Source organism: Macaca fascicularis, chromosome 18 (assembly GCF_037993035.2).
Source record: "Macaca fascicularis isolate 582-1 chromosome 18, T2T-MFA8v1.1".
Taxonomy (NCBI): Eukaryota; Metazoa; Chordata; class Mammalia; order Primates; family Cercopithecidae; genus Macaca; species Macaca fascicularis.
In genome coordinates this window covers 20,391,379-20,463,467 of record NC_088392.1, presented here as the reverse complement: position 1 = coordinate 20,463,467, position 72,089 = coordinate 20,391,379, and the positions used below count along the sequence as shown (strand labels likewise).

General features: G+C 36.2%; 1 protein-coding gene across 1 annotated transcript; it reads right to left on the bottom strand.

Moving 5' to 3' along the window:
- Positions 1-36,373: 36,373 nt before the first annotated feature.
- LOC135968307 (dynein light chain roadblock-type 1-like) lies at positions 36,374-36,874 on the bottom strand. Its single transcript, XM_065534265.1, is given in 4 exon segments — positions 36,374-36,487; positions 36,529-36,611; positions 36,789-36,852; positions 36,854-36,874. Coding segments are annotated over 4 exon segments (282 nt in total).
- Between the last annotated feature and the right edge of the window lie 35,215 nt (positions 36,875-72,089).

Sequence of the window (72,089 nt, the reverse complement as noted above, 5' to 3'; positions counted from 1 at the left end):
GGTGACAGGATGTACTTGATTTTGTGTATGTGATAATGTTAAGACTGCAACCTGTCTTGCTAGGAAACTCTTATCCATTGCTGGCTTCCAAAAATAAACTATCCTGTTGTGAGCAGCCATATAGATAAATACATATATCAAATAGCTGAGGAAGACTTCAGTCTGAAAATCCATTAGGAACACTGCCAAAAACCACATGATGTTGAAAGTCAGTCCTTCCTCAGTTAAGTCTCTGAGAAAACTGCACTCCTGGTCAGTGTTTTAATCGCAGGCTTATGAGACCCTGGAGAACAGGATCTAGCTAAGCTGTGCTCTGATTTATTTCCCACAGGAGCTGTGTGCTAATGTATAATTCTTTAAGATGCTAATTTTATGGAAATTTACACAGCCATAGAAAACTAAAACACATGTGAAAAATAGGAATCCCAGAGAGGGAAAAAAAAGCAAAGAGGAGGAATAGTGAAAATAACATTGTTACTAGAAAAATATTTTCCTGAACTGCAATGTTGAATTAGCAGATGAAAAGGACTCATTGAGTTTTAGCACATTCTATGACAAATGTTGTGGTGAAATCTTAAAATCCAAAGAAAACAGGGACATGAAAAACCTCCATGAAAAAGGAATAAGTTACTTACAAAACAACAATCGATCCAAAAAATGAAATGAACACAACATGAAGGAAAATGCAAAGAAGCGGAAAGGAAATATTTATTAGTAAAGGAAATATGTACTGGAATATATTTTACATATTTAGTTAATTTAACTCCAATGGATAATGGGAGATTAACTAGGAATGCCGAAGTGTTTTTACAGGCCTCTTGAAATAGAACACCCTAGAAGAGGCTAATCCACTGCCTCCATCCCAACTCACCAGAGGAGTTTTTAGAACAGTTTAAAATGTGAAGAAAAAAGTTCAAAAATATATGAATTCAAGCTGAGCACAGTGGCTCATGTCTCTAATTCTAGCGATTTGGGAGGCTGAAGCAGACTGTGTAACATGGTGAAACCCCATGTCTACAAAAAAAATACCAAAAAATCAGCGGGCATGGTGACATGTGCCTGTAGTCCCAGCTACTCAGGAGGCTGAGGTGGAAGGATCACTTGAGCTCAGGAGGTCAAGGCTGCCATAAGCAGTGATGGGGCTAGATTCTATATTTTTAAAAAAGGAGATAAAGTCAGTCATAAAATATTTATGTATAAATCACAGTTTTATTTGATTTACTCAAAATGTGACAATTGAAATTATGGAGAACTATGAAAATAGAGTCACATGCTGCAAACTTCTACCTACCACAGATAGTATCTTACTACACGAACACATACATTTATGCCTGTGTGGATTTGCACATACGAAGTCTCACATATGAATTATAGTAATTTATGCCTCTAAAGCTACTACATATCACAAACATAAAGGATTTTATACACACAAATGCACACATACAGACATATAATTATCTTATATCCTTAAAGTATGTTCTATGTGAAAACAAGGCAACCTGATCTGAAATATCTATTTAATTGTTTCTTAAATATTATTTCATCTTCAGCAATAAATGATAAAATCACTCTGGCCAAATTGGTAGCTATTAGCAGCTACTAAGGGCTGCTTGGTGTTCCTCAGATCACCTGCCTTAGATGCCTCTGCATAATCTAGCAGATCCCTGGTTGTATATTTGCCTTTAAGGATCAATGTGACAAGACTACAATTAAATGTTATGTATTTTTCCATTAGCATTTAATAGTAGAATCTTCGTGTTTACTGTCTGTGTTTTATTAGATTTTTGCTACCATAAGTTCTAGATTCAACCATAATAAAAATTAACTTATTAGAGTTAGTTGTAGGTTAATATTAGGGTTAAAAAGGATTTAGAAGCCATGTAGCCAAACATTCTCATTTTACAGATGAGAAAACTGAGTCAGAGACAGTAATTACATACAAAAGTCCACATTGGAACTAGAGGCCAAAAAAAAAAAAAAAAGAGGCTAAACCATGAGCTTCTAACTCTCAGTTCAATTTTATTTTCCATTATTCAAATTAGTATGTAATAATCAATGAAGAATTAGTGAACAAAATTATAAAAATGAAATTTATGAGATGTCAAATGAACTCAAAGTCAAAACTTCCTTTAAATAACTGTAGAGTGCCAAATCAATTCGTGTCTTAGGCATTCAGACGAAGTGTTTCTAAACTGCCTTCAAAAGATTCATTTGGAATGCTTATTAAATTCACAGATTTGGGGGGCCTAAATAAACACATTAAATCACAGTTTCCATGAAAATATTGATATTTCATGACTGATAATCTGCATATTTAGTCAATGCCCCAGCTTGTTCCTGTCATCAGATAAATTTGAAAACCCTGTGATAGACTGCAGCTATAGCCAAATAATAGTGTATTTCGGTAGCAATGAAGCCAAGGAGGATCTATGTTCATAGCTTTGCCATTGAGAGCAGGTAGAATTGATGTGATTGAGTGATCAATCACATTGCCCACATTAGGAGAGGCAGAATCACTGTATTTTTGTCATTATAAATTACTTTTCCATGATTTGTGTTGTGATTTCTTGACAATCCTATAACCACAATGAACTCTAAGGAAGGTATTACTTAAAAATTTTTGTAGGCTTATGGTTGCTTAATAGAAGTAAACAAGATCGATGAACTCAAGAATCAACTCATTGGAAGTGCTATATCCTTAAGAATAATCTGTTAAATATTCTTGAAAACAAAACATATTGAGGAGAAAAATCATTTTTAATAAGGTAAAAATAAGCATGCCTTAGAACTCCCATACAAGCAAATAAATTTCAAGAAAAAAAGGTCAAAACAATTTTTGTTTTTAAAAAAAAGCTTTAGGTTGGATGTTGCCCCAGAGTTCATATGTATATATACTTCTGTCATTTGTATGCCCTCTGAAATTTATACATAATTTCTTTGTAACATGCATAGGGGCATTTTTTCCTCCATGTAGGAAAAACTCAACCTCAAAGGAGGTCATACCCCCAAATAGCTAAGAAATATTACAATAAAGGGGAAAAATTAACATAGTGCAGAAAAAAGTTCTAAGTAAAGGATAATGTTTTAGAAATGCAGTTAAATCCATTCAAACTATTGTTTGTGAAACATGTTCCAATATATTGACATTTCTTTCCTTAATGATGCGTGTCAGAAACCTGCAGTTCTAAGTGTTCTCATTACCTGAGAGTAATTGCTGTTGTCATACAGAATACATTGATGGTTAAGGAAAAAGAGAGCAATTTCTATCCATGTGAAGTATAAATTTATATGAATAAACATTACTATAAATTGTATACATGGTTATAAATAAAAGTTGGAAATCTCAGAGTAAATAACTAATTTTCTGTTCTGTACATTCCTCATTGTATCACAAAAAATAGTTTTTTGATGTTAAAACTGCTTGGTCTATTTTGTCCAAGCTGATTACTTCTATAAACAACATTTACTAGACAACAAGAAGTAAATAGTTTCATAAAAAAGAAAAATAAAATATTTTAAAAAGCAGGGACATAGTTAAACTTCTACAATTTTCACACAACAAGGATAAAAATAAGTAAAATTGGATTTTCTTTCTGTTTTCATATGAATATAATATTGAGTAAATTATTGGTGTCTTAGTTCTTTACCACTCCCCCCGTTAGGAATAACTATCACAACTTGTGTGAACTTGTATACAAAAGTATAAAAGGAAATACAGATGTATTGTCATATTATTATAACACTCACCTTGAAAATACAAATGCATATTATGACATATGACTATGAATCAGTGATTCTACCGGAAAAAAATTATTTCTTAGCATCACTTTAGATTCCACTTTTTTTACTTCTCTGAAATTTAAGTAATATATCTTTTTCCATCCCTAAAAATAAATATTTTTTCAATAAATATTTATTGATGTTAATTATTATAAAGAAAAAAAGAATAAACACAAACTTTTTCTTGGCTCACAAAGACTCAGGGGAGAAAAAATATTGCTACTTCCTTCCCATATACCTACCACATTTTCTTCTCATGAAACATTTCTAATGCTACATGTAAGGCATATAGTCACTGCTAATACTATATGAAAAGTATGCAATCTGTTGAATTCAAAACTCAAACTGAGTTAAATAAACTTTGCCACCAAACACACAGATACAAATCCATTTGGGAACCTGACTGAGAGAAAAATAGGACAGTATCTTATTTAAAGAAAATATCCTTTTTAGTAAAGAATTTCTTTTGATGGTCCAACAACAGATAATCTTTTATTCATTTATGTTTTATGAATGTATACTTTGCTTCCAGCTCATTTTTAAAAACATGGAATTCTTTGTTATGCTATGGTAAATGTAGATTGTGAAAGAGTGATATTTACATGGAATTTAATGAGAAGTGGAATCCTACTGATACTCTAAATTGTAAAAATAAAACAAAGCTTAAGATATAAAATATTATCATTATTGAGGCCGGGCCTGGTGGCTCACACCTGTAATCCCAGCAGTTTGGGAGGCCGAGGCGGGTGGATCACGAGGTCAGGAGTTTGAGACCAGCCTGGCCAAGATGGTGAAACCCCATCTCTATTAAAAATACAAAACTTAGCCAGGCTTGGTGGCACATGCCTGTAATCCTAGCTACTCAGGAGGTTGAGGCAAGAGAATTGCTTGAGCCTGGGAGGTCGAGGTTGCAGTGAGCTGAGACTGCGCCACTGTACTGCAGCCTGGGTGACAGAGAGAGACTCTATCTCAGAAAAAAAAAAAATATATATATATATATATCATTATTGGTATCACTAAAGTTTATTTTCATGTAAGTTAATCTTATTCTTTCTCCAGCAGTCTTCCCCCTATTTTGTCATTGTTAAACATTGTCCAGAAAATTTAGAGTGTCTTATTAGTTCTAATAGGTTGCCCACTGTTTTTCTTGAATTTTCTGTACAATCATATTTTTGTGAATGAAAACAATATAGTATTTTCCAATCTTTATATAATTGTCTTGAACGTCTAGTTTATTGTTGAATATTAAGAAATTCAGAGAGTACTTGTGTTTTCTTCCCAACCTTAAAGACAATGTTCAATGTTTTACCATTAGTATGCTTACTCATATTTTGTGATAGATTATTGTCTTCTACAGTGGTGATGCTAAGGAAGTTCTCTATTTGTAGTCTTCTCAGCATTGCTTTTTTCTTTTTATAAAATGAGAAATTTGGGATTAAAATTTTTGCTTTTTCCAGCCTCTGCCTTGAATCTACTGCAAGGCTGTCTGCTTTCTCCCTCAATGCATTGACATGGTGTATTACATTAATTTATTTTTAAAGTATGATGATTTCACTTAATCATGATTATCATTTTCTGTTTGTAATACACTATGTAAAATATTTGTCTGTTATCATAAATAAGTTGAATGACAATAACTTTTGTAATATTTTTGACTATGGATTTGTTATAAAGGTTCTGGTATCTTCTCTACAGAATCAATTTTTCCCCCCTTTTCAATTATATAGATTAGATTTTGTTAGATAAAGGTTATCTTATTAAGGTTTTGTAAACAGTGTCCTACAAAATTATCTGAGTCTTGGGGCTTTTATCTAAGTAAATTTTTGACTAGTTAATTGATTTAATAATTTAAATATATTTTTATATTTATTCTTGTGATATTTTTGGAAATTTATATTTTAAAAATATTCATTTAGCAAATTTTTATCATTCCTGGACATAAATGTGTTGATTGCATTCTCATTTTTTTGAATATTTCATTTTATATTCCATCTTCCATCTTCCATCATTTTTTATATTCCATTTTATATTCCATCTTCCATTTTATATTCATAGTTGCATTCCATTTTCTTCATATTGCTACATATTTCTTTCTAATTTTCTGGAGCAAGTTCACTAGTGATTTATTGTCTTTATTAATTTTTACAAAACAACTTGTACTTTGTTGATAATCTATTAGCATTTTTCTTTTATTTTTATATTTAATTATTATCTATTCTTATCTATATAATTTCCTTTATTTTCTTTTTTTTTTAATTTACATTTTTGTTTTTCTAACATCCTGAGCTGATTGCTTAGATTGGGGTGGCAGACAATGGCCTGTCGGCCAAATCCAGCGCTCTGCCTGTTTTGTATGACTTGCATGTTAAGAATGAATTTTGCATTTTTAAGGAGTTGAAAAAAACACTAAAAGAATAACAGTTGTGACATATGAAAACTGTATGAAATTAAAATTTCAGCACTCATAAATAAAATTACATTGTAACACAGCTGTGTCATCCATTAATCAACTTTGGCTGTTTTCTTATTACAACAGCAGAGTTGAGTCATTACAACAGAGACTCCGTTTAGCATTCTCATTGCTTTGCATTGCTCTTCAGTGCACTATACACAGTGATGTAGCTGAAACATGACAGCATTTTGAGAAAATGTACACTGTTGTAACATTTTGTTTTATCTTTGCATACCCATCAAATCAAAATAAGTGAAGAAAATGTGGACTTTGAATTTTGTGCATTTAAGGCACATTGGATTCTGCATTATCTTAGTATTAAATTAGATGGAAATATATTGTGTTTTACTATTTATTGGCACTACAGCTGTGCTTAAAAATGCAGTATACAGTAACATTACCAGAGTAAGCACTCATCATATTACTAACTCACAGGAAAGTAGCCTTCCTGTGAGAACTGAAAAATTAAAACTTACAAAAGAAACATCTCATCATAGCAGAATTTATTCACAAAGGTAAAAAATAAAAATGTAGCTGAAAACAAGATTATTGGCTCATTTGTTAGCTGAGAAGAAAAACTGTTGTTGGTGGCGAGTTAATTAAATTACTTTTGATTGCATCAGCTGAATAAATATGTTCAGAGAAATTGAACTAGCTAATGACAATCTTTTGTCAAGAATAATTTTTCACAGAGCTTAAAACATTGGGAGCAAAAAGAATAATTAAAAAGCACAGTAGATAATTTGGAGTGATTTTTCTCAGTTCTTAATGATTTAACAGATATACTGATACTGTTCTGCTGTTAATTTGAACTCAGTGTTAATTTTAAAGTGACTGAAGAATTAGCTTCTATGAATAGTCTGCATGAAATAATTATAAAGGAACATATTTTCAGAGAAGCTTAAAAAATGGATTTCAATACAACCTGAAGTGGAATCCACTAAGAAGTGTTCAAACAGATGGTAGTAAAAATAGCTATGGAGCAGGAAAATGCTTAGTTGGACAAATTAAACAGTGTGTAATATTGTAAGCTGCTGAAACACTATGTCTATTAATTGTATTATTTATCAACAGATTTCTTGGCATAAATTTTTGAACTACAATGTATTATTAAACCAGTATTGTCAATGGTGAATTTCCTTTTCTCTCATGGACTTGATGGTCATCGGTTTCACAAATTTTTATCAGAAATAGAAGCAGAATACCCTAACACATCCTGTCATGCCATGGTCGAATAGGTTAGCAGTAGGAAAGATTTTTGTTTTGTTTTGTTTTGTTTTGTTTTTTGAGACCAAGTCTCGCTCAGTCACCCAGGCTGGAGTGCAGTGGTGCACGGTCTCTGCTCACTGCAAGCTCCGCCTCCTGGGCTCATGCCATTCTCCTGCCTCAGCCTCCCAAGTAGCTGGGACTGCAGGTGCCCGCCACCAAGCCCGGCTAATTTTTTGTATATTTTTTTAGTAGAGATGGAGTTTCACTATGTTAGCCAGGATGGTCTCGAACTCCTGACCTCGTGATCCGCCCGCCTCAGCCTCCCAAAGTGCTGAAATTACAAGCGTGAGCCACCATGCCTGGCCAAGAGGAGTTGTATTGTGATATTATTTTGCTTTTAGCTTGGGCTTGAGATTGAATTTTTTTCTTCCTGCAAAATATTTCCCTCAGTCTTTATCACCAAATACTGACTGACTTTAGAAATTAGATTTTGCAACAGACTTAATTATCATAGTTATCTTAGAAATTAGATTTTGCTACAGACTTAATTATCGTAATTAGGTATCTTAGTTATCTTAAGTACATAATTAAGATCTCACATTCTCATACGAATTGGTAGTAGATATATTTTTTGAGCCCAAACTACAGTTTTAGCAGCATTTTTCAGATTTTGATTTAGATAAAAAAGAAATGTTCAGACTTTGAAATCATTTTGTGCAATGGAGAAGTTTCCACCAAATTGTTGATTGATTTGCTATATAATCAAATGCTAAAAGGGAAATATCAAGGGAAGAATCTAATGAAATTTTGTAAATTCCTTTTAAGTGATGAGTGTGCCCAATTAAAATCACATGCTAGTGGAGTGATATCAGTATACTTTTCACACATAAGTATGTGTGAGAAGACATTTTCAAAGATGAAATACACAAAATCTCCTTATATATTATTATCTGATGAATATTTACAATTGATCGTGGAGATAGGAAACATTAAGGAGCTCAATTGATCAAACTGTTATGCCTCCCCAAAAGAATTTCATTCTTCACAGTGGTAGACCTTATTACAAAACTTTATACTCAATTATGATTATTATATTATAAATTTTGTCAACTAAAGTTTGTAGAAATTTGTTTCCTCTTTTGTTATATAAGTACTTATATAATATCCTTGGTTTTTACCTCTTAGTCTATAATGATACAAAATACTTCCTCTTTGGCTCTTTACAAAAATGTTAGATGATCCCATTATGTATATCTAATATACATAATAGATAATTTTAGGAACTTTCCTTTTAAAATTATCTTCCCTTTTAATTTCTGGCTGTGGTTCTACAGATTTTTTTTCTGTTTATGGACAAATTTTCTGGCTTCTTTGTATGCCTAGTAACTTTTCTTTATATGCTAGATCTTCTGATTTTTGCATTTTGAAGTGCTGGTTTTTCTTATAGTCTTTTAAAGATCGTTTAATTTCATTATGTAATGCAGTTCAGTTTGATTCATTAATGGCTTTTTTTTTTTAAAGCTGTGTAAAAAGTTTAGGTTAATGATAGCTTTCGTTGTGGGGCTAATCTATTTTCCCTTCAGTAAACCATACACAGATTTCTTTGTACTCTGCCTGTGAACAGATTATTTCCATCCCTGTGTGAGTTGCACACATTGTTAGTATTTTTTTTTTTTTCCTGGTGGTTCTTTCTCCAGACCTCAAGGAGTTGCACTCCATGATCTTCATAGATGCAGACTAGCACTGAACCAAACACTTGAGAACACTCTTTTGATGTTCTTTTGAATTCTCTGTTCAGCATTCTTTGCAGTTTCTCTGCTTCACAGACTTAAGTTGCCTTGGTTTCCTTGAACTCTAATTTCTATTTGCTGAACTCACAAAGGCCACAGGGTCCTGTTTCAGTTTTCTCACTCTGCTGCAGCTTGGAAACTGCCTCAAGGTGTTTTGCTTTTATTTCTGGTGTCACAATCTTGTCTGTCTGTTGTCCAATGTCCAAAAAAAGTGTTTTATAGATTTTGACTAATATTCCAGTTGTGTATAGGAAAGGCAACTTCTGCAGCAGTCGACTCCTCATTTGCTGAAGCAGATATTTTTCATAGTTTTATTCTGACCGTAAAAAAATAAAAAGAAAATCTCAGAATTCTTGGGCACTTAAAGTGTCCAGAAGAATGTGAGATTATTTTTCTTCTGCTGAACCCGTAGGGGATTCTATAATTGAGATCTAGTTTTTATATTAATCTCTCAATTTGGAAGCTTTACCACCACTCAAACAGTGCAAACTTGCAATTTCTTTCATGAATGATGTGGTTCCAAATTGCTTTTTGTAATTTTTTTCTTCTTCTTCATCAAAGAAAAGGAACAGCTTGCTTTCTTGTTTCTTCTCTGGGAAGATGGATGGCGTTTTTCTAATCCCTTTATCACATAGAAAGCAGCTTTTTGTGGCTCCAGGCTTTATTCTATAGATTCAATTCAATCGTTTTGCACTTGAGTGGGAAAAGGCAATGCCTCTTTTCCTTAGGAGACTACTAAAACCCTTTCCCCCAAACTCTGATTGAGTCAGAACCCTTTAGATTTGTCCCTGGCTGCCGTGTGCTGATGTGGTTTCATTTTTTAGCTTAATTTTCTCTAGTCTTTTCTAACTCATGAGAATTTTGCTTTTTAAATTCCCTGCTCACTTTTATCTAATCTGAATTTTGTCTCATATTTTAAGTGTATTTGTTACTGTTGTTTATTTTATCCAGCATTCCTGTATGATTTACATGTGTGAATATATGTAGCTAGAGGAATCTTCCAACAACTAGCTATGGACTGTGAATAGATTACATAATACCTCTTTTTCTTTTTTGTAAAATGATGAACTTGTAATAGATGACACCTGAAGCCCTTCTGGTTTTTAGATTGTGTCTATGAAGTTTTTTGTTTTTTTTTTTTTTTGAGTTTGCCTGTTCAAAATGGCAGCAGTAACAGTTTATTAATGAATACGTGTGTGTATATATATATGTATTTAAATACAGGGATGGATCAATTGTAAGTTGTTTAATAATAGGCAGTTCACTATTTGTTTGCATATGAATCTGAAGGTATTTTCAAGCATGCTTTGTAAAGCAAAAGTAAAACAAGATTTCAGCTTGCATACTGGAAAAAAAAGTGGAGTTGAGTCAACCATTGATGATAAGGGATGAATGACACAGTTAAATGAAGGTACAAAATGCAATAGAATATTCCTTCCTTTGCAGTGTAATTGTACATTGTTTACCATAAAGGAACCAGTTGCTTGCTTTGAAGAAATTCATGATCTCAGGAGGTCAGTGAGAACAATGAGCATGTCTCTGTGATCTCCTTATGTGAAGTCATTACCAAAGTTACATGAACGTAGTGCATCATGACGGATGGGAGCAAAGTCTTCCTTAAAAACCTCTCTTTACTTACTTGGTAGAAGAATATGAGTATTTTGCCTTGTCTCTGAGTTAGCACTTCCCAGACATGCCTGACTTGAGACACAATATACTAGAGCTGTGTATTTTGGCAAAGTGTTGACAATGACCTAATGTCTGTATTCAGACAAGGAAACTCTCATTGAACTATTTTGTGGGTTAAACAATTAAACATTTGAGTGTTTTGCGAAAGTACCAATGAAATGCACAGTATTACCTGTGTTTTCATTGAATACATATATAATAATATCATGAATTTTAATTATTGCCTTCTCCCTAAACACAAAATAGTAGTGAGAGCTGTCCATATTCTAATCACAGTAGCACTGGTTTATGGCACTTTTACAAATGTTTAGTATGGCAGAATCGCATAGTGGACTACATTTCAGAAGTATTATAATCCAACATTTCACAAACTACAATATCCTTATTGGGTGGTAATGAATCATTAACTACTATTGGATTATTGTTTCAGGAAATGAATTGCTATACCAGTTTCCTGATTAATTGTTGAGATATTTCTAAGTAGCTAAGTCGAGTTTCTTACCTAGAAATGAAATAAGCCTCCTAAATTATTTTTCTCAGTTCCATCCTCTGGAGCCAGAATATACCTAAGCCCTTGTTTTCCATGAGAACCCTTTAAGTACTATAATTGAAAATTGCAGTTATGTCCCTCTTATCTGCAGGATAAAGACACACACACACACACAGCACACCCATACATTCTAGACAACAATACCGGTCTTTAGAAAAATACTGCATTTAATTTGTTCTGGACCTACTAATGTCACTGTTTCTGATCCATGTGGAGTATAATGAAATACTAAATCAGTTACTCTGGACACTCAGTATCTATCTACTCAATGAAAAAATGTGTGTAAGACCATTGGTTTCTAGAGTCAGGAATCATATCTTTTTCATATAGATCTCAAATGTGCTCTATAATAAATAAATATTGTATAAATTAAAAATGATTTCCTGTGAAATGCTGACTTTTTAGGAGCTCATATGAATTTTATGCCCACATAAATTTTATGTTCACATAAATTTGTAATTAGTATTGACAAGTTACTTTTTATGTTAGGGCACTGTTTGTTTCCATTGGTGACTATAATCCACTCAAGACTATGATAGGGCAAACAAATTCCTGTCTTCTGTCATTGTAAACAGCCTTAGATAAAGTCTGCATCATCTGTAGATACAGCTGTTCCAGGAGTTCCAGTGATGTAAGTGGGCTCACAATTTCTCTCTCTATCTTTCTCTTAGGACTATTCAGCATAAAGTTAGTGGTCATCACTTTGTCTAATTGTCATTCCTTAGCTATGTCCTATCTCTCACTGATTTTTCATCCCTCTGACAAAGTCTTTGCCTTCCCTGCAGCCTGTGCAAAGAAAAATATGATGAAAAGAGGCATTAAAACACATTTTAAAGAAAGATTTAGTTCCATAAGGAAGTCAGTTTTAGTTGTCATGGTCTTAAGTCAAGTTGACTGGGCTATAGCATCCAGTTATTTAATCAAACACTAAATTAGTTGTTGCTGTGAATGTCTTTTGCAGATATAGTTAACATCTACAATCAGTTGACTGTTAAGTTAAGGGCCTCATCCCTTTGTGGGTGGCCCTCATCTGCTCAGCGGAAGCTTTTATGAGCAAAAACTGAGGTTCCCCAAAGAAGAAACTCTGCCTCAGGACTGCAACATTAATTTCTGCCTGAGTTTGTCCGGAGAACCCTGACTGATACAGAGGGGCTCAGTAGAGTTGTGGAAGAGAACTAGCTCAGGTAGTTCTTGATCATGTGACTTTTGATCAGTTCTAGAAAGCTATTTAAATAGACTTTGACAATTTAAAAACAGCCTCATCATCGCTGGCCATTAGAAAAATGCAAATCAAAACCACAATGAGTTGCCATCTCACACCAGTCAGAATGCGATTAGTAAAAAGTCAGAAAACGATGCTGGCGAGGATGTGGAGAAATAGGAACTCTTTTACACTTTTGGTGGGAGTGTAAATCAGTTCAACCATTGTGGAAGACAGTGTGGCAATTCCTCAAGGATCTAGAACTAGAATTACTGTTTGACCCAACAATCTCATTACTGGGTATATACCAAAGATTATAAATCATTTTACTATAAAGACACATGTATACAAATGTTTACTGCAACACTATTTACAATAGTAAAGACTTGGAACCAACCCAAATGCCCATCAGTTATAGACTGGATAAAGAAAATGTGGCACATACACACTGTGGAATACTATGCAGCCACAGAAAAGAATGAGATCATGTCCTTTGCAGGGACATGGATGAAGCTGGAAGCCATCATTCTCAGCACACTAACACAGGAACAGAAAACCAAATACCACGTGTTCTCACTGATAAGTGGGGGCTGAATGATGAGTACACATGGACACAGGGAGGGGAACATCACACACCAGGGCTTGTTGGGGATGAGGGGCAAGAGGAGGGAGGGCATTAGGACAAATACCTAATGCACGTGGGGCTTAAAACCTAGATGACGGGTTGATAGGTGTAGCCAACCACCATGGCACATGTATAACTATGTAACAAACCTGCACATTCTGCACATGTATCCCAGAACTTAAAGTAAAATTAAAATTAAAACAAATCAGCCTATGATATTTATAAATGTATGTTAACAAAAAACTCCAGCACGTGAAAGCTCATAGCAGCTTTATTCGTAACAGCTCCAAGCCGTAAACAACCTAGATGTCTTTCAAGGGAGGGATGGTTAAACAAACTATGGTGCATTCCTACAGTGGGAATACAACTCAGCAATGAACAGCGATGGGCTATTCATATACACAGCAACTGGATGAATCTCCAGGTAACTATGCTGAGTGAAAGAAGTTAGTTCCAAAAGGTATATATGATACCATCTATAAAGCATCCTTGAAATAATGTTATTAAATAAATGTAAAGTACATTAATGGTTGCCAGGTGTTGGGGCAAAAATGATAGAGTCGGGGAAGGGGAGTAAGTATGGCTATGTAATGGCAATAGGAAGAAACCTTGTGGTATGAAAATGCTCTGTAGCTGGACTGTATTAATATCAATATCCTGGTTGGTATATTGTGCTAGCGTTATGCAAGATGTTACCATTGTGGGAAAAGTAAGTGAAAAAAATATGGGGCCTTTCTGTAGTATTTTTAACAAGTGTATATAAATTTATAATTATCTTAAAAATATTTTTAAAAAACAGCAGCTTGTGTACAGGTAACATAAGAGAGATTAAGGTATTTTATATCATAAAAAGGATCCTAAGTATGGAGCCAGGAAACCCTAGGGCTAGTTCAGATTTTTCCAAAATCCAGTTATCAGCATAATGCATAGTGCACTGTGCTAGAGGCAGAAGATCTGGATTCTAAGCCTTGGTCCTCAATTTATTAGCTGCAAACCTTGGGTCAAGGCACACCACGACTCTGAATCTCACAGTTCTCATGGAATCAGAGAACTTTCCCATCTTCTTTCCTGAGGTAAGGATCAAGGAAATAAAAATATAAAGATGTAAAACATGAATATTACATATGAAAGGGATTCTTAGGTGACTGAATAATTACTCAGTTTGGATTTTAATACTGAGGCCATATCGAATAAGTTCTGCTACACTGGGATATTTACACTTTTATGATGACAATGAGATGTTGAAGACAATTCTACTAGTCTAAAGTAAAGACTGAAATGTGTTAAGATTGGGAAATCAGGACACACAGGAGAGAGTCAAGAAGATGACTCTGTAAGACATCCCCTCTTTTAATTATTGGATTCTCTCATTAAGATCTGTCTGAGCTTGGACATGCTGTAGTTCACAAATTCAGTAAATCCCAGGCTACATCAAGAAAGAATTTAATTCAGAATTTAAAACAAATAAAGTCAAGAAATAATTATAATAGGAATAGTAGTGATAATATAAAATGAAAAAAGTTAAAAATAATTATGATAAAACACAATGCTACATATTTAAATATTAAGTCAAAAAAGAAAATGACATTTAAAATTTATTGATATGTAATATTTGTACATATATATGGGGTATATGTGATATTTTGCTATGTGCTTACAATGTGTAATGATCAAATCACTTTGAGTATTTATCATTTCTATGTGTTTGAAACATTCCAATCTTCTTTTATAGCTACTTTGAAACATACAATACATTGTTGTTAACTACAGTCACCCTACTTTACTATTGATCATTAACACTTATTCCTTCTATATAATTCTATGTTTGTACTCATTAACCAGCTTCTCTTCCCTCCCTTCCTACCCACCCACACATTCTTCCCAGCCTGTGACATGTATCATTCTACTCTCTCCCTGCATGAGATCATCTTTTCTAGCTCCAACATAAGGGTGAGAACATACGATATTTGTCTTCCTGGGCCTGAGTTATTTCACTTAACCTAATGACCTCCAGTTCCATTAATGTTGCTGCAAATGACATAATTTCATTTTTCATGGCCTAATAATATTCCATTGTTTATATAATATTCCATTGTGTATATATTCATTTTCTTTATTCATTTCTTTATTCATTTTCTTTATTCACATTTTCCTTATCCATCCATTGATGAACACTTAGGTTGAGCCCATGTCTTTGCTATTGTGAATAGTGCTGCAATAAACATGGAAGTGCAGGTATCCCTTGAATATACCAACTTCCTTTTCTTTGGATATATATACCCAGTAGTGAGATTGCTGGATCTTATGGTAATTCTATTTTTAGCTTTTTGAGAATTCTCCATACTGTTTTCCATAACAGCAGTACTAATTTGCATTCCCACCAACAGTGTATAAAAGTTTTCTTTTCCCTGTAACCTTGCCAGCATCTGTAATTTTTTTTGTCTTTTTAGTAATAGCCATTCTAACTGGGCTAAGTTGATATCTCAGTGTGGTTTTGATTTGCATTTACCTGATGATTAATGATATTGAGTGCTTTAAATATATCTGTTTGTATGTCCTCTTTTGAAAAATATCTATTCATGTCTTTTACCCATTTTTTAATGAGATTATTTGCTGGTGAGTTGTTTGAGTTCCTTGTAGATTCCAGACATTATTCCCTTGTTTGATTAATAGTTTGCACATATTTTTCCCATTCAGCAGGTTATTGCTTCACTCTGTGGATTATTTCCTTTGCTGTGTACAAGCTTTTTTGTTTAATATAGTAGCATTTGTTTATTTTTGTTTTTTATTGCTTATGCTTTTGAAGTCTTAGCCATAAAATATTTGCCTGGACCAATGTCCTGAAGTGTTTTCCATTTTCTTCTAGTAGTTTTAAAGCTTCAAGTTTTATGTTTAAGTCTTAAATCCATTTTTGTGTAGATGGTGAGAGAGAGGAGAGCTAGTTTCATTGGTCTGCATATGGTTATCTACTTTTTCCAGCACCATTAATTGAAAAGGGCGCCATTTCCCCAATGTATGTTTCTGATGCCTTTGTAGAAGATCAGTTAACTGTAAATACATGGATTTATTTCTGGGCTTTCTATTATGTTCCATGAGTCTAAGTGCCTGTTTTTGTACCAATATTATGCTGTTTTGATTATTATAGCTTTGGAATACATTTGAAGTCAGGTAGGGTGATGCCTTTGGCTTTTTTCTTTTTTCTCGGGACTGTTTTGGCTATTCAGGTTGTTTTTGGATTTGATAAAAATTTTGAGATGTTTTTTCTCTCTCTTTGAAAAACGACATTGGTATTTTAATAAGGATGGCATTCAATCTGTATATTACTTTACATAGTGTGGTTATTTTAATGATATTAATTCTTCTGACCCATGAGCATAGAATATCTTTGTATTTGTTGGTGTCCTCTTCAATTTCTTTCATTACTGTTTTGTAGTTTTCTTTGTATAAGACTTTCCCATTTGGGGTTACTTTTATTCCTAGTTATGTTTGTTTGTAGTGATTATGAATGGGATTGCCTTCTTAATTATTTTTTCAGCTAGTTTGTTATTAGTGCATAGAAACACTACTGAATTTTGTATGTTGATTTTTTATTCTGAAATTTTGAATTTTTTCTCAGATCTCAAGTTTTTGATGAAGTCTTTAAAGATTTCTAAATATAAATTCATGTCCTTTGAAAACAGGGATAATTTGATTTCCTCTTTTTCAATTTGGATGTATATTTTCTTTCTTTCTTTGGTCTGATTGCTCTGGCTTGAACTTCCAGTACTATGTTCAATAGGAGTAGTAGGAGTGGCCATCCTTGTCTTGTGCCAAATCTTAGAGAAAAGGCTGTCATTTGTTTTTTGTTGTTGGTATTTTTAAGCTAGAAGGAAAGTTTAAAGATTTTAATTCAAAATATTTTTCTAAATGTACAAATACACATTTAAGTGTCTTCAAATTCCTTTTGAACTAATAAAAGTAGGGGATTGTTAAGTTATTTGACTTTAAGGCCAGAACCTTTCATTTCCTGGTAGCTATGTTAACCTGCAGGCAATCTGAAAGGGGAACTTGTCCATTTCTTCCGATGACAGCACATTTATATGGCTTTTGATACAACAGGCATAGAAATTCCCTTCTCATTTTCACATTTGTAATTTTGTTTAGATGAAGAAGGTACATATAAATTTATTTGGGTCCAAATAAAATTATCAGGAAAATATTTTTTCTCATATTAATTTATCTCAGAGATGAATTAAATATTTTTTAGGCCGGACGCGGTGGCTCACGCCTGTAATCCCAGCACTTTGGGAGGCTGAGGGGGCGGATCACGAGATCAGGAGATCCATACCATCCGGCTAACACGGTGAAAACCTGTCTCTACTAAAAATAGAAAAAAAAATTAGCCGAATGTGGTGATGGGCGCCTGTCGTCCCAGCTACTCCGAAGCCTGAGGCAGGAGAATGGCGTGAACCCGGGAGGCAGAGCTTGCAGTGAGCCGAGATCGCGCCACCGCACTCCATCCTGGGTGACAGAGCAGACTCCGTCACAAATAAAAATACAAATAAAAAAATTAAAAAGAAATATTTTTATACTACTGAAAGGCCATAAAATATGCATATTTTATAACATTATGTAAGAGTTAGTTGAGAAATCAGAAAGCCTTAAATTTGTTTTGCATTTAAACTATCCCTTGAGGGCGGAGCAAGATGGCCGAATAGGAGCAGCTCCAGTCTGCAACTCCCAGCGCCAGCGACACAGAAGACCGGTGATTTCTGCATTTTCAACTGAGGTACTGGGTTCATCTCACTGGGGAGTGCCGGACGATCGGTGCTGGTCAGCTGCTGCAGCCCGACCAGCGAGAGCTGAAGCAGGGCGAGGCATTGCCTCACCTGGGAAGCGCAAGGGGGAAGGGAATCCCTTTTCCTAGCCAGGGGAACTGAGACACACAACACCTGGAAAATCGGGTAACTCCCACCCCAATACTGCACTTTAAGCAAACAGGCACAGCAGGAGATCATATCCCACACCTGGCCGGGAGGGTCCCACACCCACGGAGCCTCCCTCATTGCTAGCACAGCAGTCTGTGATCTACCTGCAAGGCAGCAGCGAGGCTGGGGGAGGGGCGCCCGCCATTGCTGAGGCTTAAGTAGGTAAACAAAGCTGCTGGGAAGCTGGAACTGGGTGGAGCTCACAGCAGCTCAAGGAAACCTGCCTGTCTCTGTAGACTCCACCTCTGGGGAGAGGGCACAGTAAACTAAACAAACGCAGCAGACACCTCTGCAGACGCAAACGACTCTGTCTGACAGCTTTGAAGAGAGCAGTGGATCTCCCAACACAGAGGTTGAGATCTGAGAAGGGACAGACTCCCTGCTCAAGTGGGTCCCTGACCCCTGAGTAGCCTAACTGGGAGACATCCCCCACTAGGGGCAGTCTAACACCCCACACCTCACAGGGAGGAGTACACCCCTGAGAGGAAGCTTCCAAAGCAAGAATCAGACAGGTACACTCGCTGTTCAGAAATATTCTATCTTCTGCAGCCTCTGCTGCTGATACCCAGGCAAACAGGGTCTGGAGTGGACCTCAAGCAATCTCCAACAGACCTACAGCTGAGGGTCCTGACTGTTAGAAGGAAAACTATCAAACAGGAAGGACACCTACACCAAAACCCCATCAGTACATCACCATCATCAAAGACCAGAGGCAGATAAAACCACAAAGATGGGGAAAAAGCAGGGCAGAAAAGCTGGAAATTCAAAAAATAAGAGCGCATCTCCCCCGGCAAAGGAACGCAGCTCATCGCCAGCAACGGATCAAAGCTGGACGGAGAATGACTTTGAAGAGATGAGAGAAGAAGGCTTCAGTCCATCAAATTTCTCAGAGCTAAAGGAGGAATTACGTACCCAGCGCAAAGAAACTAAAAATCTTGAAAAAAAAGTGGAAGAATTGATGGCTAGAGTAATTACTGCAGAGAAGGTCCTAAACAAAATGAAAGAGACGAAAACCATGACATGAGAAATACGTGACAAATGCACAAGCTTCAGTAACCGACTCGATCAACTGGAAGAAAGAGTATCTGCGATTGAGGATCAAATGAATGAAATGAAGCGAGAAGAGAAACCAAAAGAAAAAAGAAGAAAAAGAAATGAACAAAGCCTGCAAGAAGTATGGGATTATGTAAAAAGACCAAATCTACGTCTGATTGGGGTGCCTGAAAGTGAGGGGGAAAATGGAACCAAGTTGGAAAACACTTCAGGATATCATCCAGGAGAACTTCCCCAACCTAGTAGGGCAGGCCAACATTCAAATCCAGGAAATACAGAGAACGCCACAAAGATACTCCTCGAGAAGAGCAACTCCAAGACACATAATTGCCAGATTCACCAAAGTTGAAATGAAGGAAAAAATCTTAAGGGCAGCCAGAGAGAAAGGTCGGGTTACCCACAAAGGGAAGCCCATCAGAATAACAGCAGATCTCTCGGCAGAAACTCTCCAAGCCAGAAGAGAGTGGGGGCCAATATTCAACATTCTTAAAGAAAAGAATTTTCAACCCAGAATTTCATATCCAGCCAAACTAAGTTTCATAAGTGAAGGAGAAATAAAATCCTTTACAGATAAGCAAATGCTTAGAGATTTTGTCACCACTAGGCCTGCCTTACAAGAGACCCTGAAGGAAGCACTAAACATGGAAAGGAACAACCGGTACCAGCCATTGCAAAAGCATGCCAAAATGTAAAGACCATCGAGGCTAGGAAGAAACTGCATCAACTAACGAGCAAAATAACCAGTTAATATCATAATGGCAGGATCAAGTTCACACATAACAATATTAACCTTAAATGTAAATGGACTAAATGCTCCAATTAAAAGACACAGATTGGCAAACTGGATAAAGAGTCAAGACCCATCAGTCTGCTGTATTCAGGAGACCCATCTCACACGCAGAGACATACATAGGCTCAAAATAAAGGGAAGGAGGAAGATTTACCAAGCAAATGGAGAACAAAAAAAAGCAGGGGTTGCAATACTAGTCTCTGATAAAACAGACTTTAAACCATCAAAGATCAAAAGAGACAAAGAAGGCCATTACATAATGGTAAAGGGATCCATTCAACAGGAAGAGCTAACTATCCTAAATATATATACACCCAATACAGGAGCACCCACATTCATAAAGCAAGTCCTTAGAGACTTACAAAGAGACTTAGACTCCCATACAATAATAATGGGAGACTTCAACACTCCACTGTCAACATTAGACAGATCAACGAGACAGAAAGTTAACAAGGATATCCAGGAATTGAACTCATCTCTGCAGCAAGCAGACCTAATAGACATCTATAGAACTCTCCACCCCAAATCAACAGAATATACATTCTTCTCAGCACCACATCATACTTACTCCAAAATTGACCACGTAATTGGAAGTAAAGCACTCCTCAGCGAATGTACAAGAACAGAAATTATAACAAACTGTCTCTCAGACCACAGTGCAATCAAACTAGAACTCAGGACTAAGAAACTCAATCAAAACCGCTCAACTACATGGAAACTGAACAACCTGCTCCTGAATGACTACTGGGTACATAACGAAATGAAGGCAGAAATAAAGATGTTCTTTGAAACCAATGAGAACAAAGATACAACATACCAGAATCTCTGGGACACATTTAAAGCAGTGTGTAGAGGGAAATTGATAGCACTAAATGCCCACAAGAGAAAGCAGGAAAGATCTAAAATTGACACTCTAACATCGCAATTAAAAGAACTAGAGCAGCAAGAGCAAACACATTCGAAAGCTAGCAGAAGGCAAGAAATAACTAAGATCAGAGCAGAACTGAAGGAGATAGAGACACAAAAAACCCTCCAAAAAATCAATGAATCCAGGAGTTGGTTTTTTGAAAAGATCAACAAAATTGACAGACCACTAGCAAGACTAATAAAGAAGAAAAGAGAGAAGAATCAAATCGACGCAATTAAAAATGATAAAGGGGATATCACCACCGACCCCACAGAAATACAAACTACCATCAGAGAATACTATAAACACCTCTACGCAAATAAACTGGAAAATCTAGAAGAAATGGATAATTTCCTGGACACTTACACTCTTCCAAGACTAAACCAGGAAGAAGTTGAATCCCTGAATAGACCAATAGCAGGCTCTGAAATTGAGGCAACAATTAATAGCCTACCAACCAAAAAAAGTCCAGGACCAGACGGATTCACAGCTGAATTCTACCAGAGGTACAAGGAGGAGTTGGTACCATTCCTTCTGAAACTATTCCAATCAATAGAAAAAGAGGGAATCCTCCCTAACTCATTTTATGAGGCCAACATCATCCTGATACCAAAGCCTGGCAGAGACACAACAAAAAAAGAGAATTTTAGACCAATATCCCTGATGAACATCGATGCAAAAGTCCTCAATAAAATACTGGCAAACCGGATTCAGCAACACATCAAAAAGCTTATCCACCATGATCAAGTGGGCTTCATCCCTGGGATGCAAGGCTGGTTCAACATTCGCAAATCAATAAACATAATCCAGCATATAAACAGAACCAAAGACAAGAACCACATGATTATCTCAATTGATGCAGAAAAGGCTTTTGACAAAATTCAACAGCCCTTCATGCTAAAAACGCTCAATAAATTCGGTATTGATGGAACGTACCTCAAAATAATAAGAGCTATTTATGACAAACCCACAGCCAATATCATACTGAATGGGCAAAAACTGGAAAAATTCCCTTTGAAAACTGGCACAAGACAGGGATGCCCTCTCTCACCACTCCTATTCAACATAATGTTGGAAGTTCTGGCTAGGGCAATCAGGCAAGAGAAAGAAATCAAGGGTATTCAGTTAGGAAAAGAAGAAGTCAAATTGTCCCTGTTTGCAGATGACATGATTGTATATTTAGAAAACCCCATTGTCTCAGCCCAAAATCTCCTTAAGCTGATAAGCAACTTCAGCAAAGTCTCAGGATACAAAATTAATGTGCAAAAATCACAAGCATTCTTATACACCAGTAACAGACAAACAGAGAGCCAAATCAGGAATGAACTTCCATTCACAATGGCTTCAAAGAGAATAAAATACCTAGGAATCCAACTTACAAGGGATGTAAAGGACCTCTTCAAGGAGAACTACAAACCACTGCTCAGTGAAATCAAAGAGGACACAAACAAATGGAAGAACATACCATGCTCATGGATAGGAAGAATCAATATCGTGAAAATGGCCTTACTGCCCAAGGTAATTTATAGATTCAATGCCATCCCCATCAAGCTACCAATGAGTTTCTTCACAGAATTGGAAAAAACTGCTTTAAAGTTCATATGGAACCAAAAAAGAGCCCACATCTCCAAGACAATCCTAAGTCAAAAGAACAAAGCTGGAGGCATCACGCTACCTGACTTCAAACTATACTACAAGGCTACAGTAACCAAAACAGCATGGTACTGGTACCAAAACAGAGATATATACAGATATAAATATAGTGGTGCTTTATTCATGGAAAGACGTAATTCTTACCTCTGTGTAACATCTTCCTCTTTCTAGGCAAATTCAGGGCAAATAAAAGGAAACAAACTTTGCACAGCTGGGAGAAACTCTGATACCAAGAGTGAATAAACACTGAAAATAATATTTTTACAAAGGAGTTTGAATACATTCACGGATATTAGGTCCTACTGGGTTGTTAGAAGGAAGTATTTTAGTACACTCTTTTCTTTTTCTTTTTTCTTTTTTGAGACGAAATCTCGCTCTGTCGCCCGGGCTGAAGTGCGGGGGTGCGATCTCGGTTTACTGCGACCTCTGCCTCCCGGGTTCAAGCAATTCTCTGCCTCAGCCTCCCGAGTAGTTGGGATTACAGGCACCCGCCACAATGCCCGGCTAATTTTTGTATTTTTTAATAGAAATGAGGTTTCTCCATTTTGGCCAGGCTGGTCTTGAACTCCCACTCTTTTCTTTTTTACTTTGATCTCAGAAAAGCAGTTTTTGCTGTACTTTAATCTTTAGATGATTCATTCTAAATCTCAGAAAATAAAAATGTTGATAAAAGATAAACTACCAGCCATATTTACTTTATTAAAACAATATCTTGTAAATGGGTATTTTTAATTTCTGAAAAAAAAATAATTCTTTTGAAACCACATAGAAAAGACACTTGTTTTTATTATAGGTCATTATGAGAAATCTGTTTATTAGAGACATCAGTTTTAATGAATCAAAGACACATAAAGATATAACTATCTACTGAAACTTTTGATATTTAAATTACAAAAGTAAGATAAGAAGGCATCTTTTAACAAAAAGTATGTTGTAATATAGAAACATAACAGTTAAAGCTAAAGCTACTTCTTGTTTTACCTAGAGATAATTTCTGCTCTAAGTGTGGTGTGTTTCACTTCAGAACTTTTTAATGAAGTAAGCATATGTTTTGATGAATTTACACGTGGAAATTTTTTGCAGTAGATTTAGGGGCACAGGTAGTTTTGGGTACCTTGATGAATTGCATCGTGGTGAAGTTGGACTTTTTAAGTATATCCATCACCTGAATAGTATACATTGTATACTAATAAATAAATAGCTTTTCATCACTCACTCCTTTCCCATCCTCCTTCCTTCTGAGTCTCCAGTGTTCATGATACTACTCTGTATGCCCCTGCATACCCAGAGCTTATCCCCCATTTGTAAGTGAGAACATGTGGTATTTGATTTTCTGTTTCTGAGTTATTTCACTTAGGATAATGGCCTCCAATTTCATCCAAGTTGCTGCAAAAGAAATTGTTTTGTTCTTTTCTGATGGATCAGTAGTATCCCATTATACATCACGTTTTCTTTATCCACTCATCAGTTGATGGGCACTTAGGTTGATTCCATATCTTTGCAATTGTGAATTGTGCTGTCACAAACATATGCATGCAGGTATCTTTCTGATAAAAGCACTTCATTTTCTTTGGGTGAATACCCAGTAGTGGGATTGCTTTATTGAATGGTAGATCAACTTTTAGATCTTTGAGAAATCTCCATGCTGTTTTCCATAGAGATTGTGCTAGTTTACATTCCCACCAACAGTGCATATGGGAACACTTTTTACTGCATCCATACCAACATCCACAGTTTTTTGACTTTTTAATAATGGCCATTCTGACTGGGGTAGGATGATATCTCGCTGTGGTTTTAATATGCATTTCTCTGATGATTTTTGATGTTAAACATGTTTTTCATCAGTTTGTTGGTCATTTGTGTATCATCTTTTAAAAATATGTCTGTTCATGTCATCTGCCCACTTTTTAATGAGATTATTCATTTTTTCTTGCTGATTTGAGTTCCTTGTATAGGTTGGTGCGAAAGTAACTGTGGTTTTTGGCATTACTTTTAATGGCAAAAGCCACAATAACTTTTGCACCACACTACTAGATTGTGGAAATTAATCCTTTGTTGGATGCATAGTTTGCAAATATTTTCTCTAAATCTGTAGGTTGTCCATTTACTCTGTTGATTCTTTCTTTTGCTGTGCAGAAGCCTTTTAGTTTAATTAAGCCTCATTTATTTATTTTTGCTTTTGTTACATTTGCTGTGGGGTCTTAATCATAAATTTCTTGCCTAGGCCCATGGTCAAAAACATTTTTCCTAGGTTTCCTTCTGAAATTTCTGTGGTTTTTAGGTCTTAGTTTAAGTCTTTAATCAATCCTGAGTTAATTTTTATACATACACATAGAAATATTTTGTATGTGTACATTGTGTATACTTGAACAAAATGATATTATATTGCAGGTGTTATTCAGAAACTTGCTTTTATTAAAAAGTATATTGGTGTTTTCTCCACATTGATAAATAGAATTAACTCCTTTGAAAAATTGTAGCGTAATTGGGATTGCTAATAATTGCATAATTGCAAAAAATTGCAGTAGTTCATGAAATGAAAACGCTAAAACTTTAATGTTTACTCTTCTTTTGAGATCTTTTAAAGCATATGTAGCCTGGGTGAGGTGGCTCATTCCTTTAATCCCAGCACTTTGGGAGGCCCAGCCAGGTGGATCACTTGAGGCCAGGAGTTGGAGACCAGCCTGGCCAACATGGTGAAACTCTGTCTTTACTGAAAATACAAAAATTAGCTCTGTATAGTGGTGCACGTCTGTAATTCTGGCTACTTGGGAGGCTGAGGCATGAGACTCACTTGAACCCAGGAGACAGCGGTTGCACTGAGCCGAGATAATGCCACTGCACTCCAGTCTGAGTGACAGAGTGAGACTGTCTCAAAAAACAAAAAAGTAAAAGCATACGTATTCATTGATAATAATTTAGGATGGAGCCGTATTTTCAAAAGCAACTTACCAGTGACTATTGATTTTTCACTTCTTTAAAGGCTGTGTTTGACAAGTCAACAATAAGCTGTACTTTTTAAAGTATTACCATATATGTGGCAAAACAAAGACAAAATTAAAATGTTTCCAGTAATTAATGATTAAAGTTGGGAGTAACTTTTCTGTAGAGTGAAACAAACAAAACTTTTAGGATCTTAAAACTGTGCTGTTACCACTTAAGGAGAAAACAGGAAAAACAATTTATACAACCACTTAACTTCTATCTCTCTTTCAAAATCCAATCTTCTTATAGTACAAATAAACTGGTTATTTGCAAGGAGACTAAAATTACACACAAAAGCAGAGAGTGATTGGGCTGCCTGTTATTTTGTGCAATTTCATCTTAACAGCAGAACAGAGTGGCCTCTGAAGCTGCCCCAGGGCTGGTCATCTGTGAAAAGTAATATCAGAGATACATTTCTTTTTATCTCTTTTGAGAATGCTCACATCCTTTCTCTCTCTGTCTCTGTGTGTCTCTCTCTGTCTCTTTCTCTCCCGTTCTCATAACTTTTTTGACTATAAGCTTCTATTACTTACAGAGGAAATATTTCAAAGAAGATGATTTTGGTAGATTTTCTAGCTAGTTGTTAAAAAAGATAGTTATTTAGAAATGTGATGGCCATCCCTTATAAAATTATTTAACCATTCATTCTATTAGCTCAATTTTACTAAGATTTATTTTTTTGGAATAAGAATAGCCAACATTAAATTAGTGCTGTGTGCCAGTTGTTGTCACAGTAATCCCTTTAATGAGGTCATAATATTATTTCCAAACTATAGACTAAATAAGTGAAATCCAGCTTGGTTAAATGGCTTGTTGAAGACCACACAGCTAATCAGCAATAGAGCCAGAATTTAAAGTCATACTGTATTTGTCTCAGACCCCACACACTCAATCTTTCCATTTTATTAATTATATTGGGTAAAACTAATTAATTGAGTTATGGTTTCATAGAAACATTCCTTGGAAATATAGATGCATACATTTGTAAATGTTTCCTACATGAAAGGGCAGTTTGACACAGATCTAAATTTTTGTGAAGATAAAATGAAGGGCATCAATAAGGCAAAATAACCACAAACAAAATAAAAGTAGTGATCTTAAATGCTTACCCCTATTTTATTCTACTCCCAAAGGGAACAACACCATATTCTATATCATTCAAATTTCTGATATCTGTGAGAAAAAAATCTGTACACAAACAACTAATAAATAAAATGTAGTATGGTCATTTTCAAACAAAATTTAGACTGATATGCTTAAAATCAACTATGCTTTTTTGACAGATGTATGAATTACAAGAAGTAAAAATAAGATCCTCTTTAAAGTTCTGAAAGTAAATATGATTCTATTTCTCTCCATTATTTTCTTTAGGACCTCAGGTATATATTGAAATTACTATAAGCAGTCAATTTTCTCTGTAGCTCTTAAAATATTACATTTACTTTAGAAATATGAATGATTACTTCAACAATATGATTCAAACATGGACTTCTTAATTTTCAAATTACCTCTTTCCTTGTAACCCAAATATACTCATTTTTGCAATTATATTTGGGTCAGTCTCATATAAAGAATTTCAGTCCTCCAGCAGAATGGCTATCACCTGAGATGCTACTGCCACTCTTGCTGGAGTGCCATGACAGTCCAGCTACCCCAGCCAGAGAGCCTCCCACCAATGGTACCCTGGGCACCCGCACCAGAGCACCTACACCAGAGGCCCTGAAAGAAGACAGCCCAGGAGTCCAGAGCTGAGCCTTGCCCCCTGAAACTATCCAGCAATGAAGCCTTTCAACTACCCTAACTTGCACCACAGTAAAAGCCTCAAGGGCAGTGAAGAGCATAAAAACAAAAAGCCCCATCCAAAGGACAGCTACTTCAAAGGATAAAGAATAATCAGCCCACAAAGTGAAAAATAAAAACAGAGCAAGAACTCTGCAACTCTAAAAGCCAGTGCGTCCACTTAGCTCTAAACCATCACACTTGCTTCTTAGCAATTGATCATAACCAATGTGAAATGGCTCCAATCTCAGACATAGAATTCAGAATCTGGATGGATAGGAAGCTCCTTGAGATACAAGAGAAGGAAGAAGCCCAATCCAAGGAAAACAGGAAAATGATCCAAGATTTGAAAGATGACACAATCATTTTAAGAAAGAAAGAAATGGAACCTCTGGAAAGGAAAAATTTACTACAGGAATTTCAAATTGCAGTTGGAAGTATTAACTACAGAATAAACCAAGCGAAGGAAAGGATCTCAGAGCTTGAAGACCACTCCTTTGAAGCAATGCAGGCAGAGAAAAATTTAAAAAATTCAAAATGAACAAAACCTCTCAGAAATGTGAGATTATATAAAGGGACCAAATCTATGACTCATTGGCATTCCAGAAACAGAAGGAGGGAGATCAAGTAGCTTGGAAAGCATGTTTAAGGATATAGTCCCCCCAAATTTTCCCAATCATGCTAGAGAGGTCAACCTCATGCAAATTTGGGAAATTCACAGAACACCTTTGTGTCACTACACAAGACAAAACGCTGTGGAGAAAAGGGAATACATATACACTGTTGGTATGAATGAAATTTGTTCAGCCACTGTGGAAAGCAATGTGAATATTTCTCAAAGACCTTGAAACAAAACTACCATTCAACCCAGTAGTTCCACTATCTGGTATATACTGAAATTAAAATAAATCTTTCTACCTGAAAGACACATGCACTAGTGAGATGGTTTGGCTCTGTGTCCCCACCCAAATCTCATCTTGAATGTAATCCCCATAATCTCTATGTGTGAAAGCCAGAAAGAAAACAGTGATTGCCGCAAACAAACGAAAACCCGCAAACCAAACCAAGCCAAATGAAAGCAAAAACAGTATCAATTGGCTTGAGAGGTGTTAAAAAGCAAAATCACAGGCCAGAAACCTTTCTGTTTCTATTAATATGTGTTGCCACAGAGGATATCAATAAGAAAAAGTAAGGTTCCTTTTTAAAAAGGAACAAGAAGGAAGATTTAAGAGGAAACTCATAGGAAAGGCTGTGAGAATAGTAAATATATGCAAAAATGAAAATGAGTTGACATTTCACACCCATAAGTCAATGGGTATGTCTGACCATACCACGTGTTGAGGAGTGTATGGGGCAAGTGGAACTCTCATATACTTTAATGGCAGTGCAGATTCATACAAACACATAATAAGCAATTTTTTTGATAGCTGGAGATTGAAGATCTTAATACCTTTTTGGCTCATCCATTCCACTGAAAATATACTTCAAATTATTATTGTTAGAGCCTGGAAATTAGGAGACTTCAGTTTTAGAGGTGTTGAAATATTTTTTAAAAATTGCATTTTAGAATGGATGCAATACATAGAAGAAGTTTTCACACATGTGGACAAAATTGTATACTAGAGTGTTCACAGTGATACTGTTTCTACTAGGGAATATCTGGAAATTACCAGTGTCAATCAGCAGGAACATGGAAAAATAAATTAGGGCGCGGTAATAGAGTGAAGTGACATATTCGGTGAAATGAACAAACTAAAGGTACTAAATCACACAAACACAATATTGAATAAATAATAAATCAGCTGTATGAGGATATACATGGTAAGATATTTTTTACATATAATTTTAAATGATATAAAACAATACTGCTTATTGTTGCATTTATATATAATAAAGATATAAAGTTGCATTACCGAAATCAAGACTCTGGTTGTGAGTGATGGAAATGCTACCAGAGATTAACTCCAAAGTCTTTATTATATTTGTACAGCTTTATCTTTCAAGGTTTACGGTAGCTACACAATTGTTAACAGTATTCTGTTTAGATTTTATGCATCTGATATATTTCATAATGTAGCATTATTTAAATGCAATCTGGTACAACAATTTTTTTAAGTAAAAACTAAGGAAAATATATTCCATTCTCTTTAGTACAGACAGTTCCTGACTTACAGTGTTTCAATTTTAAATTTTTTGACTTTACAATGATGCAAAAGCAATAAGCGTTCAGTAGAAAACACAGTTTTGAAGTATAGGCTAGCTTTTCCTGGGCTAGCAATGTGTAGTAGGATATTCTCTCACCATGCTTGGCAGCTGCAAGGACCTACAGCTTCCAATCAGCTACATGATCAAGAGAATACAAGTACTCTACTGTATACCACATTGCCAGGTGACTCTGCCCAATTGTAGACTAATGAAATTGTTCTGAGAACATTTTTGTAGGTTAGATGTATTAAGTGCGATTTCAAATGAACGATACTTTCAACTTGCAGTGAATTTATTGGCACAGAACATAACCCCATTAAAAGTTGAGAAACATTTGTTCTTTAACCCCATGACATGGTGACAGGAGGTTGGGGGGATGTCAAAGGGGCAATGAAAGGGTTTGATGAAACAGGGTCCCAAAATATTCTGAAATGAATGTGACTCAGGTATTCTCTAAAGCCGCAAAGGGCTATCTGTTTAAATTACAGATGGAGGTCCTTGTTTCATATTATAAATCGATTTCACTGGACCGTCAATCACAAATGGGGTGTTCTAATTTTTCATGCTGTTTAGCAGAGAGTGGTGAGAACCTTCCCATGTAACTACTAGTCATTTGTTTAATTCGGGAATAACTATGAAGTTTTAAGTTAATAAGGACTCTACTTAGCCTTGATCTCTTGAGCTTTTATCTTGAGACCTAATTATAATTATTATTACATTAGTAAGAAGCCACTTCTCTTATTCATAGATCATAGTGAAATATGTACTTTATTTAAAACATCCCTATTAGGTAGATCAAAGGATTTTGTTACATTTTATTTCATAATCGCTCAGACTGAGAAGAGACCACTCTTTATATAAAAGCAGATGTTGATGAACAGCAAAAGTTTTACTTGTTTTAGTCCTAAATTAATAGACTCAGAATATTATATATGTGCATTTTCTATCATTTTCTGTTGTATTTAGTCTTTATAGAAAATGATGCATAAAATAAAAATAGAATATTTTTTCTAATAATAAGAATGGTATTCTATAATTAAAAATGACATTCTCTTCTCTTAAGCCAGTAATTATTTAGAAATTTTAATATACAGATGAATATTACTGACTCTAACGTTCTACCTGTAAGAGGAAAAAAAAAGGTTGGAATTTCATTAGTTTGACACAGTAAAGTGACGTAGCACTGATTCCTATTTACCCCCTTTCCAAACTGATCACTTGTAAAAGTTGGTACTTCTCTATTAAGATTCAAAAGTTGCACGGCTGGGCTCTCGGGCTCATTCCTGTAATCCTAGCACTTTGGGAGGCCAAGGCGGGCAGATCACTTGAGCTTAGGAGTTCGAGACCAGCCTGGACAACATGGCAAAACCCTGTCTTTACCAAAAATACAAAAACTAACTGGGCATTATGATGTACATCTATGGTCCCAGCTATTTGGGAGGCTGAGGCCTGAGAATCGCTTAAGCCTGGGAAGTAGAGGTTGTAGTGAGCCTGGGCAACAGAGCAAGACCCCATCTATAAAAGAAAAAAAAAGATTCAAAAGTTGCAGTTTGTCATCCCACTCAAAACTGGTCTTCCACTCATCTTATATAGGTTCCAAGAAAGATCTATACTTCTCAGTGGTTCCTCTTATTTATACAGGATATCCAGGATTGTACAGCTAAAGAAAGACTTGACAAAAACCACTTCCCTCATAATCACTAAAATATTTTAAATGGCAATGGAGAAACCACAGGGCATCTTGATTTTCTAAACCAGACAGCCAGAGACCAAAATGGCTTGAATCTACAGTGTGGAACATTCCTTGGCAAATTCAGCTTGTTCCTGTAACCTAATCTCTCCTGCATATGTTTGCAGGTTAATCTTCTTTAAATACCACTTCTGATATGCCACTTCTCTGGCTAAATACCACTTGCCTCTTCAGCTGGAATGATTTATATTTCAGTTTGAATTTTCAATATTATAATATGGAAACAAAATATCACACATATGTTTCAAAATGCTGCAAGGATCTGAATACTGACTGGGTAATACATTGGGATATGGTTGAAGCTCTAACCCTGAGTCATTAGTAAAGAAAAATGCTGCTTTTCTTTTTTTTTTTTTTTTTTTCTGAGATGGAATCTCACTCTGCCTCCCAGGCTGGAGTGCAGTGGTGCGATCTTGGCTCACTACAACCTCCGTCTCCCGGGTTCAAGCAGTTCTCTGCCTCAGCCTCCCAAGTAGCTGGGATCACAGGCAACAGCCGCCACGCCCGGCTATGTTTTTGTATTTTTAATAGAGACAGGATTTCACCATCTTGGTCAGGCTGGTCTTGAACTCCTGACCTCGTGACCAACCCTCCTCGGCCTCCCAAAGTGCTGGGATTACAGGCGTAAGCCACTGCGCCCGACCCAAAGATGCTGATTTTAAGATCTAAAAAGTATCAGACAACAGCAGACAATACCTCAGGCAGAAAGAAGGAGAGAAAAAATATTATGGATTTAAGAGATCAAGAGACCAGAAGAACAAAGTATAGTGGCTTAGGAAATGTTCAGAAAATGCTGATTGTGTGGAAGCAAAACCTCTTTCTCCCCACACTGGGGGAATACCACTACCGAAAAGAAAACAAAACCAAAAAAGCTATCCTTAGTGAAATGTCGACGAACCACAAAAGCAGTAGTTGAAACTCCTGGAGGTTCTTGGGGAAATAGAATAATGAGGAGGTTCAGGCTAGTGCAGGCTCTCCCCAGTGCTCATCTTCTTCTGTTACCTTCTGTCTGCTCCTGTGTCCTGGGCCTTCCCTGGTGTATCTTACGCTTTGGAAGAAAGGGAAGTCAATAGAAAAGCAACAGCAAGGTTTGTTTCTCACTAAAATAACAATTTTCTTATTAGTAATAATAACAGGAGTGATAATAGCCAATATTTATAGAATGTGTAAGCCAGAATACAAACTCTGATACTTGAGTTTCAGCCTCAAGATCATTTCTTTACAACTGTATTTTCTGGTGGCAATATTTTGTTGCACTACCTCAACTTGTGGTCCACAGATTCTGACTGGTAAGCCAATTTTGTCTCCTATAACACATAAGCACGCTTAGCATCTGCTCTCTTTTTCTCACCTTCCAAGTTTAGATGAGAAAGAAAAAGCAAACAGATCTTTAAGGAGTCTATGATACTTACGATCAAGTACTTGTGATTATTTTTGAATGAGAATGCATTTTGCACAGTAATTCCACATTGGGGATTAAAAGACTTATATTTTAGTCTTGCTTGTACATTTCATAAGCTGTGTGACTCAGAGTAAGTCACTTGGTTTAGAACTGGCGCTATTAAAACAGCTAGAGGTGAGTCTTTAGAGAATACATACATATATATTGTTATTTGAAACAGAAGTGAATGCATGTGAGTACTTGATTGTTTTTTTGGGTACATGGTTTGGTATGGTCATTTTCACAATAGTGATTCTACCCATCCATGAGGATGGGATGTGTTTTTATTTGTGTTATCTATGACTTCTTTGTCTTTCTGAAAGATGATTCAAATATATACAGATGTGTGTGTGTGTCTGTATTCCAATTTTAGAAATGTATGCCAAAAATATCTGACAAGTGCATGAGATTCACATCTGAGGTTGTCTATTATAAAGCTTATATAAGTTGTCTATTATACCCGCAAGGGTATAAGTCTTCACTCTCTTGACTTCCGTGGAATCACCAACACCTAACAGAGTGCCTGGCATAACAGAATAAACATTAGGGAATTTTGTTGCATATTTCATTAAAGTGAAACTGTCCTTACGGGGTTAACGTGAATTTACCGTGGAGTTACCAACATCTAACAAAGTGCCTGGCATAACAGAATAAACGTTAGGGTCTTTTGTTGCATATTTCATTAAAGTGAAACTGTCCTTGCAGGGTTAGCATGAATTACATACCAGGTTCTGAACAGAAGTATGGTTATAATTAAGCACTAATCAGGCCACATTTTGACCCACTTTCCTGTAACCTAAACTCAATAGCATTAGATACTGACCATTTACATCCCCACTGTTCCTATGGATAGGTTCTCTAATGTTAGAGTTATAATGCTTTTGTTTAAGAATTGCTTAAGAGGTTTTTCAGATCTTGAATTCCAGTGGAAGGGCTGATACCAACCAGTTTGAAGACCCGTGCCGAGGAATCGAATCAGCATGAGAATGCAACTTTTTCATCTGCCATTCCATGACCTCTGCACTCTGTTTGATCCAGGATTCCAACACCTCAGCTTACTCCAGGCCCCTAGAAATCTCTAGCCCCAAACTCCTTAGGGAGATGAATTAGAGGTTTCCTCCCGCTTCCTGGTTCAGTGGCCTTACAATTAAAACTATTTTCTGCTGCAACCTTCATGTTGGCATATTGACTTACCACACATCAGGCAATGGACCTATTAGGATCACCAAAGAACAATATATGTCACTTGTAACTCCTTAAATAATAAGTGTATTTAAATAATCATGGTAAATCTATTTAAATAAAATAGAAGGCGGTGTTTAAAAATGATGTATATTTCTACTTACTAGCAGAGAAAGTGCTCATTAGATACAGTAAAACAATAAAGCAACTGGTAAAACAGCACATACAGTATAAGACCTGCCTTATAAAGAATATATCCATGTTCTAAGAATGTATGTGTTGGATATGGTATGGTAAAGTTGGTGCAGCCACAGGAGGAGACAAGAGTGAGACTTTGAGGTAGGAAGTATATTACAATGAGAGGCCCCAGAGAGAGGAATCACTAAATGCCACACAGGACCACAGCGGAAAACACCAATGTCGTCAGAAGAGAGAGCAGCAAGAGGAAAGTCTAGGCCAGAGGCTTATTTGGAGTTTCTGTGGGAAAGGCAAGGCTGGCCAGAGTGCACAGTTTAAGACCGGCTCCTCTGAATAATTCTGGTGGGCTTTGGGATGTAGGAGCAGTCACTGGTTGCCTAGTACCTGATCCTGGGATAACAGCAGGGGAAACATTGACTTGGTGTGTGACAATTCAATAAGGCAGTGGTTAGGGCTATAGATTTGGGATGGGTTGGTTTGCCTAGGAAAGACGTGCTTCAGCTATGCCCTTTAGTGTCTCTAAGAACTCACTAACCCTGGGTAGGGCAGCTTCTCCCTTGGCTGAGAGGCTACAAGTACCAGAACATCAAGAATACAGAAAATAAGAAAATGTAGCTACTACCGTTGGCTCTCTGATAAATGGAAGCCACACAGACAAATATAAAAATCTGAGAAAACAGAGCAGAAATATGGATATCACTATATCTATATTTGTATCCAAAGATTTAATTATAGAAATCCCCAAATATTAATTGTAACTATCAATGAATGTGGGATTAACTATCATGTTTTTAGACAGCTAACATTCATTGATTATTATTTTACCTGATAATCTGATAATCACCTCTCATTTAGCCCTCTCAACAACCATATTTGTTAGGCTCTGTCATTATTTGTATTATAGTGAGAAAAGACTAAAAGAGGTTGAGTGACTTTTTACAAGTCATGCACAGCTAGTGAAGTTCACAGCAGGGGCTCTACAGTCAGTCAGATTCCAAAGAGTATTTTGTTAATGAGCAAATTACATTATGTTTTCTGAACTGCACTCTTGATGATGTGTTACTTTTTTAAATGAAAGGAAATACTTGTAGGCATATATTTGAAAAATTGTATGTGTAATTAGTCTATTCTCGCATTGCAATAAATAACTACCCGAGGCTGGGTAATTTATAAAGAGAAGAAGTTTAATTGGCTCACAGTTTCGTAGGCTGTACAGGAAGCATGGCTGGGGAGACCTCAGGAAACTTACAATCATGGTAGAAGACGAAGGGGAAGCAGGCACATTGTACATGACTGGAGTAGGAGGAAGAGAGCAAAGGGGTAGGTGCTTACACTTTTAAACAACCAGATATCATGAGAACTCACTATCAAGAAAACAGCAAGAGGGAAATCCATCCATGATTTAGTCACCTCCCACTAGGCCCCCCCTTCTAAAATTGGAGATTACAGTTTGATATGACATTTGAGTGGGGACACAAATCCAAACATGTCAGTACACAAATTATGTATAAATAATATATAAACATACACACAAAAACCTGTGTGTATATGTATGTATGTATGTGTGTGAGTATATATGTATTATATATGTGTGTGTGTAAAAACAATAATGTCTTAAAAGTTCTCAGCACAAGTGATGTAAAGTATAAACGTGGGCAAGAGAATAGGATATAAGGATAATAAAGTGAATATTGTCCACCCTTACTTGCTCTCTTTATGTAAGTGTATATGTGTGTGTCTATAACAGACTTTTTCTTTAACAGTTGTATGTGCATTTGAAAGTTTTAAAAATATATTTTCCAAGGCTATTTTATGTACACTTTTTTTTAATAGTATTTTGGTGATTTTTAGTTAAAGTAAAACAATGTTTTCCAAGGGCAAAAAAGTGAACTGGAGGTCGGAAGGTAGCTGAGTGTGGACTTCTTACGAGCTCTTGCTCCAAAACCTGGAAACGAGGAAAGAGGGCCCTCCCAGGAACCCTGAGAAAAATTGGCACAGCAGAGGGAATCCTTTGGTGGGGTGGGTGGAGCTGCCAGCCCACTGTGTGACTGTATTGTTTCGAGTGGGCTCTAAGGTAGTTTCCCTGTGCCACTCCATTGACTTAATTAACATTATTAATCTTGGAGGGCATTAAATTAACGAATGATACAAGGGCCAAAAGAGTGATTTATTCCCTTGGATTCTGAATCACAATCAGGAGATAGTCTTTATCTGGTGCAACCATTGTTTCATTCTTCATGGAGCAGATTCGAAGGAAGGTATCGATTTCATTCATGGTACTCTGTGAATGAGTATTCTAGGGATCGATTTCATTCATGGTACTCTGTGCCTTCCAAGGAGGTTATGCCTGAGGTTGGCATACTGTGTGGTGGTGGGATTGCCTGTGGTACTTTTGAAGGGAATGCCTTTAAGGAGTAAAACAACTGGATCACTAGGGCTGCTGTTGGGTTCTAGATGGCAACTGTGTGCACATCAGGGCCCCATTAGGCCTGGCTCTATATCTGTATCTTCCTGAGTATGGTAGCATTAGCTGTGTATTTTTTATAATCCATCCCCTATGGGGGTGATGGCTGAGTGGGAGCCAGTCACTTCTGTGTTCAGTATGATGATTCCCTGCACTACCTTCTGGGTCTGAAGTCATTTCAGGTGTCTCCTTCACCTCTGCCATTTTGGACCAATCTGGTAGCTCCATGTCGCCAGCACTCAGCCCAGTCCCATGCCTTTCTGCTACAATAGTTTTTGAATAACAGACAAGGGAGCAAACCTCTACTGGATCAGTGACAACTTGGTGCTTTCAAGAACAATCAGACACAAGACAGATAGAGTGCTGTTTAACAGCAGCTGAGCTTCAAGTATCTCCTACATTAAAGAATCAAAATTATTGAAGTAGCTTGCAAATGTTAGAAAAAAAATTGAAGCATATATTTAGTTTCTAAGCAGATGAAAAGAAAGCTTTGAGAAAAACTCATCTTGTGCAACATCGTCCTAATGTAATATTCACGTTATTTGAAATTATATTGACCCCATTCATTCCGAATGGAAAGCCAGTAGTAGTACTTGCTGTAAAATGACTACACTGAGGGGAAAAAAGGCAAGTTTTCCAACTTTGGAGAACAGGAATTTACACCTCCACACAAAGTTTGACATTTGCTAAGATAACAAACTTTTTCCTGCTTAAAGTATCTGAAACATCAAATTTGAGCTAACTTCAAAGCCAGCAAGGAGGAATTCAGTGATGTTGGTAGGAAATCCCTTCATTGATTCATGTGAGTACCCTTTCCATTTGCATTCAAAAAACAGGAATCACAAATGCGGCTGGGAACACTGTTTTGTGACCTACTAGATCTCTCTAACTTTCTTTCCCAATCTCCTCACTGTAATTTCTCAGTTTTTTTTCTGAACTGCCTTAGCTGTCTCTTGACTACCTTATCAGAATAAGAAATTAATTTTCAAAATTCTCAGTTCTCTTGTCCAGGTTTCTACATGCTTCTCAACTCATACAGAATCACAGATGTTTCTATGTGTGGTAATACCCATTCCTGGCTCATGAGAGTCAGAATGATAGATAATAATGTACCAGTGTCTTGAACTTGTAAAGTCTTATGAGATAATAGCATAGCATTTTGGATAAATGTAGCAAAGTTCTGAAAAGTTAAATGCTACTATTAATGTTTATTTTGGTTGAGTACTGTGCTAAGGAGTGAATATGGATGAGCTCCTTTAAGTCCAACAAAGTCCTGGGTAGCATTTTTTATACACATTTAAATATGAATTCGCTGAAACTTCAACAGGTTTAAATACTTCAAACGGGAAATTTAATAATTAGTGAGTCAAGGTTTAAAATGCAGTGGTTCTGTGCAAGAGCTTTGGCTGTAGAAAGAACTTGGTGTATAGGAAAAGACTACTGTCTCACTGTAATCCTAAGCAAATTGTTTACCTTCTAATTCTTAAGTTTCGTCATCTTTAAAATGGGTACAAGGCATGATAGTATTTACTTCACATGGCTTTGTGAGAATTAAATGTGTTTATATGTGTACAGTAATTAGTGTAGGGTTAGCATCGAAAGATACCTTCATATATAATAGCTCTTATCACTATCTATAAGTTACAGCAGCAGCCACAGCACCATTATTATAATACTCTCTCCAATGTTTAGAAATGCCATATGATAATTAGAAAATTAAAGAAATAAAAATCTATGGTAAGACAGGCAGTATGGACAGCCAGTGAATACGTAATTGAGAGAGAGTTGACTACTCTTCTTATTTTATCTAGAGTAAAGGGAAATTCAGAAACTAGAATATTGGATAGACTGGAAGCCCTCCATTCTGTTGCTGATCATAGCAATTTTTTGTAAGAACCTATTTAGTGCATCTACCAAGCCTTGAATTTAAAAATTTTAAGGACAAAGGACTATTAGAAGTATAGGCCAAGATGCAATCTGCATAAGACCAAAGGATTTGCTGATATTTCATAGATTCCCCAATGGATAACAGGAAAGAACAGAAGCCTTTAATCTGTACTTTATTAACATCTTATCTTCTCCGTCAAGAAACTTCTTCATGTGTCAAGGAAAATTCTGCTAGATGGGGTTAAACAAGTAAGGAAGACTTCGTTCAAGACTGTTGAAATAAAGAAGAGAGATTTAACTCAATTCTGCTGAAACAGAAGGCAGGAGGATTTTTAAATGCTGGGGTGAGCTAATAGAAAAGCAATGAAGTGTGGGCCCGGTGTGGTGGCTCACGCCTGTAATCCCAGCACTTTCGTAGGCTGAGGCGGGTGGATCACAAGGTCAGGAGATCGAGACCATCCTGGCCAATGTGGCGAAACCCCATTTCTACTAAAAATGCAAAAATTAGCTGGGCATGGTAGTGCATACCTGTAGTCCCAGGTGCTCAAGAGGCTGAGGCAAGAGAGTCCCTTGAACCCGGGAGGCGGAGGTTGCAGTGAGCCGAGATCACGCCACCGCGCTCCAGCCTGGCAACAGAGCAAGACTCCATCATTTTTTAGAAAAAGAAAAAGATAAAAAAGTAGTGAACTGTGTGAGGTGGAGGTTGGTCAATGAGGTGGCAACCTGTATTTGCTAGGCTCCTACCCTTCCGCAGAGACTGGAAAATAGAGGCTCGCTCTTGATTGCTTTATACTTGAAAGAGAAGCCTCTTAGGTATTTGAGAAAGACATTTTTTGGGTGTTTAAAATGGTAAGAGACTGAGAGGAGCTTTACTTTTTCAAGTGTCAGTGAAAGAATCATTGAAAATTTTCTAAAGTAAATACTCTAAGAAAAAGATAGGTCAGGGACCTAGCGTCAGGATAAAACCTGTCTAAGGCTGTTAACCTGGGGGAAACACAAAGGCAATCCTGGTCCCAGGCAAAGAAGGGAAAACAAACACTGAAAAGGAGAAAGTAGAGATCAAAATAGGAGCAGGATTGTAAGAAAGGATATTATTGCTCCAAATAAATGTAAAATCAGGCCCTAGATAAATTTTATTGGATAATGATTGACATATTTTACATATGAGCTTTCCTAACTTTTGTCGGTGGTTTCTGTTGAGCTGCTGAGAATAAGAAAGGAATCAAGACAAAAAAAATTCGAAAATATAATTTTAGGCCAGGCACTGTGACTCATGCCTGTAATACTAGCACTTTGGGAGGCTGAGGCGGGTGAATCACCTGAGGTCAGGAGTTCGAGACCAGCCTGGCCAACATGGTGAACTCCCATCTCTACTAAAAATACAAAAATTAGCCTGGCATGGTGGTGCTCGCCTGTAATCCCAGCTATTCGGGAGGCTGAGGTGGGACAACCCGGGAGGTGGAGGTTGCAGTGAGCAGACATCACGTCACTGCATTCAGCCTGGGCGACAGAAAAAATATATATGTATGATTTATTAAGGTAATAATATCATTTGTAAAAACAATGATGTCATTTTAAAGTCAAAGTTAATATATTTATAGGTCTGAAAATTAGCATATCAATAACCCAATTTATAATCTTTCCAAACCCCAAGACTTATTCCTCTCCCATGCTTTCCAAGCTCGAGCATCTCTACCATTTAGATCCCACACTTAGGAAGCCAACACTATGCATCTCTTTCTGTCACATGTCATATCCAATATATCAAAAATCCGTAATGCTTACCTTTCATACACATCTATGATGTCACCATTTCTACTGTTACCATTCTGCACCCTGGTGCTGTCATCTCTTGCCTACATTGTTGCAATAATCTCCCATCTGGCCTTTCTGTTTCTTCCCATGCTCTGTTCTTATACAACAATCAAGATATCCCTTTAAAATGTAAGTTAGATCTTGTTTCTCTCCTGCTCAAAAACTACCCAATGGCTGCCCTTTGCCTTCAGATCAATTGCCAAATTTGTCATGGTAGCTCATCAGGCCCACTCATTACTTTTCCGACTTCAGCGTTCACCACTCTTCCTTTGACTCACTCTCTCAAATTCACAGGGATTCTAGGTTGGATCAGGGCCTTTCACTCACTGTTGCTTCTTCTTCAATGTTCCTCATCTAAATATCTGCATGCCAGGGTTCTTCACCTCTTTCAGTTTCCTCTTCGAATATCACATTGTCAGTCAGACTTTATCCAACTAGCAATGTTTTTGTTCTCTATTTATCTCCAATGTACCTACCATTGTTTGATATACTTCATTCGGTGTATCTATCTATTTATTCTATCCATCCATCCATCCATCCATCCATCCATCCATCCAACTATTCATCCATCCCTGAGTGAGGAAAAAATGTCCTTGGTGGAAGAGTCTTTTGCTTTGTTCATTCATGTATCCCTAACATAGGCAAACAGATATTTGCCTGTATCTGGCAAATAATGAGCACATCAATGAATGGTAATTCAATGTTCATTCCGTTTTCATAAAAACTTTCATACATGCTTGGTGACCTGGAAAGCATTTCAGGGGCTGAGCATTAGAAGATAGTTTCCATCAAGCTTATGTATGTGTGAGTGTGCACTTTGAAATAAAACCATTAGAAACTTTGGTGGCTTCAGGACTATTTACATCTGGATAATTTTGCAGAGCTGTGGGAGAGGGTAACAAAACCAGTGTTGTTGTAAGTATAACTCTGAAAATAGAAGCAGACTTCAGAAGTATGAAACTTCATTTTTAATATTGCATCCTTTATTATTATTATTTGTGTATGTTGTAGCAGGAGACTTAGTGCTATTGCAGAAAGAAGTCCATAAAGCATCATTTGTTTTGGAGAACTTCTATAACATACTGCATGGTGTCCTGGCTAGAAAATGTATTTGGAAAAGTTGGCACTTGTTACATCAATGAATATAGTCAGCCTGAATATGTGGCAGCCCTGTACCCAGTTTTACTACTGAGGAAACAGCCACTAGTGCCTGGAAGCTAAGGAAGGGAAGAGCTCCCAAAGAGGTGTGATATCATAACACCTTTTTGCAGGCATGATTACTTGGAAATGGTGAAAGGGGAAGTACATATGGTTTTACTTTTATAACCAAAACTTAAATACGCTATAACATTTGTTTTTTATTTTCACAGAAAGTCTTGTGTTTATTTTGAAATTTATTTGATGACTATCTTCTCTGTTCATATAAATATTGAATAACAGTGAAGTCATACAATCAGAAAGTGATTTTGCAACAAGTAAATTATTCACAATTCTCTTTTGTTATCTCTATTCTTATTATCTACTTTTATTTCATTCATGGAACCTTTGGTTAAAATATACCATGGGCACTGCCAAGACAGTGAAGGTATAAATCGAAAGAGCCCACAGAGAGATCTGCAAGGATGATCACTCGTGGATTTATTTACTTCCCATAGGTAACACAGGATCTTTTCATAAAGTATAAAAGCAAGTTATTTCTTATTGTGTATTAATAACTTTCACCAAGTATTTGTGACAGCTTACACAAGGATACACACATTAAAATATAACTATTAACAGAAACAGAATCAGGGTGAGGGTAGAAAATAAAGTTTTGGAAAATAAACACAAATAGGCTGCTCTGAAGGTTATATGGATGCTGCAGTGAGCTTCAGATTTATTTTTGAAGCAATAGAGACCCTGTTATTTAAGCAATTCTGATTATCGGGGAAGAAAACACGTACCAGTTCATCGGATGCTGTAAATTATATTGAAAGTACTCTGAGTCACTGAAACCTTTGGCTGAATGTTAAATTGACAAGATAGCACGCACTGTGCAGGGACATTTTGGAATTAACAACTGGAAGGTTTTGTCATTCAGCTGGCACCTAAGCTAGGACAAACTCTTCTGCATATCACAGGTGCATTCCGGTATTTTCCTTAATAAGTATGATAATAGCATTACAATACCAATAACAAAATCAATAGTTCCTTTAGAGAACTTAGTATTTGAATGCATTGTTCTAAGCACTTCACTTTTTAAAAATGTATTAAATTTCTTCAATAAGTATTATTAGATTTCCCATTTTATAGATAAGAAAACTGAGGTACAGAGTGATTGAGTACCTTGCAAGAGAGATTACTCAGCTAGAAAATGACAGAGCTGAGGCGGGGCATGGTGGCTCACGCCTGTAATCCCAGCACTTTGGGAGGCCGAGGCAGGCGGATCACGAGGTCAGGAGATCGAGACCATCCTGGCTAACACGGTGAAACCCCATCTCCACTAAAAATACAAAAAATTAGCCGGGCGTGGTGTCAGGCGCCTGTAGTCCCAGCTACTCGGGAGACTGAGGCACGAGAATGGCGTGAACCCGGGAGGCGGAGCTTGCAGTGAGCCGAGATCCCACCACTGCACTCTAGCCTGGGAGACAGAGTGAGACTCTGTCTCAAAAAAAAAAAAAAAAAAAAAAAAAAAAAGAGCTGAGTGATATGTTAATATATATTGCATCTATAACTTCATAAAGCTACCCTCCTAAAGATGTTTGACTTTTAGAGAATGGAGAATAAAATAGGATATGAAAATGTATATTATTGTTAATGTTATTTTATTTTATTTTATTTTTACTAATTTGTAGAACAAAATCTGAGGGAAGAAAGGTAAAGTGTAGGCCACCAGAAAGCTCAGCTGGCTACAGCAACATCCCCAAAACTGATATCTCAATTACGGGATCTATATTTGTTTGGACCAGTTAGATTTGTTTTATTTTCCAAACTGCCCAGGAAGGGGATTGTATAGAGCTGGTAGATACCAGTGTGAATTGAGCTATCACGATTAAATAAAATGTCACTCAAACCGCAGACATCTCTATAAGAAAACAGCATTTTTCTTACCTCTAAAGCAGCACATCTTATGACATTAGGTGACTAGCAGGTCTGAGCAATAGTGCTAAGACGGGAGACTTTATGGAAATTAGAATCTGGGATGAGCTAATGTACTTGTACCAGAATATGAGGATCATTCTATTAGCTAGCTTCCAGGTGGCTCTTTAAAATTAAGTGAGATCCATAATAAAAAGCATTGAGCGTTCTGCTTCGTTATATCAATAGATTTATTCCTCTTAGGGAAATGAGGTTGTGGGTCACTTCACTTATTACTCTACCACCAAGCATTGTCTAAATTATACCTAATACTTCACGTTTACTTTGAAATTCTTATTTTTTCATCTTTTAACACTCTTCTATTTAGAATACACATGTGTTCATGGAATATAATATCACTACTAAATATTCATGATTTTGCTTCTTAGCCTGTAATTACATTTTTTTTTAAAAGTAGTAATATCTGGTAAGAAATTGTTTAAATTATGCATTTTTAGCTAAATCCTTTAACCTTGTTTTTTACTTAGCAGAAACAAGATAGAGCGCAATGAATTAAAAAGTATCAAATGGATAAAGTAAAATGGAGGAGAAAGAAGCAGCAAACATGCTGTGTAAGTGATGTTGCTGCTGTAATTGGGCGCAGAACTTAGCTCTTATCTTCCTGCAGCTAAGGCAGAAATGGAAATGTAATTACTTACAGAACTTATCTTCTTGCTTCCATAGCAACCTATGTATATTTCTAGCACTGGATTTATTGCATTGTTTTAAAATTAACTTTCTTCGAGTCTGTGGCCACTAAATTGATTTCCTTGAAGTTAGAGGCATTGCTTGCGCAAAATTGTTTCTCATAAAACCCCACATTTTCCCCACCCCCAAACTTACATTTATTGACTTGGGAGAAATAATCCACATTTCTTGGACCATATAGATTTTCTATTTATTAAATACAAGGGAAATTGTCTTGGTTGGGATCTTATAAAATGTCCATTGGGTGATTACCTCAGACATTTTCAAAAACAGTTTTATCGCAAGTGCAAAAGTGAAATGCAAATGTGTGTTTTCATGGTGAAGTCTGATGTAATTTGAGGCTGTAACATCAGTGCACCTGTTAGTGTAGTGATCTTGTAAGGAAAATACTCAGGTGCTGTATACATACAGGCTTCTGATGATCTCAGTTAACTTGAAGCTGAAACACGACACCTAAAATCATGGACTATGGATTTGCGATTGTGTTCCATGGACCCTGCGGATTCTGGATGGTCTTAGAATCTACTAAGGAGTAAGAAAGAGGTGAAAGCTTTTGATGCTCTGGATCACAAATCATTTTTTAACCATAGTAAGTGTTTAACCTGACTTACATATTGTTTCAGCATAAACCCATCTAGAAAAAAACTGCATTGCTAAACAAACAAATCAATAAGCATTGAAAATCGCAGACCTAGATGATTAGGTGAATATGGTGTGCCTTGGACTCAAGATGCCCAAACCTGACTGGTCGATTGATTCACCTGGGGTTCTTTTCATAGGCACAGATATGAGGATAATACTCCTTATTCTGATCTATTAAGTGTGAGTCTGAGTGCAGATATCTGTACCTCAAAAAAACAAACACATGAACAAACAAACAAATAAAACCCCCCCTGAGGGATTCTGATACTTTCTCAGTGTAGGAATACACTGGTTTGGTTTCCCAATTAAAATTTATTTCTGGTAAAGTTCTTCAGTGAGAGCCTGGGTGGTATTCATTAATATCTTCCAAAAATACGACATATATAGGGCATTTGGTGTTAATTCTCAGGGATGAAAAAAATGTACTTTAACCCATACGAAGATCATTTCCAAAAGACAAATTGCATGTGAAACACTACCAATTGCCACTTGAATAAGTGAAACGAGTAAAGTAAGTTATGATCATTTTTTCTCATGACAAAGAAAAATTGTTCACTTGCCTCATATTGAAATAAGATAAAACATCAGTTGGCATGCATTTAGTCTGAAAAAAATGTAAATCAGCAAAAAAAAGATGAGAAGGTAGTAAAACTTCACTAAAAGTGGAAAGGATTTTCATCTATAATGTGATTTTTATTTTCAACCTAATATGGTATAGTATTTGTCATTACACTGCATAATTAAAAGGCCCAAGCAAATATTTTAAATGCATTGGCACAACAAAGTCTAACCCAGGGATCAGTGGGTGAGATAATATCCAAACACTCCCAACACTGATATGTGGCAGATGTGAGCATCTGTTGTGAGAAGCAAATGCAGGTTGGCAGATGTACATTGCTTTATAAAGGCATGTAGGAAATTAAAAATTGAAGAATATTATCCTCTGACTCCTGGGAACCCAATGATTGCATGTCAATGGCCTGTAATGAACTACCTGAAAACATAGAGTTAATGTTGCAGTAACATTTTATTATGTAATTATGGTTTACATATACTGAGCTCTTACCTTAGGACAAACACTGTGTTAAATGCTTTACATATACTCTACTCTTAATGCGCACAATTACCCTGTGATATAGATGTACTATTCTCCCCAATTTAATAATTAAAAAGTTGCCCTTTATAGAAGCTAATAGCAAGGTTCAGATTTGAACTCATGAGGTGACTTATTAAGTCTTTCATCAACTCATGGGCAAAAACCAAACAACTGAGTTGAAACTTTGAACACAGCTATGGTTAGAAAATATTCATGAAAATGTCTAAGATATTGTTGATGCCAGTAAAATAATACTAAGTGCAATAACAGTAATGAGTTGAGAGAAATTTATTGTATTTTAAAAGGATAATTCTGCAATATCTGTGTAATACTGAGCATTTCAATAGTTCATGAAGTGTTGCTTACAATTTAATTGAGGGTTTTTTTCAAGAACTTTGGAGAAATAAACAGATTTTCTCATCCTGAAAAACCTTTAGATGTCAAGTTTCTTTAAAATAAAATTAATGGTTTGTTTTTAGCGTTTGATCTTAAATTTAAAAATGACTTTGGAGTAAAGGTAGGACAACTTAGAGTAGACAACACACGGTTGATTGACTCTAATCTGTTTTTTAAATTATTCATTTAATAAAGGGAGAACTAATTTAACCAAAGTGGCCCAAATTAGTGTTGAGATAACCTTTAATCTTTAATAGATTGAGATAAATGTACTGATGAACAAATAACACAATGTATAGGTATAAAACCATTTATAAAGTAGGCATTAGACACTGCATATATAGAGAATTTATCTGATCAAGTAAATTAGCAAGTGAATAGTAATAAACAATTCAGCTTACAATAAATGTTTAACAAATATTTGTTGAGTTCTGGCTTAATTATTTCACAAACATGGCTCAGATGTTGATTTCAAATTTTTCTCTACAAGAGTCATTGTGTCAACATAATACTGTTACTCTTTTGGGTCATGATAATATAACATGGGAAATAATTGGAAATTGTTAGTGTAGAACAATTGAAAAAAGTAAAGGGATAGAAAATAGAGACCACTAGACTTAAAAGGAGCTCAGAACATTTGGCGTGTGTGAAGGTAAAACGTCATGTGCTCTAAACATGAAGAGTTCATACCAGGAGGAAAAGGTGGACAATTTATATATGGCGAAAGAGTGCAGTACGTGGGTGGGTAAGTAGGGTAGGAAAGATTAAAAAGCGGCAGCTACCTCTACATCCTTGCTCACGAGAGCCCTGCAAATGATGAAGTTATAGGATTAGTTGTAGGATTCCCTGACTGTACTACCTTCCTAAGTAACAAGGAATCATTGGAGTCTTTCAGCATATAATGGGTTTCAATTGCCTCTTATTTATGCCACTGTTGAAGTAAAGATTCCTGCCATAGGGTTCTGGGGGTTATCCAACACATGACATCCAACACGGGTCAGATGAGGCCAACAGCAGTTTATTAATTACAGACGTTCACAGCCTGGGAAGGAGGACATGGCAAGCTATACAGGCCACATTGGGGTTCCATTTGGGTACAGACAGTACAACCAGGGGCTCTGGGAAGCAGACTTTGAAGTATTCAAAAAATGGTTTTTTGAATACTGATCCCTGGTTTCCCAGGAGGGTGTAATTGGCTTGTTTAAACAACTCCACGGACTGGCAGAGAACTGAAATCTGCTACTCTGGGATAAAGCAGGAACTGCCCTGGTCCCTTTGATAAGGAGGGTAGTTAGGGGACCTCATTCTTGGGAGCAGATCAGGAGGAGAACTTGTGTTTATGCTGTTGGAGACCCTCCCAACTTCAGCACATATCAAGATAGCACATATTAAGGGGCCTTGAATTTAGGACTTACACCACATGATGACATAAAACATTGCCAAAAATGGAACATTTTATTTCACAAAGGCCTAATAAAGTTAAAATACAAAGTCGCCCTCAGTTGGTTAGGAAACAGTTCTTTTCCTTGGAGCAGAGGTGAGGTGAAGGGAAATAAAATTTCCCTTTGGGGTAAAGAAGAGACTGTTTTCTTTTGGTCCTCTGTACTCAATAGACACACAGACAGTGCCTGGGCCTTGCAGAAGTATGTTGGTGAACAGACAGGCAAGAAATACCTTCTAATATTTTCCTTGACTACTATGTCATCTTCTTTGTTCTCATAGAAAAGTTATCCCAACTAGATGAATGACAGCAAGAATTCTTCATTATTTTTGTTGTGGAGTTTACACAATAGCTGTAGGTCCAATTTCAGCAATACAGAGAAGGAAGAAGAAATAATCTCTAGTTCTCTTCCACATCCTATCTCTGGGCCCCTTTGACATGTTATCATCTTCTTGAATTATGTTCTCCCACATCTTCTTTCTTTGCATACCTAGAAGGACTATCTTTAATCAGATCATTATGTTTCACCCAAATAAAGATGCATTTTTCATGCTCATCAAAACTTGCAATATTGTCAGAGTCAGTATTTTCTACTTATGTGCTCTGATGTATGGGAATTTAGATTTTGAAAAAATAGATACCAAACTGATATCAGATCTGCTACGAACTGTGCGATCTTAAACTTTCTTCATTTCTCTGGACGTGAGAGATTTCATTTGTCAAAATGATCAGATCGTGATCCCGGAGGTACCTTTCAGTTCTTTCATCTTGTGCTTCTGGATCTTTTTAACAGAAGCCTGAACCTCAGGCCTGATTGGTGCCTGTTCTACAAGAGCAAGCCTACGAGGCTTCCTTCCTGAGTTGAGCCTGACTCTGGTTTTGAAGTCCGTGCTTCTGGTGGGCATGTCTGCTTCTGCCGACTACTTGACCCGCATCTCGGGTTTCATTCCTGATTTTCCTCTCTGCCTTTGACAGACATCTGGCTTTAGTTTTCTTCTGGAATCATTCCCTACCTTCCCCCAATTAAATATCAATTATCTTGCCTGCTGGCTCAGGTTTTCAATCCAGGAGTTTAATTGGAGCCTGTGTCTGGAAAAGCAACTGTGTTAAGTTTAAGTAGTTGCTATGAGGAAAGTCTCTAATTAAGCCTTGTAAGAATTAAAAGATTGTAAACTGGATATCATTTGAACTCGCACCACAAAGGTGATTGTCTACTTTGCTCACTAATAAATTCATTTGTACTGGCAGTCATTGTAGGGAACCAATTTTCTCTTTCTTTCTTTTTCACAATTACCATTCCTAAAAGATGCCATAAAAAAGTCCTTCTTGTACATAATAAGTCAATATTTGGTGTCTTTTATCACTGGTTGCTGAGTTTTACTCTGCCTTTGCTTCAAAGAAGGTGATTTTAAAGGGGCCTGAACTTCTAAAGGAACCAGTCTTATCTGCTGTCTTTTTATTTCGTATTGATCTAGAAAGGAAGCTCCGCAAGGGAAAAAAACTAGATGTGATTAAATCATGGGAAGCAATTCTTTGAAAGGACTATTCTTGATAAGTCGTTGAGATTTAATTGTATGTCTATTAAATATTAGATCATTATATTGGCATATTGTGATCATTAATTCGATGTAACTAATTTGATTTAATATCTAACATTATTATTTAATAATAAAGATTTAATAAAATGAATAAAACAATAAAGTGATTGAATAATCATTTTAATCACAAGTTAAACCCTTAGTGGAAAATTAATCTTTGACCTCTAATTTAATGTGAGATCTCTGTTTAAAATTTAAAACTAAAGAGAAAAGCTAAGTTTTCATTTTCAAGGGCAATAAAAAGTTTTGGAAATACAGATCATTCTTCTAATTAGTACAACTTACAAATTTCTGTTCCAAGAGGAACCCCTGAGCAGCATTACATGAGCAGCCTGAGCACTTGGTAAGCCATTTCAGGTGAATCACAGTCGAGGGGTATGATCAGGTTTAAAATCATGGAAAGGGTTTCGTATTAGATCATTTTCATTTGCCTATCAGACACTGGATTGGCTGGTGAAAAAACTACATATATGTTTATTTCAGAACTATTCAGAATAATGCAATTCATGCTTTTCAGGACTTGACTATCCCCAAGGTAGTTCTGAAGTTCATCGCTTGTCTGCATTCCGTTGTGATAGCCTCCAGAAGTCGTAAGAGCTTTCTGCACTCCGCTTTTCCTATACTCCTGAGTACAGAATATACAGCACCACCATTACCAGACACCAGCCCAGTAACACAGAGTACAAGCTTTGCAGTTGAACAGATGGGCATGAATTCTGCCTTCTCTATTTACCAACTCTATGCCTTTGGGAATGCCACCTGGCCTCTCTGAGTTCTAGTTATCTCATTACAAAACAGGGATAATAATACATAGCTTCATCATAAGGTGGTTATGTATTTCAAATCAGATAAAATACATTGTCTAGTATGTTTCCAGGCCTCTAAAAGTGATAGCTAATACTATTTTATTCTTGGAAATGCTGACAGTAGTACTCTACATGGAAAACTCAGTCTAATTATCCCGTATCATGAGAATGATCCTAGCCTGCTGTGAAGCAATAATCTGAGCATGAAACCCAGCAGAGTTGATCATCATTGCTAGATAATTTTCTTTCTTATTAGAAATTCTATCCCTAGATCACCTGGGAGGCCTCTACAACAAAATCTGTGAAAGTGACTCATAATTTGGTTTGATTTTGAAAATGGTCAAGTGAAATTTATAAGGAAACACAAAGAAATTTAAAAATACAATCATGTTTACTTCCCTGATCTTTATTATAATTTTCAAACTATATTGTTGACAACAAAAGAAACTATGTCTTATATAGAGAGTTCTTGTTAAACTACTGTTTTTCTAAATAGTCCAATCATTAATACAGTATTAGGGGGTGAAGAAATTCATAATGATAATCATCATTCTCTTCCACTCAGACACACCTTGAGAAGAGACATTTCTTTGTTAGAATACTTTGTAAATTGTGTTATGGAATAGAGTCATTTCTGAAAAGTTTGCTGTTTTTCCTTTAAATGCTACCGTGCCAGGCCTGACACCCAACATATAACTATTTTCTACAGTTGATTTATATGCAAGGAGGAGTTAGGAGTCTTAAGCAAGAAATACTAAGTTTTCTCTTCATCTCCTTTTTAGTTTCTGATGGCCTTGACATGTGCTTCTGTATTAGCTAGTCCAAATTCATTAAAAACATTCATTCTCACATAGAAAAAAATAAATTATGTGGGGAAAATAGTTTACAATAAACTGTCTTTAAAATGTTTATTTATAAAATTCGTAAGATGCCCTAGTGCAATAAAATGCACCGACAACCCAGGTTATCCCAGATGCGTCCTTTGTTTTATCCTTTCCTTGTGGTAGGAGATTGTGTTTTTAAGCTAAATATTAGAGCATGTGAGCAGATATTGAATTTTTGTGGTATAATCTCAGTTTGAGAGATTTGTAAGCATAATTTGGATGCAGAAATATTGATATCTCTATTATATTTATAGAATACACCGTTATAGAATAAATACTATAGAAAATTTTTGAACACTTGTGGTAGCTCACACCTGTAATCCCAGCACTTTGGGAGGCCGAGGCGGGTGATCACGAGGTCAAGAGATCGAGACCATCCTGGCCAACATGGTGACACCCTGTCTCTACTAAAAATACAATTAGCCAGGTGTGGTCGCGTGCGCCTGTAATCCCAGCTACTCAGGAGGCTGAAGCAGGAGAATTGCTTGAAACCAGAAGAGGTTCCAGTGAGCTGAGATCACGCCACTACACTGCAGCATAGGCAACAAGAGCAAAACTCCATCTCAAAATAAATAAATAAAATTTTTGTATGAAGGTTGTCCCAGAAAATTCGGGACATATTTATTGCCATTTCTGTTGTAAGTCATACAAATTTCATGCTCGTGTGGATATCCTTTATGCATACATTCTTTGCCCTTTTGAAATGTAGGTACTTGTTTTTTACGGAAAGTCAATACAATCAGTGGCTGAGAGAACAGGGATGAAGATCATAAATTTTCAGTAGGTGCTAATATCCATGCATAATGTATTTCAAATGAAATATCTTTTTATATAACTTCAAGTCACATATATGACTAAATTATATATGTATATGGTTAATATATACAAATTGCATATATGATTAACATATGCATATACACATTTATATATAATTTAGTTTTTAAGGTAAAACAAAGAATAAGTATTAGAAAGTTTCAGGTAGCCGATACTTTTCATACTTGTTTATTATATAATTTCATAAAATGCTCTCTATAGATTCAGAATACTAATTGATTTGTGTTCAGTAGTCACCAAAACAGAATTACTGGAATAAATATTAGAGAATGTTATCACTCAGTTATGGCCAGCACATAGGGAAATCATTGTCATCAGCTGTTGGTCAAAGTATAGATAAAGTACAACTTTTTTTCAAAAGCAATTTAGCAGTATGTATCACGAGCTTTACATGGATGAACTGCTTGTAGTTACTTTTGAAAAATATATTCCAACAAAGCACATAGTTGGATTAGGCAGAGTGTTATATACAAGGTTGTTCAAACTGTATTGCACTAACAAAAATTTGAAAAAGATTAGAAAATATTCGAATGCTTAAAGTATAACAGAGTAATTCAAGGAAATACTTGTGGCAATTAAAAGTATGAAGTAGATGCATATTGATATAAAAATGCTCATTCTAAATTTTAAGATAAAATGGTCACAAAGAGGTGGCTCCCATTTTAAAAAATATTATCATAGTAGAAGCGACAATTATTTCTTTGTGATGGGGTTGGCTACAGAGGATGGTGAGAGTTAAGTGTAAGGAGAAATACTCTAATTCCAATGTTAGACAATACATCTCTCAGTCAATAATGATCAATCTCACTTTAAATTCACAATTCCTCCCTCAAATAGTCTCTGTAATCCTCTTTGAGCTCCCCAACTCACTGTTCCACTTTTCTACACTGCCTCTCATCAAACCTTCACTAGTTCCTTTTTCTTTTCCCCATACTCTGCTGATAACCTTCTTAACTCACTAGAAAATGTAAGCAGTTGGAAAATGGCGTCCATCTGCTTCATCTTCCAAATCCACCCTCCTTACCTGCATCTGTACCCATATGTTCTGCCCTGCCTCGTAATTTTTATTTTTTTATTTTTATTTTATTTTTTAGATGTAGTTTTGCTCTTGCTGCCCAGGCTGGAGTGCAATGGCGCACAATCTTGGCTCACCACAAGCTCCGCCTCCCGGGTTCAAGCGATTCTCCTGCCTCAGCCTCCTGAGCAGCTGGTATTTCAATGGAGAAACTGTGTGTGCTGCTATCCAAGACCAGCCTCTTCCTGGGTCTACTTTGTAGCTGTCTTCTCTTTCTTATCAATGTGAATTTTTCCATAAAGATTTCAACTTGCAGTTTATTGATTGCACATCACCTCACAGCTACCGTTCCACTTCTCTGTCACTCTTGACTACAAAACATCTTCAAATTGTCATCCATCTCATTGTCTCTTATTCTTATTTTCCTATATGCTCTGGAATACCCCTCAATCAGGCTTTTATCACTATAGCTATTCTTGTCAAGGTCACCAATGGCTGTCCTCCTCCCTCATGGTCATTTTTCAGTCCTCCTCTTTCTCTCTTAGTCATAGTTTGTGCCTAGATCATTTCTTTCTTCTTGAACCACTTGCTTCGTTTGACCTCCAGTGCACCATTGTCTTTGAGTTCCCTCCTACTTCACTGACTGCGCCTTCTCCGGCACTGTTACTGAATCCTCCTCATCTCCCTGCGCTTTCAATTTTCTAATTCTATTAGGATCAGTACTCATTTTTTCTTTCCTTCTCTGGCTATAATTACTCTTAGGTGATCTCACTCATATGATATTTAATATATATTTCATTGTGTCTTTCACCTCAGCTTCTCACTAACCCCAGACTAACAAGTCTCACCGCCACCCTACCCTCACACCTACACATTCCACAAAGATGTGATCTTTCCCTCCTTAATACATGTAAACTTCAACTAATCTGTTGCTTCAGCTAAAAAAAAAAATTCGAATCACATTCGGCCTGTCACTTTCTCTTACATCATCTCACATCTCTCACGTTCTCTGAAATCTCACACCTTCTCTTATAGCTCAAATCCAGGAGGAAATTCTGTTGGCTCTGCCCTAACAATATTTCCGTCATCTAACCTCTTCTGAACACCTCTACCATTACCCAAGTCTGAGTGCCACCATCTCTCATGACATCTGGATTATTCATCACAGGGAGAATCATCACTGGTGGTTTTACTTCCAGCTTTGCCAACCTATGATATTTCTGTAACATAGCACTCAGCTGGATCCTTTTAAAACACACAGCGGCACATCTCATTTCTCCACTTCAAGGTCTCTAATGGCTCTATCTGTCTCTCTCAAGGTAAAAGACAAAACGCGTGAAATGGCCTGTAAGGTTAGCTCCTCTTGCCTCACTGAATTCAACTCTTCCTAGTCACCCCTGGCTCCCTCAACTCCACTTACTTTGAACTTCTTGCTGTTCTTTAAACACATCAAGTAAATCCAAAGCTCGGGGATTTTCCCCTTCTAGAACTCTCTCACCCAACTCATTCCATTTAATTTACTTTCTCACTTCATTTTTGTCTCTGCTGTAATTCATCTGATTAGAAAGAGCTGCTTTGACCACACTATTTGAAATAGCACTGCTCTCCTTCCATCACCATCCTACTTATCTCACCAAAACTTCAGAGCTTGTCATCACTTGACGTAGTTTATACTATGTATTTATTGACTATTTTCCTCAACTAGTAGGAAAGCTACATGAAAGCTTTGGCATATTTTGGTCATTGCTACATGTCCCATTTTGAAATTGTAAGCGGCTTCTCCACAACAGGGGCCAATCTGGCCTATGACTCAAACCAACAACTCCTTGCAGATAAGCTCAGCCAGAACCCACCAAAAGAACCTGTCAGCCAAAGGTGACCCTGGACCTTGTCCTTAGCAGGATGGGCCATTAACTGTTCCCCCCTAAGTCTCAGGGGCCCATATCCACTTCAGGGGGATGTCCTCTTTCCAATCCTCATACTCAAACCATGAGTATTAAAGTTTTTAAGTAAGTATTTTTAAAAATTCACCTAGACTATTTCTAGAAATGTGGTAGGTACTTAGCAATAATTTACAAACAAATTTGACTAATATTAGCAGAACATTGGGAGAATCACATGCAAACACACATAACAATTGAGCTATAATAACTCAGGGTCTGGAAAATATCTAGAAGACAAACTGGGCAATAAATGTAAAGTTTCATAGGGTATTTTGTGTAAGGGGTCATACTTAGAAGACCCTAGATGTGGCCAGGCATGGTGGCTCATGCCTGTAATCCCAGCACTTTGGGAGGCTGAGGCATGTAGGTCACGTGAGGTCAGGAGTTCAAGACCAGCCTGGCCAACATGGTGTAAACCCCATCTCTATTACAAATACAAAAATTAGCCAGGCATGGTGGTGGGCACCTGTAATCCCAGCTACTCAGGAGGCTGAGGCAGGAGAATTGCTTCAATCTGGGAGGTGGATGTTGGGCCTGAGCAACAGAGTGAGACTCTATCTCAAAAAACAAACAAACAAAAAGAAGACCCCTAGATGTGCCATTCTACAGCTTTCCAATAACTAGAGTCTATAAATGCAAAGATACTTTTGGAAGAAAATCTAGAAACAGAGTCATAAATTTTACCTTAATGTGTAACAAGCAAACTTTAAAATTTTGTGTACAACTTACTGTTGTCATTTTGGTAATATTTATGGTAGTTTTTGACCACACAATCAACCTAGTACATTGTGAAAAAGCTTTTAGTAAATACATTTTGCTTCAAGAACTCATACTTATGGATTAGTTTAACTTTGAGAGATGATGAATGTGAAGGTTCTATGATCTGTGTTTGTTGTCAGATGACTGGTACTTTCATTTGGGCGAAAAGTACAAAATTTAAAAAATAAATACAAACAACTGTTGCAGCAATACCTAAATCTGAAGTGCCCAAATCACTTGCAGTAATATGTAAAGAAAGTCATGAAACTAAAGTTGTTATGATTAAGTGGAAATTTATTGTCATCATCAGAAGCTAAAATATATGTGAGATGGTAAAATAGAGAAGGCTTGTGCAACATCTACGACATCTGAGTTTTAATTGTACACATTGGCAACTAAGAAACTATGTTCTAATTTGTATGGAAAGGCTTTATTTTTAGTTTTATTATTTTAGTTTCTTGCTCATTAATGTTTCAGAAGAAGTAAATCTGGAAAATCTCTGGGTGGTTTTATTTGAATTAAAATCCCATATTCTTGATGATTAAGATAGACCACCTTCTTTTTTATTCTTTGAAATTTTATGCTGATGGCTTTTGTGTTACTCTGTTCTCACACAGCTAATAAATACATACTGAGACTGGGTAATTTATAAAGGAAAGAGGTTTAACTGACCAACAGTTCCTCATGGTTGGGGAGGCCTCACAATCATGGCAGAAGGTAGAATTTGTCATCCATGGTGGCAGGCAAAGAGAGAAGGAGAGTATGTGCAGGAGAACTGCCTTTATAAAGCCATGAGAGCCTGTAAGACTTACTCACTATCACAAGAACAGCATGGGAAAGACCTACCCCCATGATTCAATTACCACCCACTGGGCTCCTCCCACAACACATGGGAATTATGGGAGCTACAATTCAAGATGAGATTTGGGTGGCGACACAGTCAAACCATCTCACCTTTTTAAATAAATTCCTGGTGAAACTACTAGTGATTATTCTTGAGGGGACATCAGAACTGTATTGAGTTAATTGCCGAGAATCAACTAGGTCTGTGATCTTCTGCAAGTTATTTATGGTTAGTGAAACGAAGTTACTATATGTGCAAAACATGTATGATACAAGTGTTGGAGGGTTGTTTTCCCATGCTAAATGAGATTATTTTAGTAACAAATGAAATTATTTTGCTTGAGTTTATAGTGATACAGTACATACATTATAGTAAGTTTTAAATAAAAGGGTTAATTCATTTTCCTCAAGGTCTCTTATGAAACTAAAGAGTCCAAGGCTTATCTGATACTTAGTTTTTGTCCTGGTGAGTTTCAATAGTTTTGTTCCTTCTTGTGCTTTTATTTTAAATTAAGAATCTACACATTGAGTCCCAATTTAAGACAGAACTTATTTTTCCATTTCCAACTTACTATGAAATGTTTATAAAAATCACAAGAGTTCCAAGGAAACTTTTATTTTTACAATGATGGAATAAGTGGTACTGGATTAGCCCTATATTCATAATTTAAAGAAAAAAACAGGCAAGTTGTATGAGGTATGAGTTTACAGGCTTTGGACAATAGGCAAAGCAAGTCTGTTATACATTATTAAAGAGAAACTCACCAAGTGAATCCCAGGGTCAATGTATGGCTCTCTGTGTGGGCAACTTCTTGACCTCTAGTACAAGGAGCTAGAGGTGAAACAGAATACTCTCTCTGAGCTTCTAGAAATCAGACTGCAGGGTTTCTGAAGCAGCTGAAATCTACAAGATAAGATTCCAGAGAATAGAAATCTGCACAGAGGAGAGGATGCAGAAGGCTTTGTGTGAATTAACCTGTCAGTCATGAGTTCTATCCGAAAGCTGGGCAGTGCATGTTCAGAGACTATGAGAGGCACACCAGAGAATGATTACTAAAGGGGTAGATGGGAGTAGAGATGCTAGAAGGTAAGTAGTGCTGAGAGATGATAAAGTTTGTGAAATGACTTTTTTAACTCCTGCAGATATCAGACTGTGACAATAGAAAGGTCACTCTTAAAATAAAAAAATCTAATTGTGAAAAAATGGAGAGAGAATTTGGAAGCTGAGTTTTAGTAAGTGAGACTGGCTGGGAAAATACTTTGGGCTTTCCACAGATTTGTCCTAATGAGACCTAAACACAAGCATAGAGAAATTTAAATTAATCACCTAGTAAATAAATGCCTATTGGAACTAAAATCAAAACTCATCAGAGAAAATTAACACAATTCAGACTGTCTATACCATATCATCCATAATGTTCAGTATGTAATTAATACTTGATACAAATGCAAATAAAAAATATTTGACCTGCAGTCAAGGAGAAACGCCATTCATGGAAACTGAATCCAAAATGGCCAGTATACGTATGTTGAAAGAGGTAAAGGAAAAAATATGGTTATAATGAGAGAATAAAGTAAATCTCAGATGAGAAACAAACACCATGCTAATGAAAAACCTGGACTAAAAATGTAATAACAAATTTAAAACCCACTGCACATAGTTATCAGTGTATTCAAGACGGCAGAAGAAAAGAACAGAGAACTTGAAAAGACATCAGTAGGCAGTGTCCTATCTGAAGAATGGAAAAAAATGATTGAAGTTAAGTGAAGAGACCCTGAAGTACCTTTGTAGAAAATTGTAGGAAAATATCACTTGATCTAACATTAGTGTAATTGTGGTTCCAAAAAGATAAGAGAGTTGAGAATGCCACAAAAATAAAAATGAAAGGGGATGTATGGCCAAAAATTTTACCAGTTTGATTGAAAATATTAATATAGACATATAAAAGCTAAGTAAACCTCAAGAAGGAAAATACCAAGCAAAGGCAAATCGTTCTACAAAAAAGAACAGAGAACTTGAAAAGACAGAAGCGGGAAGTGTCCTATCTGATGGATGGGAAAAAAATGATTGAAGTTAAGTGAGGAGACCCTCAAGTACCTTTATAGAAAATTGTAGAAAAATATCACTTGATCTAACACTAGTGTAACTGTGGTTTCAAAAAGATAAGAGAGTTGAGAATGGCACAAAAATAAAAATGAAGGGGGGTGTATGGCCAAAAATTTGACCAGTTTGTTTGAAAATGTTAATATAGACATATAAAAGCTAAGTAAACCTCAAAAAGGAAAATACCAAACAAAATCAAAGCATTCTACAAAAAAGACACAGGCACTTGTATGTTCCTTGCAGCAGTATTCACAATAGCAAAGTCACGGAATCCACTTAAACGTCCATTAATGGCAGGTTAGATAAAGAAAATGTGGTACATATACACCATGGGATCCTACACAGCCATAAAAAAGAATAAAATCATATTCTTTGCAGCAGCGTGGATGCAGCTGGAGACCATTATTCTAAGTGAATTATATTAGTTTGCATTTCAATAAAGGAATACCTGAGGCTAGGTAATTTATTAAAAAAAGGTTTATTTGACTCACAAAGACATTTACACATAGTGAAATGAATCAGACCATTGATTGCTGGAGCTAAGGGTGGGGTACACACAGGATTTTTCTGAGGTTTCAGCCAGGTGCTGGTGGCTCACACCCATAATCCCAACAATTTGGGAGGCTGAGGCAGGAGGATCACTCAAGGCCAGGAGTTTGAGACCAGCCTGGGCAACATGGCAAGACCATGTCTCTATAATAGAAATTAAAAAAAAAATATATATATATGTTTTATACAAAATATATATATGTAAAAAAATATATATGTCTTTTTCTTTGAGACCAGTTCTTGATAAGTTGTGAACAGAACTAGAAGATTTTTGCATGCAACACTAGTTTTAATTGAAAGAATGACTGACAATTTAGGGTTATTTAGTTTTGAGTATTTGGCAGACATTTTATTGTAAATGAACAGAGTGAGTCTGCAACTGAAGGAAAATAACAGGAACAAAATTCAAGTTTTGAGCAAAAACTAAAATTTTTGTAAAGTTTTATCTGCCATCTTTAGCTTGACCACTTCCTAATACTTAAAGATTTATCTTTCTGGTGACAACAGTGGTGATATTAATGAAAGTGATTTTTATATTATGTAATAAAGTGCATTAACATTTGAAGATCTGCATAGCTCAGTAGACCAATAGTTTCCAAGTGACTAATGCATGTTAAAAAGTCAAACATGCGTAAGATCCGTTCAAGGCACATGATAGACCAGTGGATTTTTATATAACTACGAAAAGTTCTTTCATATGGTTTCAGATTGAACATTGCAAATAACCTTTAAGATAAGTTTAACATTCGTCAAGTTTTGAGCAGTATCAAAGAAAACTATTCACAATTATCTAAATGGGGTTATTAAATACTGCTATCGGCAATCATCACCATCTGCTGGCTCATTGGCATCAAAGACTTGTATGTCAAGGTCTTTGGGTCCATCAGTATGCTTAACCTCACCTAGGGCCTCTTTCATGGGCTCTCCAGCCAGGAAACCCATCAGCAGCTGGCTGATAAAAAGGGCCTCCACGTTGTGGCCCTCTGCCCGTAGTGGTTGCCTGCCCCCTGGGGGCCTTGAGAAAGGATCTGGAGCTGAATGATGAAATTCCAGACATCAATCTGGACTAGGAAGAAGTGAAGGCTGTGCAGGGAATGAAGTGCTCTGTATGGGCCAGTTGAAAGAAAGCTGCCAAATAACCTCTTTGACCTTGTGCAGCCAGTCCCTGGTGCTACCCAACACCTAGGAGAGATTCAGCTCCCTCACATCTTGGGGTGTTATCTTGTTTTTTGTTTGTTTGAGGAAACTTTAAATTGTTTAGAAATAAATAATTATAGCTTTCGTTTATTGACCACATGGTATATGCCAATCAATGTGATAGGATCTTTCCATACATTTCTCAGTTCAAGACTACTTTAAATATTCATCCAAACTAACGAAAGTAAATGAATTAGTGAGATAGGGCTAATAATCTGACTGAATTCATAATAATGTGCACGACAATAATTGCTGTAATTATAGCAAATACATATTAATTCAGTCTTCCAAAGTGAATGCGATTAACCTCATTTTACTGAGCAGTTAAGTAATTTGACTACCTTGAGGAAATGACAACCTGTTTTCCGCAATGGAAATGGAAGCCTGAAAGCTACTAATGGGAATGTTAAATGGTGTATTAATTGTACACCATGGTAATTTTGACTTGTACTTTCCTGGTGGCTAATGATGTTGAGCATTTTCTCATGTGCTTATTGACCATTTGTGTGTTTTTTGGAGAAATGTCTATTCAGTGCTTTTGTCCATTTAATAAGTTATTTTTTGTTACCATTGAGTTCCTTATATTTTCTAAATACAAGCCCCCATCAGATACATGATTTACAAAATTTTTTTTACTCATTCTGTGGAATATATTATTATTTTTTATTTCTTTGAATACTTTTTCTGCCCCACCCACATCCTTTTTCTGGGACACTGAATGAGACAAATGTTAAATCTCTTATTATAGCTCTGCGAGTACCTGAGGTGGCTCTGTTTATTTTTTCCCAGTCTGTTTTCTCTCTGTTGCTCAGTTTGGGTAATTTATATTGTTTTACCTTCAGGATAACTGGTGATTTTCCTTTTCCTCTCCATTCTCCTCTTGAACCATTCTTGCAATATTTTAATTTTGGCTGTCCTATACTTCAGTTAAAATTTCCTTTTGACTGTTTTCTATATCTCCTGTTTCTTTACTGAGGTTTTCTATTTGCTGAGACTTTTTTTCTTTCTTCTTCTTCTTTTATTTTAATGGCTTCAAGAGTGCTTATAATTGCTCACTTAAGCTTTTTTATAGTAGCTGCTTTAAAATCGTTGTCATAGGGTGGGTGTGGTGGCTCATGTCTGTAATCCCAGCACTTTGCAAGGCAGAGGCAGGAAAATTGCTTGAGCCTCGGAATTTGAGACCAGCCTCGGCAATAAAGTGAGACCTCACCTCTACAAAAAATAATAAATTTTAAAATTGAAATAAATACTATCAGTTCTAAATACATTTTCATGAAACCACATTATTTTCATGTTGTAACAGATTGATTGCAAAATTAAATATAGAACCCAGATATCTTTTCCAAAGCTAGACATTAAATATATTTGCAAAATTATGAAACAATGACATTCTTCTCACTATTTTAAGTATTTTTTTCAATAACAATGTTATTTGTATAACATGTATGTTATACAATGTAATGTAGACATGTAATGAAAGTATTATTTTAAATGACAAATATTTCAAGAATTCCTCAGTGTTAATTTCTATTAAGTATATATATATATGTATAACTCACATAGATAAAAGGTCTTTGGTATCTTTAACCGTTTTTAAGCTTTTAAAGCGTTAACGAGACAAAAACTTTTGTGAACTGCTAGTAAATGAATTCTTGGAATTGATACCATTTACTATGACTGAATGCCGAACTCAAAATTTACATTCAAGCTCAAAACAATCTGTGGAAGTCTATGTGAATGTTTTCATGACATACGATAAAAACATCATGTTCTCAGAGAAGATAAAAAAATATAATGACAGCGCTCAGGAATGGAATAAATGTGGCATAGGTAGCAAGAAAAGTGATTTAAAAACATCTCCTCTGTTTAAATCAAGTGAGTAGGTATACATTAAAATGATGGTAAATGCTAAGCTTCATCTGTTACACTATTAAAAAATGTTGACTGTATAGCACTGCAAACTTCAGTCAATGAGAAGAGGCAATAAAACATAAATTTTATTTCGTTTTTCTTTTACAGATGAAAAGGTGTTAAGAACTGAAGTTTTCAACTTTTCATACCTTAATACCCTTTGGCAGTTACTCTTTGCACTTTAATTGGCAAATGAACAATACTAAGGTTTATTAATTCCAAATTCTTAAAGAGTTTTGGTTTTGAAGGATGAAGCTAGATACATTTCTGCATTTTAAAGTGCAAATCTCAAAATATATATATTTTTAAATTTGGCTTGAACTATTTCAAAGGAAAAGAGTGTAAAGATATTGAAAAAGATTTTTTGGTTTCCTCTGGTTTTTCTTTTTCTTTCCTTTTCAAAATATGTTTCCAATAATTCAATTTTACAGTGAAAATGCTGATGGCTGTGGACAGCATGGCTCAGTATTGACCTCTTCTAAGTTATTATCTATATTACTTACAATTATCTGAACAAAAAGACTCTAACCTTCTTTGAACATGCACTTCAGCCAGTACAATCCTCAGTGCAGCAGTAACACAGGCCGCCCTTTAAATACAGAGCAGTTGACTTGGTTGCAGATCACTTGTTCCCCTTCTGCTTCAAGAGCACTATGGTACCTTGGACACTTCACAGTGTAATTCTTCATAAAGCAGGGCTGGCATATGGACTCATCCTTGACCATCACTTGCTGTTTCCCAGCCCTAACAGAGCCACTATTAAAGCTGCAGCAGTGTTTCCAACACCAGACTTGGTTTATTGCCTGGATATACTCATCTGCCTGCATATCCCCATATCACACTTTGCAGCCAGTCCTATGGGATTTCTCATGGCCACAATATACTTTACCATACCATACATTTTCACTATTTCAGAATAAATAACAACAATGAAGAATTCCTAGCAGTTGTCATAAATGAAACAAACTTGGTGCCACAATTTGTTATGCCCCACCGCCTCAGCATGGATTACAACATGGCCTTTCTTTATACTCTCTTTTTGGCAAATTCAGGGATACTGACTTATTCTGAGATTTGCGAATTTATCCTCTTTGTTCTCACTGCAGTTGCAGTGCTTCTCTCCTCACCAGCAAAATGAATTTTATTAATGACCTACTCATCTACTTCACTGGGAAATGGAATATCTCCTCTCTAAGATTTACTTGTGTATTTTACACACTCAGTTGTATCTATTTCACTTTGGAAGAAGATAATTCATCATGGTGCAAGATCCTTGTAGGATCTTGATCATGAGTAGTCAGCTGTCTTTCCAGCTGCTTACCCCAAGATTGGGCCCCTCTGAGGCAGCCACAGAAGTTTCTCTGAAGATGCAAAATAGATCATTTAGCTGGTGAAGATAGTTGTCCTATAAGAAAATGAACAATTTAATAACAAAACAGTAAATGAAACATTAAGTAAAAAATTTAAAAATATATATATATAATCTACATGAAAGTTCAGAAACTTATTGCAAGATATATTTACACAAAGAGTTTTAATTTAGAGGGTAAAAATGAAACTGCCAGAAAGAAAACACAGACACACACACATATGGGCGCAAATAAACACAGACGGTTTGCAGAGAAAGAGGTGTCCGTGTTTCTCAAATTGTGAATGAACAACACTAATACCCAAACACAAACATGCCAAAGATGGAAAGCTTTTATGAAACGTACTGTGACTCACAACGTCTGCGCTTCATCAAGTTAGGATGCAACAGAAAGGATGCAATAGAAAGATATTTTCAGTTATTCAAAGACTTAGTGCACTCATACTATCTTCTTAAAAACAATGACAGGAGCAAACACAATGCTCACTGATACAGAGAAAATGCAAATATAGTTATAGCTGTAGAGGTAGGCATAACTATAGATAAAGATATGTACAACAGCTACCTGGGAGATGAACAGCTTAATGCTAGGCAGTAGTTTTTTGAAAAAGCTGATGCAGTAAAAGACAAAGAATAGAAAATAAGAATTTCATTTTTTATCATTTACCAAATTAAGAGACATTAAAACATTTTTGTTAAAAGGCAAAGGTTTTTAGCATCAAATAAAAATATCCAGATATTTGTATCTTTATGAAGAAACATTCCTAAAGTGAAATGCTACAGAAAGTAAACAGAAAACATACCTTAGTAATGTTAAGATGTTACCAGAAGAAACTGGGTTTGGGGTATGTGGCAACTCTCAGTACTATCCTTGCAGTTTTTTTGTATATCTAAAACTGTTCTAAAATTAAAAGTTTATTAATAAAACACAATTCTACCTGACATACTGCTTTGCAACTTGCTGTTGTTTTGAATAAAAATATGCTGTGGAATGTTTTCCATGTTGACACATTGATTTATTCCATTTCTTGTAATACTTACAGAGTAATTCATTTTATGATGGAGCAAGATTTATTAAACAAGCCTTTTTTGTATTTTATAGAATCTGAAACAATGCTGTGATACAGTATCTTGCACAAGCACTTTTCCGCTCTGGTAGTTTGGAAGGTATTCATCAAAATGTCAACAGTCATTATGATGGAAAGGTGAATGTACTCTTCGTTTTTATGTGTGTAATTTTATGTAGTTTCTCAGGTTTTTGCTTGTAAAATGTATTATTTCTATAATCAGAAGTACTATGATCAATGTTTTTCTTAGTCCTATATAAATATGACTTATTTTGTTTATGAGGTGAAACATATTAATAAAAATGATTTTATTAATATATTTCAGGGGCAAAGTGTTAATTTTGAGGGCAAAAATGGAACTGCCAGAAAGAAAACATAGACACACACACACACACACACACACACACACACACACACAGGCACACATAAACAGAGACCAGTTGCAAAGAGTCATCAGTGTTTCTCATTGCATTTGATGCAATGTGCAACGTTGCACATTGCAAGGATAGTACAAAGGGTTCCCATATATCCCAAACCCAGTTTCTTCTTCTAATAACATCTTACATTACTAAGATATGTTTTATGTTTTCTTTCTGTTGCATTTTATCTGTGGAATGTTTCTGGGTAAACATTTTATCTTAAAGGTAAAATAGGCAAGTACTTTAGTCCCATATAACATTGCACATTTCATCAAATGTATTTGTTACAATGATCGGAAGATGATCTAAACTTGGGAATCACAACCGGTTTTCTGATTTAGCTTTGCATTTCCATGTAGTGCAAGCAGGCAAATAATAAACAACTGCGAGGAGGAGCCAAATAACATATTTCAGATGGTCAATTTAATACATATTTTATGGAAGCTTTCTTTCAATAAGTCACTTACATAAAACATTTATAAAATCCTTCAAGATGATCATAAAGATCAAACTTAATCACATCAATAGCAGTACACTCAGCTATTTAAATATCCTATATGTAATGTGTAGCTTTAAATACTGTTATTAAGTTGAAATAAATATGAAATAAGTATTCAATAAAAGATTCAGAGAGAGTAAAATAAATTTAATGAAATCACATCGAAATAATACTAATAAAATGCTGGAAATAAGTAAATGAAAATGCTGGTTCTTGAAAATGTCATCGCAATACACAATCCTTTGGTGAGGACAATTAAGACAAAAAGATGGTGAATACAAATTCAAGCATTAAACAAAGAATATTACCAGACTATGGAGCATCTCTCATGGTTAATGAATACTAATGAGAATATCTTGCTGAATTTGCTAACTTTTAAAGATAGCTTAAATTACCAAAATAGGCTGAAAAAGTAAAAAATGATTTGAGTAGAAGATCTATGTTTCAAATTTGAGCAGGCTGCCTATAAAAAGCTGGACTCAGTTTAATATGTGGCTTTACGCAGACTTGTAAGGCTTTGTCTGCTCTGTATTACATAGTGGGCATTTTAGATTGTAAAAGTGGAATACTTGCCTTTTCTTTTTGCCATTAAAGTAACATAGCACTAATTTCTAAGATGAAAAAGACATTGTTATGCATTGAGTTGTTTCTCCAAAAAGAGATATTGAAGTTATAGTCCTCAGTACTAGAGATAATGTCATACTGCAGTAGGTTAGTGCCTTAGTCCAATGTGACGGTGTCTTTAGAATAAAATGAAAATGTTGGGAGGTCAAGGTGGGTGGATCACTTGAGGTCAGGAGTTCGACACCAGCCTGGCCAACATGGTGAGACTCTGTCTCTAGTAAAAATACAAAAAATTAGCTGGGCCTGATGGTGGGTGCCTGTAATCCCAGCTACTCTAGAGGTTGAGGGAGGAGGATCGCTCGAATCCGGGAGGCAGAAGTTGCAGTGAGCCGAGATCGTGCCACTGCACTCCAGCCTGGGTACACAGCAAGACTCCATCAGAAAGAAAGAGAGAGAGAGAGAAAGAGAGAGAGAGAGAGAGAGATCAAGTCACAAAGCAGGAGCAGAATGTGAATAAGTAGAAGCTAAGCATGCTGCTAAGAAACAAGAACATGAGAGGATAAAAATGAAGGAGAAAAACTCAAAGGCTCCTAGACAAAGAAGAAAATGCAAGTATTCCAAATATTGAAACAAAAAGATAAGAAAGGGCCAACCAAACTTGAATTTATAAATGGAGTATCTTCTTCATAAAACGCATAAAAATAAATCAGGAATTTTGCTTTTAATAAAGGGTTAAAATATCTGCTCCCTATTGAATTATTTTGCATAAGTAATGTGTCTCCTAGCAATTAACTAAACTTGTCAACATAAACTGTATTGCTTAGCTATATTAAATATAAAATGTCCAAATATTTTTGCTTTTGTGAAAGAAAATTTTTTCTTTTTATTACAGATGGAGTCTCACGCTGTTGCACAGGCTAGACTGCAGTGGCATGATCATAGCTCACTGCATCCTCGAACTCCGAGGCTTAAGGGATCCTCCCACCTTAGTCTCTTGAGTACATAGGACTACAGACTGGTGCCACCACACCTGGCTATTTAAAAAATTTTATTTTTTGTAGAGACAGGGTCCCACTTTGTTGCTGAGACTGGTCTCTAACTCCTGGCTTCAAGCAATTTTCCCACCTTGGCATCCCCAAGTTTTAGGATTACAGGCGTGAGCCCAGCACCCAGCCAGAAAATTTTCTACATATGCTTTATATAATATGATTTTTCTGTTACTTATTTACTTAAGGAAGCCTTGCCTGAAGAACTAAAAGAACCTTCTTCTATTTGAGAGACAACCTCAAGTACATAATCCTTTTATATTATAGAAAATTCAAATGAAATGAAGTGTTTTGAAAATCAGGGTGCAGAGCTTTCAATAAAGCATTTTGATGAATTTTTCCAGTACAGTAATCAGCTGTTATGCTTTTAAGTTCATTTTAATGTCAGGGAAGGCAAAGACTCCCTTTTTACTTTATTTATTTTGAATTAGGTATACGTTGCAGGGAAATGGACTTTCCAGAAACCTGAAGGCGGAATACCTAGATGCTGAAACTCCCTTTGGCTCCTCGTATAATGATGTAGTGGTGTTCATAAAGCAGGGTTTGCTATAGGACTCAGAGAGTCTGATTGGAAGTTCACAGCTTGTTAGCCTAAGCACATCACTTGCTAGTGTTGAAATATATAAGTTAACAAAAATATAAAATACCTGGAAGCAAGCAACAAGAATCGTGTAGAATTTACATAGGATGGCATGTGCTCATGTGGGTATATGTGGGTGTATATCTGAACCAAGAGTAAACAATACTGAGAGAAATATAATAAGTCATAAATATGACAGACTTCTCTAAAACATTTAATTTATAATTCAAAACAATTCGATGTTTTACATATGCATGCACCCTGGGCCAGTCATAGATCAGAGACGGTAAAAAGGAAAAAATATGTTATTTGCGCCTCTCTGTCCTCCCCACTTTTGTTTTTTTTTTCTTTTTCTGCAGAGAGGTGTTATTATATCTGATTCCTGACTCCACACATGCTCAGATGAAAAGTGCAGTAATGAGGCTACATGGCAATCTGGTTTAACACTTAAAACTTAATGCTTGTAGATTGCAAAAATTTTCTCCCATTCTGTAGGTTGCCTGGTCACTCTGATGGTAGTTTCTTTTGCTGTGCAGAAGCTCTTTAATTTAATGAGATCCCACTTGTCAATTTTGGCTTTTGCTGCCGTTGCTTTTGGTGTTTTAGACATGAATAATCTACTCATCTGACAAAGGGCTAATATCCAGAACCTACAAAGAACTCAAACAAATTTACAAGAAAAAAACAAACAACCCCATCAAAAAGTGGGCAAAGGATATGAACAGAATGTCTTCCATTTCTCAAAAGAAGACATTCATACAGCCAACAGACACATGAAAAAATGCTCATCATCACTGGCCATCAGAGAAATGCAAATCAAAACCACAATGAGATACCATCTCACACCAGTTAGAATGGCGATCATTAAAAAGTCAGGAAACAACAGGTGCTGGAGAGGATGTGGAGAAATAGGAACACTTTTACACTGTTGGTGGGATTGTAAACTAGTTCAACCATTATGGAAAACAGTATGGCGATTCCTCAAGGATCTAGAACTAGATGTACCATATGACCCAGCCATCCCATTACTGGGTATATACCCAAAGGATTATAAATTATGCTGCTATAAAGACACATGCACACGTATGTTTATTGCAGCACTATTCACAATAGCAAAGACTTGGAATCAACCCAAATGTCCATCAGTGACAGATTGGATTAAGAAAATGTGGCACATATACACCATGGAATACTATGCAGCCATCAAAAAGGATGAGTTTGCGTCCTTTGTAGGGACATGGATGCAGCTGGAAACCATCATTCTTAGCAAACTATCACAAGAACAGAAAACCAAACACCGCATGTTCTCACTCATAGGTGGGAACTGAACAATAAGATCACTTGGACTCAGGAAGGGGAACATCACACACAGGGGCCTATCATGGGGAGCGGGAGGGGGGAGGGATTGCATTGGGAGTTATACCTGATGCAAATGATGAGTTGATGGGTGCAGCACAGCAACATGGCACAAGTATACATATGTAACAAACCTGCACGTTATGCACATGTACCCTACAACTTAAAGTATAATAATAATAAATTAATTAAAAAAAAAAACTTAATGCTTGTTTGGGTTTAGACTCTGCGCTACGTACTTTACAAATATCATTGGTTTAATCTTCACAATAACCCATTTTAAAGATGAAAAAGCTGAAAGCACAGCGTTGTCATCCACAAAGTTATCCAATTAGAGGTTTTTTGTTTTTTTTTTTAAATATGAAGGGCCCACAAATTTTTAAAGAAATAGTAATAAAACATGACCTTTAAAAGTGTCTGTAGGAAGATGTATTTAGCACAGAAATATTTTGGGGTGTGCGTGCCAGTTCTCAATTTGTTGCCTTTCAGCTCCAGAAATACCTTCATACCCTTACTCTGTAATAAAGGACAGACATACTTTTAGTGTTTCTCCTTTACAGTAAGAACAACATTAAGCTTTCTTAGGAAAAGGCGCTGGAGGAAATTTGCAGGAGGAAGAAGCTTCTCTTGCTGGCACCAACAACAGTACACTTGGTCTGCAGTGTGGGTGGGAAGGTATCTGGTGTGGCTGTGCCCCAGGTTGCGATCCCTTAGTGACCTCGAAGTCCTGATCCAGCCTGATGGGCATCTTCCTGCAGCCCTCAACACAGGTGCTATACCTAGCACCCCCACTTTCTCTTCACATGCGTGCACTCAGCCATGAGCTGAGGCTCACCCAAACCTTGGTAGCTGACTCTCTGCCTCACCAGCTACTGCAGACCAGCCCAGTCTTGGACAAAGCAGTGACCCTTGGTGTCTTCCCGTGGGTTGCAACTGTACCTTCACAAGGAAGTCTGATCCTTAGCAATAGGAAGAGGGACTCTTTTCAAGATGTTTCTTCCTTGGGTATGCTTCCTCAGCCCTTGCATACTGTATAGAATTCTATTGTATTTCATGATTACTGTTTTATTATAGTTTAATAATTCTTTACATTTAATGTTCCTTGTTTAAATCACCATGTGGTTTCGGTACACTGATAAAACCCAGGCTGATACTTGTGGATGTCTTGTTTTTGATATAACATTCAATGGACTCTGTGATAACCACTGGGCTGCTTCGCCTTAACCACAGGCTTTTAATGTTATATACAAAAGTGACCGCAAATAACATACATTATTCCAAGTTATGTTTTAGCTTAACTCTTGAGGTTTGTTTTCTTCTCTCCCCTGAATTGTTCGATCAGCTCTAATCCCATACCTTTCCCAGATGTTAGGAATCTCAATATCAATTTCCTAACATTTCTAGCCCCATATATTGTGTTCAGGATCCCTAGGGGAGACACAAAGCTGTACAGTGAGGGCTCTTGTAGGAGTAGGGCTCCTACTATTTTCTGGTGGGGTGGCATTTCAGTATTTTCACAGCCTATTGGAATAGGTCATAACATTTTAGAATGTTGAATATAAGCCCTGATTATCATCTGTACTGTCCCTGTAGGGAAATACGTGAATTTTGAATAAGCAGCAGGGAAGAAACTGAGGTTTAAATTTGTTCAGACACACCTCAAATAAGTAGTCAGAGGTTACCAGAAAGCCTAATGAGCAGTAAATTAATGAAAATAAAACAACTATCCAGATGAAGAAAACCTTTTGTTATCGCCATTTATATTTACAAGACATTGACATTTTCTAAAATTTAATCTTTATAAATTTTCTGAAAAACTAACATGTTTTCTAGTATAAGATTATTAACTGTCATACAAGATCACAGCAAACCCTAACCTATACAACTATGCTCTTCATTTATTCTTCAGTAACCCATAAACACCAAGTTCTTAGCAAATAGAAGTCAAGCATCCAAGAGAGGGGAAAACTATTTTCTTATATAAGCTATAGATGTATTTCTATTGTCTATTAGAAAAAAAACTCGTTCTTAGGAAAGTCATTGACGATTTGCCATAGTTAATTCTGAAATTTCTTTGTTGAAAGCAGGAAAGTAGAAAATAATTGATTGCATTAACAAGAATAAGAAACACAATCATCCATTTTTATATCAGATCAAATTATGAAAGTCAGAAAGCTGACTCATAGGAAGAAACTCATCAATGACACACACCTCTCTAGAAAGGAAAACGTCCATTTCATTTCCTCCAATATTCCTATATTGCCATTTGATGAAACTGAAGATTCTTGTAAGTTAAAAACAAATAAACAAAAGTTCAATTTGTGAGGTTTTCACTATATACTTCAGTTGAGGTGAACTAAAGACCATTTTGTTACTAACATAAAGCTAACAATAAATCATGTACCCGGAAATAAGGTGTAAGTAGTTTTGACGGTCACAGTGACTTGATTCACAGAATAAATGTCTGACTTCATATGAGTCAGAGACTCTGACCACCCATTTTAATGCATATAACCATTTATTTCCCATGACATCACTGCTGGACAAGGACATTGGAAATATGATCCCCTTTAAGAATGTGGGCATTATAGTGCTTTGCGATAAAGCAAACTGGGGTTTTAATCCAGGCTCTCCCATTTTCTACCCATGTGAGTCTCATCTTCTTTGAACCTCATCTTTAAAGTGAAGAAAACAGCACCACTCTTGCAGAGTTGTTTTGAAAGTTAATTCATGTGGCATGTGAAATATATGTGCCTTGCAGCAGTGACAAGAAATTAGGCCAAGTCTATGGGTATCAGGAACAATGTCTCTGTCCGATCCCTGTAGCAGCTAAAACAGCCTGTCACCACAAGCCATCTTCCCTGTTCTACACTGGCTAATAAAAAAGTACTTAGCATATTATAATAATCACTGTAACATTATTAGGAAGAGTAGAGATAGGATATTGAGTTCCTAATATAGGCCACACGTTATT